Source organism: Neomonachus schauinslandi, chromosome 9 (assembly GCF_002201575.2).
Source record: "Neomonachus schauinslandi chromosome 9, ASM220157v2, whole genome shotgun sequence".
In the NCBI taxonomy this organism is placed as follows: Eukaryota; Metazoa; Chordata; class Mammalia; order Carnivora; family Phocidae; genus Neomonachus; species Neomonachus schauinslandi.
Genome location: NC_058411.1, coordinates 106921661 through 106993749, shown reverse-complemented (window position 1 = coordinate 106993749; position 72089 = coordinate 106921661). Strand labels below are relative to the sequence as shown.

Genomic DNA, 72089 nt, shown 5'->3' with positions numbered 1-72089 from the left:
CAAACAAAGCCTAACGCCAGCAGAAGTAGGGAAATAATAAAGATTAGAGCAGAAATAAATAATACAGAAACTAAAAAAAAAACCAAACAAACAAACCCAACAACAATAATAGAACAGATCAATCAAACCAGGAGCTGGTTCTTTGAAAAAATTAATAAAATTAGTAAACCCCTAGCCAGACTTATCAAAAAGAAAAGAGAAAGCACCCAAATAAACAAAATCACAAACAATACAAAAGAAATAATAACCCACACCACGGAAATACAAACAACTATAAAAGAATATTATGAAAAATTATATGCCAACAAGTTGGACAACCTACAAGAAATGGATAAATTCTCAGAAACATATAACCTACCAAAACCAAAACAGGAAGAAATAGAAAACTTGAACAGGCTGATAATCAGCAAAGAAATAGAATCAATAATCAAAAATCTCACAACAAACAAAAGTCCAGGACCAGATGTCTTCCTAGGGGAATTCACCAAACAATTAAAGAAGAGTTAATACTTATTCTCCTCAAACTATTCCAAAAAATAGAAAAGGAAGGACAACTTCCAAAGTCATTGTATGAGGCCAGCATTACCCTGATACCAAAACCAGATAAAGACACCACACAAAAAAGAGAACTACAGGCTAATATCTCTGATGAACATTGATGCAGAAATCCTCAACAAAATACTAGCAAACCAAATCCAACAACACATTTAAAAAAAATCATTCACAGGCAATCCCTCCTTGGGAGCTTTGTATTATCACTTTGCTATCGCTCAATAAACCCTTCTTTGCTGCCCACAAAAAAAAAAAAAAAAATTGTTCACTACGATCAACTGGGATTTATTCCTGTGTTCAATATTTACAAATCAAGCAATGTGATACACCACATTAATAAAAGAAAGGATAAGAACCATATGATCCTTTCAGCAGATGCTGAAAAAGCACTTAACAAAGTACAACATCCATTCATGATAAAAACCCTCAGCAAAAGAGGAATAGAAAGAGCATACCTCAATGTGATAAAGGCCATATACAAAAAACCTACAGCTAATACCATCCTCAATGGAGAAAAATTGAGAGCTTTTTCCCTACGGTCAGGAACAGGACAGGGATGTCCACTCTCACCACTGTTATTTAACATAGTACTGGAAGTCCTAGCCTCAGCAATCAGACAACAAAAAGAAATAAAAGACATTTAAATCAGCATGGAGAAGTAAAACTTTCACTATTTGCAGATGACATGATACTCTCTGTAGAAAACCTGAAAGACTGGCCAAAAAACTATTAGAACAGATACACAAATTCAGTAAAGTCACAGGATACAAAATCAATGTACAGAAATCTGTTGCATTTCTATACACCAATAATGAAACAGCAGAAAAAGAAATTAAGGAATCAATCCTACTTACAATTGCACCAAAAATAATAAGGTACGTAGGAATAAACTCCAACCAAAAAGGTAAAAGATCCGTACTCTGAAAATTATAAAACACTGACGAAAGAAATTGAAGAGGACACAAAGAAATGGAAAGACATTCCATGCTCATGGGTTGAGAGGACAAATATTGTTAAAATGTCTATACTACCCAAAGCAATCTACAGATTTAAAGCAATCCTTATCAAAATACCAACTGCATTCTTCCCAAAACTAGAACAAACAATCCTAAATTCATGTGGAACCACAAAAGACCCCAAATAACTGAAGCAGTCTTGAAAAAAAAAAAGAAAAGGGGCACCTGGGTGGCTCAGCTGGTTAAGCGTCTGCCTTCGGCTCATTTCATGATCCCAGGGTCCTGGGATCAAGCCCCACAAAGGGCTCCCTGCTCAGCGGGAGCGTGCTTCTCCCTCTCCCTGCTGCTCCCCCTGCTTGTGCTCGCTCTCTCTCAGTGTCAAATAAATAAATAAAATCTTAAAAAAAAAAAAAAAGTAAAGCTGGAGGCATCACAATTCCAGACTTCAAGTTGTATTTCAAAGCCGTAGTGATCAAGACAGTATAGTACTGGCATAAAAATAGATACATACAGGGCGCCTGGGTGGCTCAGTTGGTTAAGCGACTGCCTTCGGCTCAGGTCATGATCCTGGAGTCCCGGGATCGAGTTCCGCATCGGGCTCCCTGCTCGGCAGGGAGCCTGCTTCTCCCTCTGACCCTCCCCCCTCTCACGTGCTCGCTCTCTCTCATTCTCTCTGTCTCAAATAAATAAATAAAATCTTTAAAAAAAAATAGATACAGACATTAATGGAATAGAAGAGAAAGCCCAGAAATATACCCATAATTGTATGGTCAGTTAATCTTTGACAAAGCAGGAAAGAATATGCAATGGGAAAAAGACAGTTTCTTCAACAAATGATGCTAGGAAAATTGGACAGCTACATGCAAAATAATGAAACTGGACTACTTTCTTACACCATATCCAAAAATAAATTTAAAATGGATTAAAGACCTAAATATGAGACCCGAAATCAGAAAAATCCTTGAAGAAAGCACAGGATGTAATTTCTCTGACATTGGCCATAGCAACTTCTCTTTCGATATGTCTCCGAGGCATAGGAAACAAAAGCAAAAATAAACTATTGGACTTCATCAAAATAAGAAGCTTCTGCACAGCAAAGGAAACAGTCAACAGAACTAACAGGCAACCTATGGAATAGGAGAAGATATTTGCAAATGACACATTCAATAAAGGATTGCTATCCAAAATATATAAAGAACTTATAAAACTCAACACCCAAAAAATGAATAATCCAACTAAAAAATTGACAGAAGTCATGAATAGACATTTTTTCCAAAGAAGACATACAGATGGCTAATAGACACAAGAAAAGATGCTCAACATCACTTAGCATCAGGGAAATGTAAATCAAAACTACAATATCACATCACACCTGTCAGATCAACAACACAGGAAACAACAGGTGTTGGCAAGGATGTGGAGAAAGGGGAAACTTCATGCCCTGTTGGTGGGAATGCAAACTGGTGCAGCCACTGTGGGAGACAATACGGAGGTTCCTCAAACTACCCTATGATCCAGAAATCACACTACTAGGTATTTACCCAGAGAACACAAAAATACTAATTCAAAGTGATACATGCCCCCTGCTGTTTATAGCAGCATTATCTACAATAGCCAAAGTAGGAAACAGCCCAAGTGTCCATCAACTGATGAATGGATAAAGAAGAAGTGGTGTGTATATATACATATGTGTGTGTGTATAAAATGGAATACTATTCAGCCATTAAAAAGAATGAAATCTTGCCATTTGCAATGACATGGATGGATCTAGAGAGTATAATGTTAAGTGAAGTAAGTCAGTCAGGTAAAGATAAATACCATATGATTTCACTCATGTGGAATTTAAGAAACAATACAAATGAACAAAGGGGGGGAAAAGAGAGGCAAACCAAGAAAGAGATTCCTAACTCTAGAGAACAAACCAATGGTTGCAGAGGGAAGATGGGTGGGGGGGATGGGTGACATAGGTGACGAGGATTAAGGAGTAAACTTGTCATGATGAGCACTGGGTGTTGTATGGAAGTTTGAAGCACTATGTTGTACACCTGCAACTAATGTTACACTAACTGGAATTTAAATTAAAACTTTAAGAAAAGAAAAAGGAGCTGAGAGCAGGGAATGGCTGAAAAGGGAAGAGGGAATGGTAGCTCTAGCAAAAGCTAGCATCATTTAACCTGCTATTAAGAAACCACAGCCTAGCAAGAGGTCCAGGAAGAAGAGTCACAGCATGCCTCTCTGCCAATGCAGCCTGTACCAAACATGAAGCTGAGCCTGTCTATGTTTGTCCCCCACTCTCCCTTACACCTTCCACTTCCCTTGCTGTATCCCCCAGCTCTAGGCACAAACTCTCTCCAGACTGTATTATTTAAATAGTATTACTGAAGTATGATTACACGCAATAAACTACAAATATTTCAGATGTGCAATTTGATGTTTTGACATATGCATATATCCATAAAACCATCATCACAGTGGAGACAGCGAATATACTTATCACCCCCCAAAATGCTCACTGACCTGCAATCCTGAGTCAGTGTCAGAAAGACACAGCAACATGGGTGTGGAAACAGGGAGAATCCATGGACAAGGGTGCCAAGTGGTGTCCAGATCACACAGTTCCTGAAGGTGACTTTGCTGTGTTCCTATCTACCAGCTTTCCCTTGGGTGTGTGAAGACTCTGCCCCTAGCTTTTCAACTTCTCCGTCAATCTGTGGACACTCCGATAGTCTAATCAAGTGTTGCTGAAGTTACTCATAACATAAAACCTCAAATGACAGATGGGCGATGGGGAATGGTTGGAAATGGGTCACTGGACAGAGAATTCTAGGCAGGTGTTGTCCCAGGGCCCTTCAAATCCATCAATTTCTTTCCTTAAGCTTCATGAACCAAACTCTGCTAGCTTCAGATTTTTTTTCTGCAGCCTCCTCACCTCTCAGCCTTCATAGAACTGAAGAGAGTTAGAGCCTTATTCTGGATTAGGCTTTGGCTCAGGGAAAGTTGTGGCTGGTTTGATCTTCTATCCAGACCACTCACACTTTCTCCATATCAGCAATAAGGCTGTTTCATTTTGTTATCACTCATATGTTCACTGGAATAGCACTGTTAATTTCCTTTAAGAACTTTTCCTTTGCGTTCACAACTTGGCTAACTGGCCCAAGAGGTCTAGCTTTTGGCCTGTCTCTGCTTTCAACGAAATGTCTTCCTTACTGAGCTTAATCATTTCTAGCTTTTGATTTAAGATGACAGACGTGTAACTCTGACTTTCACTTGAACACTTAGAAGCCATCACAGGGTTTTAATTGACCTATTTTAATTTTGTTGTGTCTCAAGGAATAGGGAAGCCCGAGGACAGGGAGAGACATGGGGGAATGGCTGGTCTGAGAAGCAGTCAGAACACACACAATATTTATCAATTAAGTTTGCCATCTTATGTGGGTGTGGTTTGTGGAGTTCCAGAACAATTACAAGGGTAACATCAAAGATTGCTGATCACAGATCACCAAAACAGATACAATAATAATAATAATAATAAAGTAGTGCAAGAATTACCAAAATGTGACACAGAGACATGAAGTGAGCCAATGTTGTTGGAAAAATGGTGCCCAGAGACTTGGTCCATGCAAGGTTGCCACAAACCTTCAATTTGTTAAAAAAAAAACCAATATTTGCAAGGCATACTAAAGAAAAGTGCAATAAAATGAGGTATGCCTGTCCTTGTAGATCCCCAGAAACCGGACCCATGCCATGCCTCTCAGGGCTGCATGGATCAGTCAGGAGGTGGAGGGAAGAGAGGAAGCTGTGAGCAGGAGTCTTTATTGTCATTTCCATGGGAAGGATGGGTGAAGCAAGGTAAGCAGGCTGAGGATTGGCTAGTTCGAATAATTGTAGCAGGCTCTGGGGCAGAGGGGCTGTCCCTTGTCTGGTACCTGGCCCTGAGGGGAATAGTTTCCCAGAGTGCAAGAGCCCTGCGGTTGCAGGTTGGGGGTTGCGGTTGCCCAGAGGCGGTTGAGGAGGTGGTTGGGGGTGTGGGCTCGGGAGTGGTTGGTTTGCCTTGAAAGGTGCACTCACACTATGGTCATGCCACCCTGAATGTGCCCAATCTCATCTGAAATCTCATCTGAAAGGTACATTCACATGGGAGTTACTTGCTATGTCTAGGAATTAGCTCACCTTGGGAGGGGCAGTTTCTACAGGGTCAGCAGGACCAAAGATGTCAAAGATTAAATTCAGAAAACACAGAGACATGGATGATGCATGGATGTACACCCACCATGTTTGTATCACACTGACTAGACCATGCACCGTATGCCTGTAGACATGATCTTGTGCCTTTCCTTGACAGCCCTGTGAAGTGGCTTTGATCACCCCTTTTCACAGATGAAGAAACTGAGGTTCACAGAGATCAAGCCGTTTACCCAGGCCACAAACCATAAGGGACCCAGCTGGGACTGGAAACTGCCTGACCCCAGAGCTCCGTGCTGCGTTGCATGCAGGTCCTTGAGTGAGCCCCCTGTCCTGGGCGGGCACTCACACGGCCTCTTTGGTCAGCACAGAAGAGTGGCTTTGTCCTTGGCTTGCGGTCAGGCCTCCCTGTTTAAGGAAGCTTTGACTTTCATCCAAACTGGCCTCCAGCCTGCACCCACGTACCACACCTATGCCTCAGCCCGCCCCCTCAGGGGGAGATGCTGCATCCCTCCTTCACAGAAGGGTGACATCAGGACATCTGTGAGACCAGGGAGGCTGATAGGACTGAAAGCCATCACCCAAGAGTCTCAGCTCCCCTCCGTGCAGCTGAAAGCCCAGGAGGGGGCTGTAGTCTGAAACAGGAGCAGCCAGGGTCAAGGAGTTGTGAGGCTGTGCAGGGGGGAGGAAGCGAGGGGCCAGGGGTGCACGTGTGCATTGAGTGGTGGCAGGGGAACAGCCTTGCTGTGGGAACAGGTGCATTAAATTGTCTAGGATGCATTTCCAAATCCTTTCCCCACTGTGTCCCCCTGAAGAAAAGGTCTGTTTTGTACCTTCTTCTGGACCCCATACGTGGGCATCACTGGGCAACAGCAAACTCACCTGATAATGGGCTATATCATTATTTGCCAGGGGTTCTCTTATCTTGATGGAGGCTTGCCACCTTCGCTAAAACAAACATGGACGTTTCTCTGTTCTCCCTGTGTTTGAGTCTCCCTTTCCTACGTGCTCAGGTAGGGTGCTGAGAGCCAGCAGGGGCTTGCCTGGGCCTGTCTCCTGTCACCCCTTACCTGGACAGGGACAGAGAGCACTTGGGCTCAGGCAAAACCCCTGCTTACACCCTCACCCTTGGAGTAAAATCAGTGGAGGAGTCTTGGTGCCAAATAGGAACTGAAAGGACTCCCTTCTGGTCTCGAGCTGCCCCAGACGAGAATGACCAGGGCTTTCTCAGTTCAGCACTAAAAGTCCTGTGTCCTGCAAAACCCCTGACCCCAGGCAGACCGGGACAGTTTATCTCCCTACTGGGACACGGGTGATCTCTGCTCCTCAAGCTCCTTCCCAGGTCTCCTGAGGGTGACCATCAGGGAGCAGAGCCTTCCTGTGGGAACTGCTAGGGACCTTACCAACGTGTCCCAGGCACCAGCCCCACCGCAGCTCCCTGAGTGTCAGCTTTTGGCACCAGCAGTAAGTTCAATCCTTCAGCAGTTTGGATTAGATCCCCTCAACTGGGATCATGCTGATAGAATGACACGAAAGGAAATCAAATTGAATGAGGTTCTTTAGAAGGGTGAGATCTTGGCTTGAGACAAGAAATGTGGCTCCGGGAGGCGAGAGGCTGCCTGTATTTAATGAGGGAAGACAGAAAGAGACCCCCACCCTCAGATGGCAGATAAGAGTATCAGACAGCCTGAGTGCTCTGGCGTGATCCCTGCCCTACGACCACCAAATAAGACTTACCAGCAGATACAGGCACTGCTAGAGTAAGAGCAAAATGCCAGAAAGGCTCCAGGAGAAAAATTAAAAGCTCAGCTAAGGATTTGAAAGCAAGAGGGCAAGGAGAAGGGAGGTGGGTCTGGAAGGGATTCAGGAACAAGTGAGGAATGCCCCGCCTGGCTTGAGCTGAGGGAACAGAGGAGCAAGAAGAGAGAACACAGAGCAAGCAAAGCCCTGAGTCCTGGGAGAGGAAGTCCCCATGGGGCCAGTGGGGGGACTCACCACCCACTTACTGAGAACCAAACACCCACCTAACCCAGGCCTTGCCCAGGGCCAGAGCTTTACTTTCTTCCAAGACTCAGATTAGCCGCTCAAGCCATTGCCTGCATGGCCTATGTGGATACACGCAAGATGGCCAGGCTGTCATGGTGGATCACAGTGCATGTTATCACTCATGTTGTTTTGAATTGTTCGTGCCTTGGTGATAACAAAAGGCAGGCCACCTTTTACTTGATTGTATTACTATCTAAGGTTACAGCTCCTATGAGAAGCTCTCTCCACACAGCACGCTCTGTCCCCAGGCCCCAGGTTCTGGTAAGTCTTCTTCACCTCCCTCCTACGGGCTGAGGGAAATGATGGTGTTCCTACTGATTCTTGCCCTGGAACGCTGCACTCTTCTTTGTGGTATGCCTGCCCAGACCTTTGTAAAAAGTGTCTTTATTAAACCTCCTCAAATTACCTAATTGGAGAGTGCCATCTGATTCCCTGAGTGGTATGGAATATGGCGCCAAGAAATAGACCCTCAGAAAGGGATTCCAGGGTTGGATTGTTCACATATTCGGGGGGCACAAGGATATACTCCTTGCCTGAGAGAAGCGGGGAAGCAGGCAATCCATGGTGTACGGTGGTCTCATAAATGCTCAAATTATCACTGGGGTGTCATGGTGGAGATCAGAAGTGCTCTCCTGCCCCATTCTCTCAGCCCATCTTAGATTTCAGCCTCCATTCTCAGATACCTGCCTTGTTCGCACCACCCTTCTGCCTCAGGGCTTTCTCCTGAGCCAGGAGGACGGACTCAGCTTGCAAGGAACACACAGCTTGGAACTGTAAGAGAGCTACCCTCCACACCTGGGAAACAGGAATAATAGTTAAAAGACTGCCACCCATCTCCTGGGGGGACAATCCTGAGGTATATACCTCATGATTTATCAGGGGGTCCCCAGGTTATTAAACCCCAGTTGCTCGCAGAGATACCACATCAGAAATACTCTTGCATTTCCTGTCTTTCTCTCCAGATTTCTTTATCCCTGCTCTCTTGGATCACCTTGCAAATAAACTTTGTATCAGCATACAAAGTGTATCCGCATCTTTGTCATAAAGTTGCTGTATCTGCCTCTTTGTCATAAACTCTGGCTATCTGGGAGAAACCAAAGGAACATAACTGGTGCCAAGAATGGCCCTAGAAAGGAGTCCCCTTCGGATGGGACTCTGAGCATCTCATTGCTGATAGTAAGTGGGGTGGTTGCAATCCCTGGTACGCTGAAGCTTCATAATTACTAAGAGTCTCCTGTGTGATGGCTTGGTAGGAGATATAAGAGGGAGTGAAAGTACTGAGATATGCAAGAGCTCTATACTTGGTGTGAGGCCATCACAGAGGGCCAGGACTAAGGCGGAGCAAGTAAAATGCCTATAGGCACAGCATCCGTGGAGGTACACATTCTCAGGGTCATGCAAGTGCAAGGTTGGCATTTGAGAGTGTTTCTTTGAAACCTGCACCCAAGTGCCTCTCCTGCTCATCCTAGTACTGGCCTTGCATCGTGGCTCCTGGTTAGAGTAGGGATTTAGGATGCCAGGTAGTAAATTGATTGTTCAAATTTGTTTCACAGTGGTTCCAAAGGGTCCATTCATCACCCTCTGGTTATTTCACTATCCTTGAGTGCACTGAGACATATTTCCTTAGCAGCTCCTAGTCCTTGCCTTGTTTTCCTGACCTGCACCATTTGAGTCATTCTATAGGGAGGACAAGTGAAATCTCCTAAACTAGCACCCTCCCCCAACAACCAAGATGGCAAATCCGTAGAAATAACGAATTCTTATGCATTTGCTAAGGGAGTCACTCTCAAAATTTAAAGGATGCTTGGTGGTAATCCCCATCACATCCCCCATGCAATTCACTTGTGTGGCCCCTGCAGAAACCAGACAGATTGTAGCACTAAGTGGTGTACTACCAAAACCTCAACCAAGTGGCAGTTCTAATTACAGCTGCTGTGCCTGGTGTTACTGGTTTGCTCCGACAGATCTAATACTTAATAAGTGACGAATGTTCTGGCAAATGCAATATTTTCAATCTCCATCAATAAAGAAGAGCAAATGAGGATAATATTTACATGGAAAGGACAGACGTACACATTCATTGTCTTGCCCCAGAGCTATGTTAATGCTTCTGTTCTCTGTCACAAGACGGTCCTCAGGGACTTTGATGATTTTAACATTTCACAGAATATAGTGCTGATCCACTATATTGATAAAACATCATGTTAATCAGATTTAGTGAACAAGAAGTAGAAGTTTTAAGGAAATGTGCCAGAAGGTAGGAGTAAACCCTAACAAAATTTGGAAGCCTGTCATATCAGTGAATAGTCTGGCATGCCAGTTCATCCTTTCATAAGATCAATTTTTTGTACCTGTTATCCCTTATCTTTAAGAAAGAGACATAGCACCTGATGGGTCTCTGGATTTTGGAGACAACATATACTTCATTTGGGAATATTGCTTCAACTCACTTATTGGGTAACTCAGAAGTTATCAATTTTGAGTGAAGTCCAGAATAAGAAAGGGCTCTATTACAGGTCCAGGCTGTGAGCAGCCCTGACATTTTGACCCTAAGACCCAGCCTATCCAAGGCACTAGAGATATATATGGTAGATAACTACACTATGAGGAGTCTCTGGCAAGCCCTGCTAAGAAACCTATACTACAGGGGCGCCTGGGTGGCTCAGTTGGTTAGGCAACTGCCTTCGGCTCAAGTCATGATCCTGGAGTCCCGGGATCGAGTCCCGCATTGGGCTCCCTGCTCAGCAGGGGGTCTGCTTCTCTCTCTGCCCTCTTCCCTCTTGTGCTCTCTGTCTCTCATTCTCTCTCTCTCAAATAAATAAATAAAATCTTAAAAAAAAAAAAAGAAAGAAAAAAAAAACCTATACTACAGACCTATAGGGTTTGGAGCAAAGCCATGCCTTCTGCAGCAGAAAACAACTTTCTTTTTGGAAAGGAGGTCTTGAAGTGAATCTTAGTAGAGACTGAGCATGTAACCATGGCATAGCTAGTGACTGTCAAACTGGTACTAAGGTACCCATTTTATGGTACAGGAAGTATGACGATGGGCATGTGACCAGAGAACCCCACTGGTCCTAATATCCCAAGAAGTAACTGAGTTTATTCACTTGAGTACACTCAACCAAATTCAAGACTTAATGTGGTGGCTTAAGCCCTGGGTGGGGGTGTGAAAGGTGGCATTAATAGTCTGCTAGATTGTCTAAATGAAGCCTGACTCCAACAATGGCCAGTGCTCTCCTTAGACCTGCTCTTCTTCCAGGCTGTTACCCATGGAGCAGGGCCACCATGCTCCAGAGTGGAATTCCAAGGAGTCTTAGAAAATTCTAAACCTTAACCTTCTATATTGTTGTATTTTTTGAGGTAAGAGGACAAATATAACTTTTTAAAACTTGATTTATAAATATTTTTATATTTTAAATATTTAGACAATTGAACAACACTGTAAGCAAACTAGACTTAGTAGAGATATATAGGACATTCCACCCAACAACAGCAAAATACATATTCTTCTCAGACATTTACCAAAATAAACCATGTATTAGGCTACAAAAAAGTCTCAATAAATTTTTAGAAGTTGAAATGATTCAAAGTATTCTCTTCAAACACAATGGAAAAGACTAGAAGTCAATACCAGAAGAAAAACCAGAAAATTCACAAATATGTAGAAATTAAACAACACTCTCTCAAACAACAAATGGGTTAAAGAAGGAATCACAGAAAAATTAGAAAACACTTAAAGGTGAATGCAAATGAAACACAATATACCAAAACTATTGGGTGCAGTGAAAGCAGTGTTCAGGGGGAAATTTATAGCAGTAAATGCCTACATTAAAAAAAAATATCTTAAATAAATAATCCAACTTTACACCTTAAGGAGCTAGAAAAAGAAGAGCACATTAACCCCAAACCTAGAAAAAGGAAGGAAATAATAAACATCAGAGTGGAGATAAATAAAATAGAGAATAGGAAGACAATAGAGGGAATCAATGAAAACAAAATTCGGTTCTTTGAAAAGATCAACAAATTGACAATCGTCAGCTAGAATGACAAAGAAAGAGAATGAGAAGTTTCAAATAACGAAAATCCAGAAATGAAAATGAGACTATTACTACCTACTTTGCAGAAATAAAAATATTATGAAATATTTTATGCCAACAAATTAGACCTGGATGAAATGGACAAGTTCCTAAAACACAGATACCAAATCTGACTCAAGAAGAAATAGAAAATTTTGGGGCTCCTGGCTGGCTCAGTTGATGTAGCGTGTGACTCTTGATCTCAGGGTTGTGAGTTTGAGCCCCACGTTGGGTGTAGAGATTACTTAAAAAAAAAATCTTTAAAAAAGAAGAAGAAGGGCACCTGGGTGGCTCAGTCGTTGGGCATCTGCCTTCGGATCAGGTCATAGTCCCGGGGTCCTGGGATTGAGCCCCGCATCAGGCTCCCTGCTCAGTGGGAAGCCTGCTACTCCCTCTCCCACTCCCCCTGCTTGTGTTCCCTCTCTTGCTGTGTCTCTCTCTGTCAAATAAAGAAAATCTTCAAAAAAAAAAAAAAAAGAAGAAGAAATAAAAAATCTTGACAGAACTATAACAAATAGAGATATTGAATCCGCAGTCCCAAAAACCTCCCAAAAAAGAAAAATTCAGGACCAGATGGCTTCACTGGTGAATTTTACCAAACATTTAACAAACAATTAATGCCAATCCTTCACAAACCCTTCCAAAAAACAGCAGAGGAGGGAATACCTCCCAATTCATTCTATGAGGGCAGGAAAGTCAGATAAATACAAGAAAAAATTATAGCTTAATGTTACTTATGAATATAGATGAAAATTTCTCAACAAAATACTAGGAAACAGAATCCAGAAGCACATTAAATATATTATACACCATGACCGAGCAGGATTTATCCCAGGAATGCAAGGGTGGATCAACATAAGAAAATCAGTCAGTATATTGGGGCGCTTGGGTGGCTCAGATGGTTAAGCATCTGCCTTCGGCTCAGGTCATGATCCCAGGGTCCTGGGATTGAGCCCCACATCGGGCTCCTGGCTCAGTGGGGAGCCTGCTTCTTCCTCTCCCTCTGCCTCTCTCCCTGCTCATGCTCTCTCTCTCTCTGTCTCTGTATCTCTGTGTCTCAAATGAATAAATAAAATCTTTAAAAAAGAAAATCAATCCGTATAATACACCACATTAATAGAATAAAGGAAAAAACCCACATAATCATCTCAACTGACACAGCAAAAGCATCTGACAAGATTCAACACTGCTTTATGATAAAAACACTGAGAAAACTAGCACTAGCACTAGAAGGGAACTTTCTTAATATGATAAAGGGCATTTATGAAAAACTCACAATTAGCATCATACTCAATGGTGGAAGACTGAAAGCTTTCTCTCTAAGATCAGGAACTAGATAAAGATGTTCACTTTCACCATTGCTATTCAACACTATATTGGAAGTTCTAGCCAGAGCAATTAGGGAAGAAAAATTAAATGCATTCACAAGGAAAGGAAGAAATAAACTTCCCACCTCTACTTGAAAATACATGGTTCTATATATAAGAATCCCAAATAATTCACAAAAAAAGCTACTAGAACTAAGACTCAAATTCAGGAAAGTTGTAAAGTATAAGATCAACACCAAAAAATCAGTTATGTTTCTATACACCAGCAATGAACAAGCTGAAAACAATTCTATTTACAATAGCATCCAAAAGAATAAAATATTAGGAATAAATTTAACCAAGGAGGTGAAAGATATCTACACTGAAAAATACAAAATATTGCTGAGAGACATTAAAGAAAAGTTAAATTAAAAAAGAATTCCTATGTTCATGAGATACTGCTGTTTTAAGATAGCAACACAACCCAAAGAGACCTACAAATGAAATGCAATCCCTAGCAACATTCAAACAGCTGTTTGTGTTTTTGCAGGAATCGAAAAGCCAAATTGTAAATTCATATGGAATTACAGGGGCCCTGAGTAGCCAAAACAATCTTGAAAAAGAAAAAAAAAAAGCTGAGGGACTCATACTTCCCAATTTCAAAACTTACTACAAAGCTATAGTTACCAAAGCAGTGTGGTAATAGCTTAGGGATAAACACATAGGCCAATTGAATAGAATTGAAAGTCCAAAAATAAACTCATTTCTCTATTGCCAGTTGACTTTCAACACTGGTACAAGCCAACTCATTGGGAAGAAAATAGTCTCTTCAACAAATGGTGCTGGGACAACCAGCTATTCACATGTAAAAGAATAAAATTGGACTCCAGTTCCACGCCAAATACAAAAATTAACTCAAAATGGATTGATGACATAAATATAAGAGCTAACATAAAATATACATGATTATATGTATCTTGAAAACAAGGACTAAAGAAACAATTTCCAAATGAACAAATAAAAAGAGCTAACACTATAAACTCTTAAAAGAAAACATAGGGGTAAATCTTCATGGCCTTGGATTAGGTAATGGATTTTTCAATAGGACACCAAAAGCACAAGCAACAAAAGAAAAAAAGTAGATACACTGGAGTACATCAAAATTAAAAACTTTTGTGCCTTGAATGCCACTATCAAGAAAGCAAGAAGATAACTCACAGATCAGAAGAAAATATTTGCAAACCATACATCTGCTAAGGAAGGGTCTAGTATTCAGAATATATAAAGAACTCTTACAAATCAACAGCAAAAAGGACAGCTCAATCAAAAAATAGGCAAAGAATTGAACAGACATATCTCCAAAAAAGATATATAAATGGCCAGTAAGCCCATAAAAAGATGCTCAACATCATTAGTAATTAAGGAAATGTAAATCTAAATCACAGTGAGGTGTCACTTCAAATCCATTAAGATGGGCATAATTTTTTAAAATGGAAAATAACAAGTGTTAGCAAGGATGTGCAGAGGTTGGAACCCTCATACATTCCTGGTGGAAGTGGTCCAGCCGTCTCTAGCCACTGTGGAAAAAAGGTTGGCATTCCTCAAAAATGTAAACACAGAATTACCATATGACCTCATAATTCCACTTCTAGGTCTATACCCCAAAGAACTGAAAACAAGCACTCAAACAAGTACACACATGTTCATAGCAGTTATTCATAATAGCTAAAAAGTGGAGACTGTTCAAATGTCCATCAAGAGAGGAATGAATAAACAAACTGTTGTATATGAATGCAATGGTGTATTATTCAGTAATCAAAAGGAATGAAGTACTGATACATGCTACAACGTGCATGAAGCTTGAAAACATTATGCTAAATGAAAGAAGGTAAACTACACAAAAGTCATATATTGTATGATTTCTATTATATGAAATATCCAGAACAGATAAATCTATAGAGACCAAACACAGATTGGTGGTTGCCAGGGGTTGAGGGGAGGGGACAATGGGGAGAAACTGCTTAATAAGTAGAGTTTTACTTTGAAGTGATGGAAATATTTTGGAACTAGATGGAGATTGTGGTTTCACAACATTGTGAATGTACTAAATGCCACTGAATTATTCAAATGAACATAGTTAACTTTAGGGGTGCCTGCATGGCTCAGTCTGTTAAGCATTGACTCTTGATTTTGGCTCAGGTCATGATCTCAGGGTCATGAGATCCAGCCCCATGTTGGGCTCCAAATAGCACAAAGTCTTCTTGAGATTCTCTCTCTCTCTCTCTCTCTCTCTCTCTGCCCCTTACCCCTGCTTGTGCATGCATGCATGCACAGTCTCTAAATAAAATAAATAAAATCTTAAAAAAAAAATTCAGCCCGTGGCCCCAGCGTTGGACTTACCTAGAGTCATTGTCAATATATGAATTATGTATTACTAGGTCCTGGAAATTGTGTGACTGTCAGTATAATAACATTTTCTAGGCCAAAGTGTTCATAGATTAGCAAATGAGATGTGCCCAGTTCATCAGGATTCTCTGATAGAAGTCATTCAATAATATTACCAAAATAAGGGTGGGGTTGCAAGAGGTTTTATAAGTTATTTTTTCACAAATTTAAAATTTTGCATTTACTTAATCTATTTTATTTGCTCAATAAAATAGGAATATAAAAAAACATGTATTACTTATAAGAAATATAAGAAAAATATATCACCTTTAAGAAATATGTATTACTAGTACATGTTAATGATTCAAAAGAATCCTACTGATTTTTATTTCTTGGCTTATTTACAGTTTAAATTTCCAGTAATTAATATGTATTTTTATACAATAAAAAATATGAAATTAAAGTTATTTTAAAACTCATAATTTTTATTGAAAAGATGCTGATAAAGAAGTTTCTTTTAATACTTTGCTTAGAGAAAATTATTTGAATAACATTTCTGCCTTTATATTAAAATATCTGATTAATAAAATTTAAATTCTTTTGTCTTACTGATATGTATTTTGGAATGTTTACTTTTATAAGCAGTTCTAAGAAGGAAATTTGTAACAATAAATGTCTACATTAAGAAATAAGAATGATTCCATATAAATAACCTAACCTTATACCTCAAGGAACTAGAAAAAGAATAAATTAATCCCAAAGATAGCAGGAAAGAAATAACAAAGATTAAAGTGGAAATAAATAAAACAGACTAGAAAGACAATAGAAAAGATCAACAAAACTAAGAGTTGGCTTTTTGAAAGGGTGTACCTCAACATATTAAAGGTCATATATGACAAGCCCACAGGTAACATCATACTAAATGGTGAAAAGCTTTATCCCTAAGATCAAGAACAAGACAGCGTTGCCCACTCTCACCGCTTTCATTCAATATAGCGCTAGAAGTCCCAGCCAGAGCAATCAGGCAAGAAAAAATTAAATAAAAGGCATCCAAATCAGAAAGGAAGAAGTAAAATTTTCTCTGTTTGCAGATGACATGATCTATATAGAAAACACTAAAGACTCTACCCTAAAAAACTGTTAAAACTAATAAGTGAATTCAGTAAAGTTGCAAGATACAAAATTAATACACAAAAATCTGTTGCACTTCTATACACGAACAACCATCAGAAAGAGAAATTAAGGAAACAATCCCATTTACATCAAAAAGAATAAAATACTCGGGGCACCTGGGTGGCTCAGTCAGTTAAGCATCCAACTCTTGATTTGGCTTGGGTCATGATCTCAGGGTTGTAAGATTGAGCCCCGTGTTGGTCTCCGTGCTGGGCATGGAGACTGCTTAAGATTCTCTCTCTCTCCCTCTCCTTCTGCCCCTCCCCCACCCTCTCTTCCCCCCTCTGGAAAAAAAAATACTCAAGATAAATGTAAACCAAGGTGAAAGATCGGTAATCTGAAAACTATAAAACATTGATGAAAGAAACTGAAGAAGATACAAATAACTTAAAAAATATTTCATGCTGATGGATTGGAAAAACTAGTATTGTTAAAATGTCCATAGTCCCCAGAGCAATATACAGATTTAATGCAATCTCTATCAAAATTCCAACGACATTTTTCACAGAAATTTAAAAAGCAATTCTAAAATTCATACGGAATAACAAGAGACATAAATAACCAAAGCAATCTTGACCAAGAAAAGCAAAGCTGGAAGCATCACACTTCCTGATTTCAAACTACATTGCAAAGCTATAGTAATCAAAACAGTATGGTATTGGCATAAAAACAAACACATAAGTCAATGGAACAGAATAGAGAGCCCAGAAATAACCCATTCATATATGGTCAACTAATTTTCAACACAGATGCCAAAAAATACACAATGAGGAAAGGATAGTGTCTTCAATAAGTTGTGTTAGAAAAACTGAACATTCATATGCAAAAGAATGGAATTTGATCCTTATCTTACACCATACATAAAAATCAACTCAAAATGTTTGAAGATCTGAATGTAAGACCTGAAAATGTAAAACTCCTGGAAAAAAAAAAAAAAACCAGAGGATAAACTCCTTGACATCTTGGCAATGATTTTTGATTTGACACCAAAAGCAAAGGTAACAAAATAAAAATAAACAATTGTGACTACATCAAGCTAAAAACCTTCTGCACAGCAAAGGAAACCATTAACAAAATAAAAGGCAATCCATGGAATAAGAGAAAATATTTACAAACCACATATCTGAAAAGTAGCTGGTATCTGAAGTATACGAGAAAGTCATATAACTCAATAGCAAAAATAAAAGCAAAAACAAATAACCCAGTTTAAAAATGGGCATTGGATCTGAATAGACACTTTTCCAAAGAAGACATATAAATGGCCAATAGGTATATGAAAAGGTGCTCAACACCACTAATCATCAAGGAAATGCAAATAAAAATCCACCTCAAACCTGTTAGATGTCTATTAACAAGAAGAAAGAAGATAACAAATACTAGTAAGGATGTGGAGAAATGGGAACCCCTATACACTACTGGTAAATGTAAACTGATACAGCCATTATAAAAAAAAAAGTAGATTAAAAATAGAGCTACCATATGATTCAACAATCCTACTCCTTGGTGTATTTCCAAAAGAAATGAAATCATGATCTCAAAGAGTTATCTGTACCTCCACATTCTTTGCATTGTTCACTACAGCCAAAATAGGAAACAACCCAAGTGTCTGTCAATGGATGAATAGATAAAGAAAATGTGGTGTGTCTGTGTGTGTGTGAGAGATGGAATATTTTTCAGCCTTAAAAAAGAAGGAAACTCTGCCATTTATGACAACATGAATGAATCTTGAGGGCATTATGTTAATTAAATAAGTTAGAGAATGACAAATACCACCTGGTATCTCTTATATATGGTATCTAAAAGAAACCGAGAGTAGAATGGTGGTTGCCAGGGGATAGGGGATGGAGGAGATGGGAGAGGCTGTTAAAAAGGTGGCTCAGTTGGTTGAGCAACTGCCTTCGGCTCAGGTCATGATCCCGGGGTCCAGGGATGTATTCTCGCATTGGGCTCCCCCCTGCTCTGTGGGGAGTCTGCATCTCCCTCTGCCTCTGCCTGCCACTCCCCCTGCTTGTGCACCCTCTCTCTCTCTGTCAAATAAATAAATAAAATCTTTAAAAAAAAGGTACAAACTTTACATTATGAGTAAGGTGTGAGGATCTAATGTATAGCATGCTAACTCTAATTGAGAATATTGTATCAGATAATTGAAATTTGCTACGAAAGTAGATCTTAAGTTTTCTTACCAAAACAAAACAAAACAAAACAAGGTAACTATGTGAGGTTATGAATATGTTAATTAACTTGATTGTGGGAATCCTTTCACAATGTAGATATATATCAAATTATCATATTATACACTTCAAACATATTACAATTTTGTCAGTTATACCTTTTTTTTTAAATTTTATTTATTTATTTGACAGAGAGAGACACAGTGAGAGAGGGAACACAAGCAGGGGAAGTGAGAGAGGGAGAAGCAGGCTTCCCGCGGAGCAGAGAGCCCGATGCGGGGCTCGATCCCAGGACCCCGGGATCATGACCTGAGCCGAAGGCAGACGCTTAACGACTGAGCCACCCAGGCGCCCCAGTTATACCTTTTTTAATAAAGATTTTATTTATTTGACAGAAAGAGCAAGAGAGCACAAGCAGGGGGAACAGTAGAGAGAGAGGGAGAAGCAGGCTCCCCGCCAAGCAGGGAGCCCGATGCGGGGCTCGATCCCAAGACCCTGAGATCATGACCTGAGCCAAAGGCAGACGCTTAACCATCTGAGCCACCCAGGCGCCCCTTGTCAGTTATACCTTAATAAAGCTGGAAAAATTTTTAAATAAAGAAATATGACAACAAAAAAAGGATAAAATAATTTATGGAAAACAAATTTCTATTTGGTAAAAGAACTGCTAGAAAATTCTCATAGGAAATGTTAGCAAAGTCATTAGTATATTTTTTCTGCAAAACACATTTCATTTTTTTTTTAAGATTTTATTTATTTATTTGACAGAGAGAGACACAGTGAAAGAGGGAACACAAGCAGAGGGAGTGGGAGAGGGAGAAGCAGGCTTCCCGCGGAGCAGGGAGCCCGATGCGGGGCTCGATCCCAGGACCCTGGGACCATGACCTGAGCCGAAGGCAGACGCTTAATGACTGAGCCACTCAGGCACCCCCACATCTCATTGTTTTTATATCATGTTTGAATCGAAATTATCATCTTTATCCAGTGTCTATTACACAGCAAAATACAAAGTACTGCCCAATAGTTGTCTAACAAATGCTATTCCTTAAAAAACAATAAATATGTATTGTATTACTAATTTGATCAAACTTATATATGCTAATTTGTGACTCTATTCTTTGGGAATTAAGACATAATGTGGATTTTTGTATATCAAACCTCTGACTACATATTACAGCTTTCCTAATTCCACATGAAGACAAACAGGATTGAGCAGGCTGGCAGGAACAAATACTCGACTGAATTCACAAAGATGTGGTAGGCAATGAGGATCAGATATCCACACTGAAAATACAGTCTATCAGGCAGAGCCCATAGATGAGAATATAGAATATTGATGTGCTCTCAGTGATTATCACAGGATGATGGATGCTCTAGAAAGCAGCAGGTGTTTATAGTATAGTGGTTTTCAAATTTTAGCATGCATCAGAGTCATTTGGAGGGCTCATTGAAACACAGATTGCTGAGCTTCACTCCCAGAACCACTGAATTAGAAACTCTGGGTGTATGGCCCAATAATGTGCATTTCTAACGAGTTCCTAGGCAATGTTCATGCTGTTGGTTTGAAGAGCACAGTTTGACAAGTGGTAATGTAGAAGAAAATACTCATGAAGGCAGGAAGCATCAGGTAAGCCTATTAGTTAATGCCAAGCCAGTGGGTAGAATTCTAGTCCCTGAACAGGGATTAGTCTAGAGCAGTACAAAAGGAATGATAGATTACTAAACTTGGGATTCAGGTACAAGGTTCTGATTACTAAACCTGGGGTGTGAGGTAGGGGTGAAGTCTCAGGAATAAGGAAGGAATAGGGATCTCAGAACTAGTGTACAAGTTCAAGGCTAGTTTAATACTCAAGGTGAGTTGATGCTAAGTCCAAATGGGTTGATTTATATTATTCCTGCTTAAAGTCAAAGCTGGTCCTAGGGTCAAGTCTCAATCTGCAGGAAACATCAAAAGAGATTTTAGTAGAGGGGTGCCTGGCAGGCTCAGTTGGTAGAGCATGCAACTCTTCATCTCAGGGTTGTGAGTGTGAACCCCATGTTGGATGTAGAGATTACTCAAAAAAATAACTTAAAAGGGATTGTTGTAGGAACTAATAACAGTTTGAAATCAAATAGAAGTTGGCTTCAACTTAAAATAATATATCCCACCAAAATCTGAACATATAAAATAGATAAAGCAGTGTCTCGCAATGCTTTAATCCAATGTAAATATTTTCTCAAAGTAGAGTTTCAAGCACATTGTCAGACTATACAGAAGATATTTGAATGTTCTCAAATCACATTATACGGCACTGGTCCTATATAATCATACTATCTAAAGCTATAAGTAACACAAAACTACCATTCATTAACACCTGCTATGTACTAGGCCCTTCACATATGCTATCCCTTTTAAACCTTCCAACTCTCTCAATCTCAGCAGATATCCTCAATTTCTACAACACTAAAAAAGAAGAAAAGAAGAAGAGGAGGAGGAGAAGGAGAAGAAGCAGCAGCAGCAGCAGCAGTTACAATCTGGAATTATCTCAATTTTTGCTACCAAACCTATAAACCTATCTTTATCTGAATCCTACCCTTTATCTTAAAGAATGCTTTTATGAGCATTCTTTCTCCTTCCCCACCCCCCACCTCCTGCCCCATTGCAATAAAGGAAATGTTAATCTTTCCATCTAAAGTAAAATGCTGTTGGTATTTTGATAGGGATTGCATTAAATTTGTAGACTGCTTTGGGTTGTATACATTTTAACAATATTTGTTCTTCTGATCCATGAGCATGGGATGTCTTTCCATTTCATCATCTTCAATTTCTTTCCTCAATATTTTATAGTTCTCAGAGTACAGATCTTTCACATCTTGGTTAGATTTATTCCTAGATATCTTACTATTTTTGGTGCAATTGTAAATGGGATTGTTTTCTTAATTTCTCTTTTGCTGCTTCATTATTAGTGTATAGAACTGCAACAGATTTCTGCACATTGATTTTGTATCCTGTGACTTTACTGAATTCATTTATCAGTTCTAATAGTTTTCGGGTGGAGTCTTTAGGGTTATCCATATAGAATATCACGTCATCTGCAAATAGTGAAAGTTTGACTTCTTCCTTGCTGATTTGGATGTCTTTTATTTCTTTTTGTTGTCTGATTGCTGTAACTAGGACTTCTGAGATTATGTTAAATAACAGTGGTGAGAGTAGACATCCCTGTCTTGTTCCTGACCATAAAGGAAAAGGGATACATGCACCCCCATGTTTATTGCAGCGTTATCTCCAATAGCCAAATTATGGAAACAGTTCAAGTGTCCAACAACTGATGAATCGATAAAGAAGATGTGGTATGTATAAATACAATGGGATATTACTTAGCCGTAAAAAGGAATGAAATCTTCCCATTTACAATGACAGGGATGGAGCTAGGGAGCATTATGCTAAGAGAAATAAGTCAGTCCGAGAAAGACAAATACCATATGATTTCACTCCTATGTGGAATTTCAGAAACAAAACAAACAAGCAAAGGGAAAAACAAGAGAGAGGGGGGCAAACCAAGAAACAGACTCTTAACTCTAGAGAACAAAGGAATGGTGACCAGCGGGGAGGTGTGGGGGGGAGGGGTGAAATAAGTGATGGAGATTGAGGAGTGTGCACTTGTGATGAGCACTGGGTGTTGTATGGAAGTGTCGAATCACTATACTGCAAACCTGAAATTATTTTACACTGTACATTACCTATTTTTAATTTAAATAATTTAATTAAGTAAGTAATTAATTAAAAGCTTAAAGAATAAAGTAAAAATCCTTTACCAGTATTCTGGATCTCATCTGCTCCACTGACTCTTCCCCCCTCCCTTCCACCTTCAACCTCTTTTCTACTGGCTCCTTCTCAACAGTTGCTAAACACAGTCTGGTCTAGTCTATCTGAAAATAACAAAGAAACTAATATTTTCCTTGGGCTTTTTTTAAAAAAGATTTTATTTATTTATTTGTCAGAGAGAGAGAGAGCACAAACAGGGGAAGTGGCAGGCAGAGGGAGAAGCAGGCTCCCTGCTGAGCAGGGAGCCCGATGCGGGGCTCAATCCCAGGACCCTGGGATCATGACCTGAGCTGAAGGCAGATGCTTCACCGACTGAGCCACCCAGGCGCTCCTTCCTTGGGCTTTACTTTCCCCTCCAGCCCTCATCTTTTTCTGTTATTCTATTCAGTTAAATATTTCAATAATTGTCTATATTTTCTGTTTCCATGTTCTTAACTTATTCTTCCAATATGCTTTCTTCACCAATGCTTCTGCCAAAACCACTTTTTAACTAATTCAGTGGATGATTTTCAGTCTTTATCTTGTTTCTCAGTTACAACAGGGTTAACTCCTCCCTCTTTCTTTAAACACTTTTCCTTTGCCTTATATTTAATTACATTTTTCCTGTATACCCCCTACTTCTCTATTCTTACCCAGTTGCTTAAGGAGCTCTTTCCCTTATTTGTCCCTTTAAGGTAGAGTTCCTTAAGCCTTAGTTCTAGGCTTTCTTTGCTTCTCTATATACTCCGTGAAGAGTCTTTCTACATCAATGGCTTAGATTTCCATTTATGTGCAGATAGTTACCAAATCCTTATTTACTGCTATCTCTTAATCTCTAGACCAATGTGTAACTGGGACATGGTCTTAAATTTAGTATATTCAGAAATAACATTTCCAAAATAATCTTCCCCACAATCATGCTCACTCTTTTTATTTTTTTAAAGATTTATTTATTTATTTTGGAGAGAGAGAACCACATGAGAAGGGGGAGGGGCAGAGGGAGAGAGAGAGAGAATCCTCAAGCAGACTCCCTGCTGAGCATGGAGCCTGACATGGGGCTTGATCCCAGGACCCTGAGACCATGACGTGAGCCGAAATCAAGTGCCAGCAGCTTAACCAACTGAGCCACCCAGGCATCCCAATCATACTCACTCTTTTAAATATACTATAATGTATTAATATTTATTGAGCATATAATTACAGGCCAAACATTGTGCTAGGTGCTGGGATTACAGCAGTGAACAAAACTGCCCCTCCACGGGAGACAAACACTAAACAAATAAATATACAAATAACCATAAAATCATAATTGTGATAAATGCTATTAAAAAACAAAGTACAAAAAAAAAAGTACACTACCACCTACCTGGTGGAGCAAGTCAGAAGCATAGAAGTTATTTCTGCCTTCTTTATTTATCTCGAATATCAATCACCAAGTTCTATTGATTCTTAATTCCTAAATATTTCTGAAATTCAACTACTTATTTCCATTTCCTCTGTTACCATCCAAGTGCAGGACATCATTTTCTTTAAGATTCCTATCACATTCTTCTAACTGGCTTCTACTTCTAGTTTTGCTCTTTCTTACCTTTTATCTGCACTGCAGCCTACTAGAATGACTCGTTAAAAATGCTTAAAGTATTTCAAAATAGTTTCACTGTCTTTAGGATAAAGTGCAAATTCCTAAGCATAACTAAAAACTCTGGACATCACATGTAAAATAAACACCAGAAGATTCTAAGTGGTGGGAAAAAAGAAGGCATACTGGCTAGAGAACTCTGAATCCAAGAAATGACATGGGGGTGCATTCTCCAGACTTTTTTTCTCCTTCATATATCCCAGACTTAGAGCTAAAAAAGCTGACAAACCAGAAACGTGAGCAGGCACTGAGATAAAAACCCTAACAAAAGCCATTCTCTGTAGCCAAAGGATTGGAAAGGAGCAGGCTAGCAACACATAAAACTTTTAGACAGTAACCACTCAATTACAGCCAAACATTACAAAAAAACTGTAACTTCTGACCCAATCCCCATCCCCAATGGCAAAAGCCAAATAGGGACCCTCCCCTCACCAGGGTGGTATTAGAGAAGACTCAGTAGGAATGCAGGAATTTCTTCCCCAGTGGATGTACTTAATCCCCCACTTCATATTAATGAAGAGTATGTGAGTAGCCTGAACTTCCACCCCTATCCAGCAGTAATGAGTCACCCCTCCTCACCACTAGAGTGGTGTCAGAGGGGCCTAGTGGAGAGTCAGGAATTTTACCACTACCCAGCAGATACAATAATCAATAGATGTGAAGACCAAGATAACAGCAATTTCAGAACTACATGACAAAGATGTTAAAGCAGCCATCATAAAAATGCTTCAATGAACATTACAAACATGCTTGATATAAATGAAAAAAGTATAAAATCTCCCCCAAAGAAAGAGAGTCTTAGCAAAGAACTAGAAGATATAAAGAAGTACCAAGTGGAAATTTTGGAACTGAAAAATAAAATAGTTGAAACAAAAAGCTCACTGGATGGGCTCAACAGAAGAACAGAGGGAACAGAGGAAATAATAAGTAAACTTGAAGACAGAATAATAGAAATTACCTAATCTGAATAATAAAAAGAAAGTGAACTGAAAAAAAAAAATAAATGAATAGAGCCCCAGGATCCATGGGACTATAATAAAAGATCTAGTGTTCACATCATTGAAGTCCCAGAAAGAAAGAAAAAGGTGGGGTTGAAAAAGTACTCAAAGAGGGGCACCTGGGTGGCTCAGTGGGTTAAGTGTCTGCCTTTGGCTCAGGTGATGATCCTGGAGTCCCCGGATCGAGCCCCACATCAGGCTCCCTCCTCAGTGGGGAGTCTGCTTCTCCCTCCCCCGCTCCCCCTGCTTGTGTTCCCTCTCTCGCTGTGTCTCTCTCTGTCAAATAAATAAATAAAATCTTAAAAAAAAAAAAGAAAAAGTTGGGCGCCTGGGTGGCTCAGTCGTTGAGCGGCTGCCTTCGGCTCAGGTCGTGATCCCAGGGTCCTGGGATCGAGCCCCGCGTCGGGCTCCCTGCTCCGCGGGAAGCCTGCTTCTCCCTCTCCCACTCCCCCTGCTTGTGTTCCTGCTCTCTCTATCTCTCTCTGTCAAATAAATAAATAAAATCTTTAAAAAAAAAAAGTACTCAAAGAAATAATGGACAAAAATTTTCCGAACTTGGCAAAAAGCATAAGCCCATAGATTCAAGAAGCTGAACAAATTTCAAATAGGGTAAATCTAAAATAATCTACACCAAGACACATTATAGTTAAATATCTGAAAATTCATATCAAAGAAAAACCCTTGAAAACAGTGAGAGAGAAATGACATTTTACCAATAAGAAAAAACAATGCAAATGACAATGGGTTTCTCAACAAAAACCATGGAGGCAGGAAGGAATTAGTACAACATTTTGAAAGTGATGAAAAGAAAGAACTATCAACCCAAAAGCCAATATCCGGCAAAAATATCCTTCAGGAATGAGGGGAAAATGAAGATATTTCAGATAAGGGAAACCGGAGGGCACACTGGAGAATACCAAATGTTGAAAGAAGAATTAAGATGAATTTACACAATCTTTTCCAGAAAATGAAAGAAGGAGGAACATTCCCCAATTCATTTGATGAAGCTATTACTCTGATGCCAAAACCAGACCAAAAAAATGCAAAAAAAAAAAAAAAAAAGGAAAACTACAGACCAGTATTGCTCATTAGTAGGTGCAAAAATCCTTAATAATACTAGCATATGGAATTAAGCAATATATAAAAAAGAATTAAACACCATAACTATTTTAGTTTCCTAGGACTGTCCTAACAGAATACCATAAACTAGATGGCACTAAACAACAGAATTTTAGTCTTTCATGGTTTTGGAGGCTAGCATTCCAGAATCAAGGTGTCAGCAATGTCATTCTCCCTCTTGCCTTTCCTCTTCTTTGCTTTTGGGTGATGGCCATTGAACCTTGTCCTTCCAATCTATGTCTCTGTCATCACATAGTGTTCTCTCTGTGTGTCTCAGTCTTCAGGTGGCTTTTTAATCTTCTAATGAGGACACCAGTAATACTGAATAAGGTCCCTTATTCAGCATTTGGAAATTGTTTCTTAGACGTGACACAAAAGCACAAGCAGCAAAAGGAAATAAACATTGGACTGTATTGAAATTTAAAATTCTGTGCTGAGGGGCGCCTGGGTGGCTCAGTCATTAAGCGTCTGCCTTCGGCTCAGGTTATTATCCTAGGGTCCTGGGATCAAGCTCCGTGTCTGGCTCCCTGTTCGGTTGGGACCCTCCCTCTCTCTCCCTCTTCTACTCCCTCTACTTGTGTTCTCTCTCTGTCTTTCTCTCTGTCAAATAAATAAATAAAATCTTTTAAAAAATATAAATAAAATAAAATTTCTGTGCTGAAAACAATACCATTAAGAAAGTGAAAAGACAACTGACAGAATGGGAGAAAATATTTTCTAATTGTATATCTAATAAGGGGCCTGTGTCCAGAATATATAAAGAATTACAACTCAATAATAAAAAGACAAAGAACTCAATTAAAAAATGGCAAAGGATCTGAACAGACTTTTCTCCAAAGAAGATATACAAATAGCAAATAGGCACACAAAAACGTATGCAACAGCATTAGCCATCAGAGAAATACAGGTCAAAACCACAATGAGCTACCACTTCATTTCCACAAGGGTGGCTGTAATAAAAAAAAAAAAGACATTGATAAGTGTTGGGGAGGATGTGAAGAAATAGAAATCCTCATATATTGCTAGGGAGAATGTAAAAAATGATTCAACCCCTTTCAGAAACAGTTTGGCAGTCTCCCAAAGTTATACATAAAGTTACCATATGACTCAATAATTCTGCTCCTAGGTATACACCCAAGAGAATTTAAAACTTATGTGTACACAAAAATGTGTACATCTGCAGCAGCATTATTCTTAATAGCCAGAAAGTGGGAAAAACCCAGAGTCTATCAACTGAGAAATGCATAAACAAAATGCAATATATCCATATAATGGAATACTATTCAGCCATAAGTAATGAAGTATGGATACATGCTAGAATACAGATAAACTTTGAAAACACTGTTAATAAGAAGCCAGTCACAAATGAACACATATTGTATGATTACATCATATTGAAGTGTCCAAGTAAGCAAATCCATAGAGAGAGAACACAATTGCCAGGGGCTCAGGGAGAGAGGAATGGGGAAAGGACTGCTAGTGGATATGGGGTTCTCTTTTGGGGGTGTTGAAATATTCTGGAATTAGTTAGTTATGATGGTTGTAAAATTTTATAAATACACTAAAACTATTGTACACTTTAAAATAAAAGAAATAAATGTTAAATAATAGTGATGACCCCAAATGCTGGTGAGGTTTCAGAGAAACTCATACATTGCTGGTGGTTTTAGGATATGGTACAGCCACTCTGGAAAACGGTGGGCAGTTTCTTTTAATACTGAATATGTAACTACCATACATCACAGCAGTTTCACTCCTGGGCATTTATCCCAGAGAAATGAAAACTTATGTTCACAAAAAACCTGTAAATGAATGTTTATAGGAGTTTGTAATAGCCAAAACCTGGAAATAACCCAAAGGTTGTTAAGCAGGTGAATAGATAAACTGCGCAGCACCACTCAAGTAAAAAGGAAGGGATTGATGCATGCAACAAGCTTGCTCAAGCTCTGGAGAACTGAGCTGTGGGAAGATAAGCCAATCCCCAAAGATTACGTGCTGTATGATTCTACTTATAGGACATTCTTGAAATGACAAAATTATGGAAATGGAGAAGAGACTGGTGGTTAGCAGAGGTTAGAAAGGTGTGAAAACAGGAGGGAAGTAGGTGTAGCTATAAAAGGGCAACATGAGGAATCCTTGCAGTCTTGTTAATGTTCTGTATCTTATACTAACATATTTATCTTGCTTGTGATATTGCACTATAGTTTTGAAGATATTACCATTAGATGAAATGAGTGAAGAGCACATTAACTAGATCTCTTTGTATTATTTCTTAAAACAGCATGTTTATCTATAATTATCAAAAACTTAAAAATTTTAATTAAAAGGTAATAGTCACAACAATGAGACCACTACACACCTATTAGAATGGTAAAAATCCAGAACACTGACAACACCGTGTGCTGGTGAGGATGTGGAGGAACAGGAACTCTCATTCATTGCTGGTGGGATTGCAAAATGGTACCATCACTTTGGAAGACAGTTTAATGGCTTCTACAAAATTAAAAATACTCTTACCATACAACCCAGCAATTGGGCTCCTTGGTATTTACCCAAAAGAATTGAAAACTTATGTCCATACAAACACCTGCACCTGGATGTTTATAGCAGCTTTATTCATAATTGCCAAAACTTGGAAGCAACCAAAATGTCCTTTATTGGTGAATGGATAAATAGACATTATTCAGAGCTAAAATTAAATGAGCTATGAAACCATGAAAAGACACAGAGGAACCTTAAATGTGTATTAAGTGACAGAAGCCAATCTGAAAACGTTACATACTATATGATTCCAACTATATGACATTATAGGAAAGACAAAACTATGGAGACAGTAAAAAGATCAGTGGTTGCCAGAGATTGAGAGGAGGAAGGAATGAGTAGGCGGAGCACAGAAGATTTTTAGGGCAATAAAACTACTCTTTATGATACTATAATGGTGAAAACCTATCACTATACACTTGTCCAAACCTACAGAATGTATACCACCAAGAGTGAATCCTAATGTAAACTATGGACTTGGAGGTCATAATGATGCATCAATGTAAGTTTATCAATTATAACAAATGTACCACTTTGGTGGGGGAAACTGATAGTGGGGGAGGCTATATGTGTGTGGGTATACATGGAAACTCCACACCTTCTCCTTAATTTTGCCTAAAACTGCTCTAAAAAATAGTTTATTTTTAAAAAGGTAAAAACACTAAAACACTAGAATAAAAAAGAGGAATTTTGTAAAATCTCAGAGTGGGAAAGGTCAGACACAAAACACAAAGGCACCCAAAGAAAAAAATGTATAAATTTGATTTATGAAGGTTTTCAATTTCTATATGGGAAAATCAAAACACAAATAATAAACTAGACAAAACATTTGTAAAAATGTGACACAAAATTCCAATTTCCTTGTTACATTAAAAGGTTGTATGTATCACTAAGGAAAAGCAACCAGTAGAGAAATAAACAGGAACAAGCCGTTTCCAGAAATAAAAATATACATATAAAAAGATGTCCAACCTCACTCATAATTAAGGAAACATACATTAAAACAACTAGATAATACTTTTCATTTATCAGATTGGCCAAAATATAAAAGTTTGCTAATTTTTGCACGTTCAAAGGTGTGGAAAAAACTGGCACAATTGAAACTTAGGTCTACTCAAAAACTTGCACACAGATGTTTGAAGCAGTTTTATTCATAATTGCAAAACTTGGGAGTAATCAAGATGTCCTTCAACAGGTGAATGTATAAACTCTGGTACATCCATACAATGGAATATTACTTAGCACTACAAGAAATGAGCTGTCAAGGCACAAAAAGACATGCAGCGATCTTAAAAGGCTATAAGTGAAGCCGATCTTAAAAGGCTATATTCTATATGATTCTAACTACATGACATTCTAGAAAAGGCAAAAGTATAGAGAGAGTAAAAAACATCAGTTTTGCCAGAGATTGGAGGGATTGGGGAGGAAGGGGGAGGGATGAATAGGTGAAGCACAGGGGATTTTTAGGGCAGTGAAACTATTGTGTATGATATTGTAATGGTGGATATGTGTTATTATATATTTGTCAAAACCCATAAAATGTCAATACAAAGAGTGAACCTTAATGTAAACTATGGAGCTTCAGTTACTAATAATGTATCAATGTGGGTTCATCAATTGTAAGAATTGTACCACACTAATATAAGATATAAATAATAGTGGAACTATGGTAGACTAGAGAGAGGTATGTGGGAACTCTGTATTTTCTGATCAATTTCTCTATAAGCCTCCAACTGTTCCAAAGAATAAAGATCTAATTTAAAAAAACAGGTCACCATTGGAGGATTCTATGAACTAATTATTTTGAAAACTGTTAAAAAAGAGAAAGATTTGATGTCTTTCCAATACACACTGGACTCCTAGGGAATCAAATAATAGAGGAGAGGAAGTTTCTCATTATAGACATATTCTAGCTAATAAGGAAGGAATGATATGTCCATTTTGCAACACCTGATCAATAATCTATCTAGGTAATGAACATCAAAGGCTGCTTTATAAATACAAAAGTAAACACAACCAGGGTGCCTGGGGGGCTCAGTCGTTAAGTATCTGCCTTCAGCTCAGGTCATGATCCCAGGGTCCTGGGATTGAGCCCCGCTTCAGGCTCCCTGCTCGGCAGGAGTCCTGCTTCTTCTCCCTTTCCCACTTCCCCTGCTTGTGTTCCCTCTCTCGCTCTCTCTATGTCAGATAAATAAATAAAATCTTAAAAAAAAAAAAGTAAACACAACCAGATGATCTATGCTATCTTGACCAAAAAAAGAGACAAACCTGAGTCTGAAAAATCCTCTCTCGATCCAACTATCAATTTACAGAAAATACGGAGGACAGGAAAACATACTAAAAGGCATTATGGGGATACAATCAGCAAAATCGATAGGTGTAAAACTATAGGTCAAATGACCAATTTCTTTGATAAGTAAGCTTCAAGGGGAAAAAAGGTGAAAGAAACTCTAGATTAAAAGACATGGGGCTCCTGGATGGCCCTGTCGTTAAGCGTCTGCCTTCGGCTCAGGTCACGATCTCAGGGTCCTGGGATCGAGCCTGGATCGAGCCCGGCATCGGGCTCCCTTCTCACTGGGAGGCCTGCTTCTCCCTCTCCCACTCCCCCTGCTTGTGTTCCCTCTCTCGCTGTGTCTCTCTCTGTCAAATAAATAAATAAAATCTTAAAAAAAAGATTTACGAGTCAAATCAAATCTCAGTGTGTGAACTTTATTTGGATCTTTGATTTCATACAAACTCTAAATTTAAAAAAATTATTAACAGTTGGAAATCTGAACAATGACTGGATATTTGATGATAAAGAATTATTAAATTTGTATGTGTGGTGATATTGTGGTTGTTTTTTTTAAAAACTTAAAGAGCTTCACACTGTAATCTTTACAAATGAAATGAAAAAGTATCTGGGATTTAATTCAACATAAAATAGGAAAGGGGGAAAAGGTGAGGGTTTAGGTGAAACAAGACGAGTCATTAGTAGATCACTGTTGAAACTGGACATTAGGTACATAGATCTATTACATTAATCTGTTTACTTTTTCACATGTTTGAAATCTTCCAGAGTAAAATTAATTTTAAAAATAAGCAACACACACACAAAATTAAAAAATAAAGAAAAACAAGCAACAGGAAACAGTAAAGAGTGTTATTGTGAAACAAAACCTACGTGGTCCTTTTATGATCTAGCTAATTGTGTAGAAATTATTTTTGATCCCTGCTACTCTCTCAGTCTCTATGTCCATGCAATCACCAAATACTGTTGATTCTACTTCTAAACTAACACTTATTTCGAACTAGTCCAAGCTAAATTTGGCCTTTGCTTAGTGCACTTCTACTTTTGTCTGCCTCCAAAACTGCAGCCAGAGTGGTTTTTTTAAAAACACAAATTTGATCATACCCATCTTTTGCTTAAAATCCACGAATGCTTCTCAGCAATCATAGGAATGGCTATATTACAAATCCAAGTTACAACCACTCACTGATACTCCAAAAGTACTTAACAACAAAGAAACAGGGACGTATCTTCATATACCATCCACCTTTCAAAGGAGGCAGACAGATATTCAAATAAAAGTGCTGATTCAAGTTCCAACTTTGTTATTCAGAGAGAAAACTCAGATTCTCTCAAAGAGTAATAAAGACCATATATCCTAAAATTTTACATTTATATTCATTTATTTAAAACAGGCTACATACAGATTGCACATGGTCTCTTAACTCTTATAAAATGGGTGAATTTAACTAATCTATTCAAGTAAAATCAAAGATCTTCATAACTTTTAAAGTTAATTAATGAGAAAAAACTACAAACTCCTGAACCAAAATTTTATTTTAAATTATTAGGCTTTCATGCATATGAAAATTTTTTATAATATATGACATGGAAAGATGTTAGCACATTGAACAATAGAAAATATTTTCATACAACTTGTGAATCACTAATATGTTTATTTCTCCAGTGAAATGAATGCACAGTTCGCTTAAATCAACTTTGTCGTGGAACATCAAGTAGGTTTAAAATTTTTATATTATTGTTTAATAACTTCCTAATAAGGTTTTGAGTTTCTAGTTGACTTACACATAATATTTTTTTCAATGTATTGAATACTGTAGTAGCTTTTTCTCTCATTTCTGGCGGAACATGTCTAATATCTAAATATTCAGACAATTTAGATCTGGAATTGTACAGCATGTTAATAACAGTTTCAACGTCATCAATTCCAGTGTCACTGCTTTGTCCTAGTGGTAACAGCTGGGATTTATACATCTTTTGTAGTTTATGTTCCGCTGCTTCTGCTAAAGCAAGGCTCCGTTTTAGGTGCTCTCTAGAGGCTCGAATGTCCTCTCTGTATTCTGGCTTGAGGCTCTCAGCAAGAGGTACCCGTTGTACCTGTGAATGAATATCTGAAATTTTTTTCAAAATGTCTTCAATACTCAGAATCTGTGGGCGTTTTTCAAATGTTAGTGCGTCCGATTTTTCCATTTCATATTCACCTGAGAGCTGAGGAACATCTTCTAGTTCTGTGACCGTATCCACGTCAGTGCTCCTACTTGAAGAGGTAATAAACGGTTGGCCTGAGGTGACATCTGGACTTGGGGATGTCTCAGTAACGTTTGGCCGTGGCTTTGGTGCCTCAGTTCGTGCCAGTTCCGGCTCTGGCTCTGGCTCTTTTACAATAAACGGTTCATCTGTGTGTAACACAATAGAAATATTTTTTGGTTTAATCGACCAGAATGCTGTACTTTTGGTAGTTTTCTTCTTCTCTACTTCCAGTGTGAAGCCTCCAGTAGGGGAAGCTGTGGTGTCTTCACTGATACGATTGATTAAAACATTATTTTCAGTAGAAACGTCTCCATGTGTGATTATCTCCTTTAATCTTGATACCTTCGGTCCTATAGAATGAACATTATTTGGAGACTTCGATTTTTTCTCAGGACCTGGCTCCCTAGTAGGAACACTTAGTATTAGGTTCTGTAAAACTTCTACATAATGATTTAAGTTTTGTTCTTCGTCAGGCGTCACAGTTATGCCTTAAAGGAAAAAAAAATCAAACAATAAGTAACACTTAATATTATATATGATATATTGACAGAATCTACTGACCTAAATTTACTTCCTATGTTATCACTTAAAAGTTGAGATAAAGAACCAAGAAATAAAGCACCTTTGGCTCAGTCGATTTTCACTTAAATAAAAAAAAATAAATTTATTCAGATCCTTAATACATGAACAAGATTAGTGCAAAAGTTGCATATTAACACAATTCTCTATATTTTTTCGCTTTTATTCTCCCATATGATTCAGTAGGTAGCTTATTAAAACAAAATTCTTGATCATATCCTCCACCACAGTGGTGTGCTGGAATTGGCTCATACTGGCTCACCAGAACCAATTACTCAATTTTTAGGAATTTTGTGAACCAAATGTTAAACATAGACATTATTAAAAATTATTTTAATTTGCAATTAAATGAATTATATTCAAAATAAAGGTAATAAATATTCAAAATTCATCACTTATTACTTTATGTCATTTTACTATTGTCTATGGTCTTGAGGTTATTTACATCTAGTGTAGCTGTACGGTAGAAAAGCTATGTGATGGTGTACTAGTCTATATCCCTTTCTCTGTCCCTGTTCAGTAACACCAAATAAATAGCCTGAAATCAACTGTGATGGGAATATTTACGTCATGTTAATGGACAAGTGCTATAAATCTCGGCTTACCAGTCTCTCCAAAAAGCCAGTTGTTGAACGTTTACCAGTACACCACTGCCTTCAACCCAGCAAAGATCTAACTACAGCTTGTGGATCATATCTGATGGGGAAATGTTAAGGTTCAGAGCAAACAGTCAAGAAAGAATTCTTGAGACAACTTTGGTGCAAAAAGGTGGTATTATTAAAGCAAGGGGACAGGACCCATGGGCAGAAAGAGCTGCACTGGGATTGTGAGGGGTGGCCCATTATATATTTTCAAGTTGGGAGGGGGTTAAGGATAGCCTAGGTCTCTAAGGAATTGGGAAGCAAGGTTTCCAGGACCTTGAGGGGCTAACTATTGTTAGGAAAAGTCATTTATCACTGTCTAGTAAAACCTTAGTCATGAAACCCTTCAGATGTATATCACTGGGCCATCTGCTTGAAGGATGATTGCTAACATATATCGTGGGGGTTATAGAAAAAGGAAGTTTCCAAAGGAGACTTACAGGATCCTGGTGGTTGGGATAATGTTACACTAAGATTGCCTTTTGCCCTTAGCAAAGTATCAACATCAAGGTAATTGAGTTCCTAGAGGAAGGTCACTCTGCCTGTATCAAGACTTGTCAACTGGCTGCCAGTTGTAAAGAAATTTAATTTTTTCTTTTGCTTTTGGTTCCCACATTAATATCCACCTAATTGTTTTGTAAATAAAGTTTTATTGGAACCCAGCCAGTCTTGCCCATCTGTTTATGTATTATCTAAGGCTGCTTTTGGTTGCAACAATAGAACTGAGTAGTTACAACAGAGACCACATGGGCTACAAAGCTGAAAATACTTACTATCTGGCCCTTTACAGGAAAAGTTTGCCAACTCCTGGTCTAAACCATCAACATTTCACTCTTAAAACAAAACAGCAGTTCTATTTATGCAGGTATTTTGCAGCATCTGAGTGGTTGGTGAAGCCTCTCATTTCCAACACGGAAAACAAAAAAGATTATTGAATAAGATATTCCGAAATTCTCCTCAGGTCCCCTACTCCTAAGATGGTTTTTAATATTAAGTGCTGGAATTTTGTACTACATGTCATTTTGAAATGATTTTGCCACTATCAAGGATATAAATTGACTTAATTCAAGAAAGTAAGTCACTTTTTACCAAACTCTAATGCATAACTCCTACCTAAATTCTCCCTCTGCAGGCAAAATGAAATTACAAACTTTATATTCAGCAGGTACTTCTATTCAGCACTTTCACAAGCACAAAACAGTTAAAAATGCTTTATATTTAAATGTTTTTCCTCTCTTCCTTAACTCTTGTTACAACTTAGAAAGGCCAGATGGATATTTAATCAAAATTGAAAGTATATTTCTAAATTTAAAAAAAATTTTTTTTAAGATTTTTTATTTATTTATTTGACAGAGGGAGACACAGAGAGAGAAGGAACACAAGCAGGGGGAGTGGGAGAGGGAGAAGCAGGCTTCCCGCTGAGCAGGGAGCCCGATACGGGGCTCAATGGGGGGCTCGATGAGGGGGCTCAATGCAGGGCTCGATTCCAGGACCCTGGGATCATGACCTGTGCCGAAGGCAGAAGCTTAACAACTGAGCCACCCAGGTGCCCCTAAATTTTAAAAATTTCTTAATGAGAACAGTTTAGTAGGCAAAGTGATAGTGGAAAGATACCAGACTTCTCTGGAGATCTAGATTCTAAAAGTACATTCTGCATTTTATGTTATGCTTAGAAAAGCCTTGCATACTTCAAGATCCATATGACGATGATAGGTGAAAAAAGGGAGACAGATTTTGATATTATCTCTGTAATAATTTTCTTAAAATCGCTGACCCCATATCATGCATTTTGTCTGTGAATTGTGGATTTTAAAAAATGGACTAGAAGGTTAACATACCTAACTCTTGTGGGTCGTTGCCTATTTTGTGCCAGTCTCAGCCTATCCATAATAAAGCTGCAGACTAGAAATGCCTGGTGGTGCTCACCTGGGCCCTGGAGTGAGCTACCCACAGACATTTCCCCTTTCCAAATCAGTGTTATGACTGGACTGACCCTTGTGGTTCTTATGATTCCAAGACATCCTTCAGCAACAACCATCAGGAAACTTTGACAAAACAAGGGTTTATTACTTATAAGACCTGGAAATTACATAGTACACTTGGGGCCACACAGCGGGAGGTGGAGACGGATGGAGAGAAAAAAACAGAGAGAGGGAGAGGAGAGTGTGTGGGAGCCCAGGAAAGCAAGGGAGCCAGAGACAGTGCCAGAGATTGGGGGTGGGGGGTGGGGGTGGGGCTGGTAAAGTGCAAATGGGCCAGGGGTTCTCCTTTTATTGGGGTCAAATGTGGGGGCTCTAGGGCTCACTCTTTATTGATGAATTAAAACATAAGAGCATGAATTTGAAGCTCAGGAAGAGGAAAAAACAACTGGCCCAAAAGGACAGTTATGAAAATCAATTAAGATCTGCAAAACAAAGGAGCCTCATTAGGGGCAGGTGGCCTGGCTCTTTATCTAGGCTTGTGGCTGGCACTGTGTATATTTAAGATAGCAATCTTTGAGATGAATGGCTCTTTGATATGGATGCCTCTACAATCAAAGCTTAAGTCTGGCACTTGCATTACAAAAAAAGAAAAAAAACCACAACTGTCCGAGTCTATACTACATTGCCTCCGAGGAGAGGAAATGGGACTGAAGTCAGGTCATTAAAGGGAACTTTACACTTACCCACATATAATATTTTACTCTCTAAAAACACATAAGCACACATACCCAATCATTCAATATAGTGAACCATTAAAACTCACATTTTAAAAAGGAAAATAACTTATTTATGTATTCTCATAGGCATGTAAGGCGTTGTCCTGAATCTATAGTTTCCTGGAGGAAAATATTAAGTAAAATGAATATGCAGCCTAGTGCAGTGAAAAAAAACTTTTTTTATTCTGGTCCTCCTTGTACCACTTTCTAAGCATCATGACCTTAGGCAATTACTTAATTTCTCTCAACATTTACTTAACTATAAAATTAAGTTACTCTATTTGCCCTTTTATCTCATAGAACCAAATAAATTAGATACTTGAAAAACACTTTAAAAGCCCTATAAAGAAAAATAAATAAATAAAAGCTCTATAAAGATAACTGCTGACATTTCTCATCTTAAAATATAAAGTTAAATCCCTTAAAAAAATATGCTTTGGATCCTATCTGTAAAAAACACTAGAAGCTTTTCTGCTAAAGACTGAAATAAGATCAGGATATTAATATCTCCACTATTATTTAACATCATGTTGGAGGTATTAGTCAATGTAATTAGACAATGGAAAATAACTGGAAGCATGAGAGTTGGGAAGAAAAAGGTTAAACTATGTTTATGTGTAGATGATATAATTAGACATCTAGCAACACAAAAGAATTCCTTTGAAAAGCTACTGCAAGGAGTTAAGAGAATTTAGAAAAGTAGCAAGTTATAAAGTCAACATACAAAAATCAGTATACCAATATAAACCAGTTAAAAGATGAGAAAGAAGATGCTATTTTGATAACAAATAATGAAAGAAAATATCTAATCATAAATTTAAAAAGACATGTCCAAAATCTATAGGAGTAATTACATTAGGCTGAATATAGGCATCCAGAGGTCTTTGCAGATGTGATTAAATTAAGGATCTTGACAGGGGATTATCCTAGATTATCTGGGTAGACTCTAAATCCAATCACAAATGTTTTTATAAGAGAGAGACAAACAGAGATTTGATACACAGAAGAGGAAGGGTTAATATGGAGGAGGAGGCAGAGATTAGAATGAAGTGGCCATAAGACTTGGAATGCTGGCAGCTACCAGAAGCTAGAAGAGCCAATTAAAATATTGTCTCTTTGAGCTTGCAGAGGGAACACAGCTCTGCCTTACACCTTGATTTTGGCTCAGTGAAGCTGATTTTAGACTTATGGCCTCAAACTGTGAGAGAATAAATTTGTTATTTTTTGATACCAAGTTTATAGTAATTTGTTATAGCAGCCACAGAAAACTGATACAGGAATGTAACAAAATCTTCCAAAAAACATAATGTAAGCTTCAGCAAATGGAAAGATATACCATGTTCTTAGACAAGAAGATTCGATATCATAAAGATGCTTAGATGTCATATTCTCTCTGTTAATGTATACATTTAATATGCTCCTAACAAAATATCATTACTTGTTTTCTGGAGTTAGGAAAATGGATTATAAAGCTCATCTGGAAGGAAAAATGAGTAAGAATAGCCAGAAAAATAGAGGCTAGCCCCAATAAATATTGAAATATATTATAAAGCCTCTATTATAAAAATAGTATAGCATTGCACATGAATGTACAGATGAATGGAACAGAACAGAAAATACAGAAACAGACCCAACTGCATATGGAAAAATAGCTCTCTAAGTGAGGGAAGTTTCAATTTATAAACTTACTTAGCTAATAAATGAAGAAGCCACCTATAATTATGACATTTTGCAATGATTATCAATATCAAAGATTATTTGTATTACAAAAAGATACACAATCAGACATTATGTATTTCTAGCACCTATGAAGCAGTCTTGTAAAAATGGTCAAAACCTGAATCTAACAGGTGTCTCTAGATCTGACAATATACTGAAAGTACATGGGACAACAAAGGAAGATATAAACGAGACCATAGGGATATAATCAGCAAAATCTAGACTATGGGAAACTATAGAACATATGATCCAGTTTCAACAACTACATTGCAAGGACAAAAATAGAGATGAAGGAGGACTACATTAAAATGGAATTAAAAGATATATGAATTAAATGTACGAATCTTATTTGAATCTCAATTCAACCAAACAAACTAGAAGAGAGAGAATCAGGGAAGTTTGAACATTGGCCAGATACTTGATAATACTAAGGAATTATTATTTTTTAGGTGTGAAATTCACATTATTATTGTGTTTATTTATATTTTAGTGCTTTATATTAAAATATTTACTGATGAAATTATATGATGTATCAAATTTGCTTCTAAAAAATTCAAGTCTGAGAAGTTGGGGAGAGGGACCAGGAAGGTGAGGGGGAAAGGAATGTGGGTGGACATAACAATGAAACAAAATTAATTGTGGGTTAGTAGTTGAAGCTGGTTATAGATATATGGAGATTTATTATACCATTCTTTCTACTTGTGTATATATTTAAGTTTTTCCACAATAAATTTTTTTTATATCGGTTTTGGAAAAATTTCAATTCTGGGCCACTATTCACATGCAAATCTAAAATCTGCAACCAACAAAGGCTTAAATGCTTTTAAAAAGACATTGCCAATAGATTGTAGGCTGCTAAACATTCCATTTTTTTAAATTATTTTTTTTTAAGATTTTATTTCTTTGAGAGAGAGAGAGCAAGGGCAAGGGGGAGGGGTAGAGGGAGAGGGAGAAGCAGACTCCCCGCTGAGCAGGAAGCCCTATGTGGGACTTAATCCCAGGACCCTGGGATTATGACCTGAGCCAAAGGCAGATGCTTAACTGACTGAGCCACCCAGGCACCCTAAACATTCCATTTTTAATCATTTAACTTCTCCCTTCTCAAAGTAGTGAATAGGACATCCAGGTTACTATTAGGTGAATTAGATTGTCAAAGGACAGGAAAAGGAGATCCTTACTGCTAGCTGATTCCTAAAAAAAATTGATGTACTCATTATCCCTTTATACTATTACTTAGGCAACATTAAAAAACCTGTTCATGGCTGCCGAACAATACAGCACCCTATCTTCTACCTTGTTTTTCTTCTCTTCTTCATGAACCCTTTGTCTCCATATTGTTCTATTGTTAAATCTATCCTCTCGCTACACACTTCCCACCTCCTACTTTTGTACCCCTAAAACATCTACTTACTTCATATTGACTTCTCAGTTTCCCTAATCAGGACTGCTCTTGCAAATCAATTTGATCTTTATACAAATGTTTGCAGGCAAGGTAGTAAAAGATAGTCAAGGCTCAAACATCCTGACAAATGGCCCCGACCACTATGAAAACCTGCTTTCCCCATTCTTCAGAAGTTCCTAGAAAGGTATATATATATACAATGGAATATTATGCAGCCATCAAAAGGAATGAGATCTTGCCACTTGCAACGACGTGGATGGAACTGGAAGGTATTACGTTGAGCGAAATAAGTCAAACAGAGAAAGACATGTATCATATGACCTCACTGATATGAGGAATTCTTAATCTCAGGAAACAAACTGAGGGTTGCTGGAGTGGGGGGTGGGGTGGGAGGGATGGGGTGACTGGGTGATAGACACTGGGGAGGGTATGTGCTCTGGTAAGCGCTGTGAATTGTGCAAGACCGTTGAATCTCAGATCTGTACCTCTGAAACAAATAATGCAATATATGTTAAGAAAAAAAAAGAAGAAGAAGAAGGTAGCAGGAGGGGAAGAATGAAGCGGGGGAAATCGGAGGGGTAGACGAACCATGAGAGAGGATGGACTCTGAAAAACAAACTGAGGGTTCTAGAGGGGAGGGGGGTGGGAGGATGGGTTAACCTGGTGATGGGTATTGAGGAGGGCACATTCTGCATGGAGCACTGGGTGTTATGCACAAACAATGAATCATGGAACACTACATCTAAAACTAATGACGTAATGTATGGGGATTAACATAAGAATAAAAAAAAACCTAAAAAAAAAAAAAAAGAAGTTCCTAGAAAGATGAACAAAATTCAAATTCTTACAAAGACCAGACTACTCTGCTAGAAGTTGAGTTTTTACACATTGGATATGTATAGTTTACACTGGTGTGCTTTATCCTCCTCTGTCTTCTTTACCAGTTAGTGATCCAACCAAACATAGCAATGTCTCAGAATGTGGATAAGGTAAGAATCTCTTCCACCTTTAGAAACCATAATGCTGTTTTCCAGTGCCTCTAGTTAGAAGGATGGCTCCCTGCTATGCAGGCTTAAGGTTTAACAGGAATCACAGACACAGATGTCATAGCTGTGCTTGAGACTGTCTGCACTTTTCTTCTTGAAATAGTACAGGGAGAATTAGTCACATGACAGAAATAATAGGAAAGTAAACAAAATGGGAAAACAACTGTAGGAACAAAAGTGGCATGAAATCTGAAGGGGAAAATTGGAAGACAGTGATTGAAAAGACCATAATAGCTCTGACTGACTGAGCAATTGCTTTGTGCCAGGCACTATACTAAGGGCTTTGAACGTGAGGAGTGTTTTTACAAAGAAGAAAATAAGGACACTTAGAAAGGATAAGTAATTTGCCTAAGATTATATTTGATTTGTAGGTGGTAATAATGGCATTCAAACAGAGGCTGCCTTATTTCAAAGCTGGTACACATAACAACTACACAATGTTGTCATAAAAAGATGACACAAGGATGCTGGCAAAATAGAAGTATGATAATAAAATTGTCCTGGAAGAATACAACTCTCTTTTAAAATACATGTAAATACTAAAATACAATCAATCAATACATAAGTAAAATATATAAAATTTTGCTCTACTGTCAACTGGATGAAAATATATCCCTTTCATATATTAAGATGTATTTAGAATTTTTAAACCTGATCCAAAAACCTTTTTTATTTTTTATTTTTTAATTTTTATTTAAATTCCAGTTAGTTAACATAGTGTCACATTAGTTTCAGGTATACAATACAGTGATTCAACACTTCCATACAACACCAGGTGCTCATCATGACAAGTGCACTCCTTAATCCCCATCACCTATTTCACCAACCCCCCCACCCACCTCCCCTCTGGTAACCATGAGTTTGTTCTCTATAGTTTAGAATCTGTTTCTTGGTTTGCCTCTCTCTTTTTTCCCTTTGCTTGTTTGTTACTTAAATTCCACATATAAGTGAAATCATATGGTATTTGTCTTTCTTGGACTGATTTATTTCATTTAGCTCCATCCACATCATTGCAAATGGTAAGATTTCATTCTTTTGTATAGCTGAGTAATATTCCATTGTATACATATACCACATCTTCTTTATCCATTCATCAGTTGATGGACACTTGGGCTGTTTCCATAATTTGGCTATTGTAAATAATGCTGCCATAAACATTAAGGTGCATGTACCCCTTTGAATTAGTATTTTTGTATTCTTTGGGTAAATACCTAGTAGTGCAATTGCTAGATTGTAGGGTAGTTCTATTTTTAACTTTTTGAGGAACCTCCTCCATACTGTTTTCCACAGTGGCTGCACCATTTTGCAATCCCACCAACAGTGCAAGAGGATTCCCCTTTCTCCACATCCTTGCCAACACCTGTTATATCTTGTGTTGATTTTAGCCATTCTGACAGATGTGAAGTGATATCTCATTTTAGTTTTGATTTGCATTTCCTTGATGATTAGTGATGATGAGCATCTTTTCATGTGTCTGTTGGCCATCTGTATGTCTTCTTTGGAAAAGTGTCTAAAACTGATCCAAATTTGATATATTTTTGTTACTACAAAGTATGGATAGCAACTGACAGTCAATGACTTATAAAAGAATACATTCACTTCACACAGAAGCAAAAAGTAAGTTAGTTTTGAGTTTATTTTGAGGAAAATAATAAAATCTGATTTAAAATGAGCAATGTAATAAAAAACTTAAATCAACAAACAATAGTTTCAAAACATACATTTCCTTCTCAAGAATGGCCAATTAAAGATGGAAGAAGAGAGTACAAGAAATAAAATAAAAGCCAGTTAACATGAAAAGTTGCTAAAGTTCACTGTTCATAAAAGAAATGCAAGTTAAAAACAATCTTTGTCAGTCAAGTAGGTAAAAAATTTTTCTAAAAACCTAGGATTGGCATGTGTATAATTACTTCCTTAGTAAAAGAAGTAACTTCTTGGAACACCTGGGTGGCTCAGTCAATTAAGCATCTGACTCTTGATCTCAGCTCAGGTCTCAATCTTAGGGTCATGAGTTCAAGCCCCACGCTGGGCTCTGTGTTGGGTGTGGAGCCTCCTTAAAAAAAAAAGAAAAAGTAACTTTTCTTCCTTTTTGATCCTCACATCCTTCATTAATTTCTCACTAGCACACTGATCTTTTCTTTACAGAATTTAAGATAATCTTAACTATATATATTTGTTTAATGTTTTTTAACTACTACATATTGTAAGCTCTTTGAAAGCTGTGACCATGTCTGCTTCTCTATATCCCCTGTTCTACCCAGTGCCTAGAGCCATGGCAGTCAAAAAAGCATTTGTTAAGTGAATGACTGAATGAATAAACCAAATGCTGGCAGGTATGTAAATTAATTGTACCTCCACTAATTTATCTTAACGAAATAATCACAGGTAAAAAAAATTTCTATAGAATTCTGTTAGAACGCTGTAGAGGAAAACTAAATGTCATGTTATGTCTAAAATAAATCTGCTGGTCTAAAGACTGTCTTTGTTTTGATTTGTTTTGATTTTGGGTTTGTTTAGTTTTCGGGTTTTTTGTTTGGTTTTGTTTCTTAGCTAATAGTCCAATAATAATTAGTGAGAAAATCTGGGCATTAAAAAAAAAGTTCTCTTATTTTAGGCTAAGAAGGCAGTTTTTATGTTTTTCTAAATTTCTAAGTCTGAAGTTTATCAACAACAACATCATAATTATTATAGTTAAATAGCTCCAATTTTCAGAAAGCCCTGCACTTCTTCTAACTGGCCCTTACTAAGTAGCCTAATATAAATTTAGATCACATAAATTTAACTAAATTTGTTTAAGTTCTGTTAATTTTCTTTTATTAGATTTTATCAATCTCTAAGGTAACATTGCATTAACATAATTTTAAGTAAATTACAATCTTAGGGATTAAAAATCCCTAAGGGTTACTAGGATTAAAATACCTTCATAACTTATCTTTTACATATTTTAAAGTATACAATTCAATGGTATTTAGTATATTCACAGTTGTGCAACTATCACCAACCACGATCTAAGTTTAAAACAGTTTCATCATCCCCAAAATAAACCCATTCCCCAATTTCCTCAGCCCTAGGCAAATACTAAACTACCTTCTGTCTCTATGGATTTGCCTATTCTTGATGTTTTATATAAATTAAATCATACAATATGTGTTCTTTTGTGACTGGCTTCTTTCACTTAGCATAATGTTTTTAAAACTCATCCATATTGTAGCATACGTCAGTATTTCATTCCTTTTTATGGCCAAATAATATTCCATTGTATGGATATACCACCTTTCGTTTATGAATTCATCAGTTGCTACACATTTGGCTTGTTTCTACTTTTTAGTGATAATGGTGATGCTGCTATGCTCATGTACAAGTTTTTGTGTGGATGTATGCTTTCATTTCTCTTGAACATATGTCTAGGAGTAGAATTACTAGGTCATATGATAATACTATGTTTAACCTTTAAGGAACTGCCAAAGCAGCTGCATTCCCATCAATATATGAGGGTTCCAATTTCTCCATATCATCCCAATACTTACCTGTCCTTTTGATTACAGCCATCCTTGTGGGTGTTAAGTCGTAACTCATTGTAGTTTCAACTTGTATTTCTCTAATAGCTAATAACACTGAACATCTTTTCACATGCCTGTTGGCCATCTGTATATCTTCTTTGGAGAAATCTGTATTCTGATACTTTTCCCATTTTTTAATTGGGTTTTCCTTATTACTGAGTTGTAAGTATTCTTTATATATTCTGGAGACCAGTCCTTTGTCATATATATGACATATGTCAGATATGTCATATCTTTGTCATATATATGATTGAAAATATTTTCTCCTACTCGTTAGTTGTATTTTCATTTTCTTAAGGTTATCATTTGCAGCATAAAAGTTTTTAATTTTAATGTGGTTCAATTTATCTATTTTATTGAGGCTGCTTGTGCTTTTGATGTCATATCTAAGAAACTGTTGCCAAATCCAAGCGCACAAATACTTACATCTACATTGTCATCTAAGAGTTCTAAGTTTTAGCTTTTACATTTAGATCTATGACCTAGCTTGAATTAACTTTTATATATGGTTTGAGGTAAGGGTCCAATTTCATTCCTTTGCCTAGTGTCCCAGCACCATTTGCTGAAAAGACTGTTCTTTTCCCCACTGAATTGTCTTGGTATCCTTGTTGAAAATCAATTGACCAATAATGTAAGAGGTCCTTTCTGGACTCTCGACTCAATTTCATTCATCTATATGTCTATTCTTAGGCCAGTACTACACTGTCTTGATTACTGCAGCTGTATAGTAAGTTTTGAAATCAGGAAGTGTGAGTCCTTGAACTTTGTTCTTTTTCAGGATTGTTATGGCTAGTCTGGGTCCCTTGTATTTCCATATGAATTTTAGTATCAGCTTGTTAATTTCTGCAAAAAAAGCAAGCTAGGATTGTGACAAAGTGTTGAATCTGTAGATCAATTTGGGAGTATTGCCATCTGATACATTTTTAAACAGAACTCAAGATTATACATAATATATTTACATAAATAGGATCATAATATATATACTACTACATTTGATCAACATTTAAATTTTTTATTGAAATATGCCTCTTACGCATTTTAAAGTCATTAAGTGTTCTTGGCCTTGAAGCCACAAAGCCAAGAACCTAAAGAATTAGGTCTTTTTCATCTGCAGAGTAAGCAACACAAATTATTTCTCATTTCATCTCTTATGACTAAATGGTACAAATGAAATTTTCAGGGCAAGATTATTTTGGACTAGGAAAGCAGAAGGCCTAATGTATAAGTTCTTGGCTTCTAACAATGTCTGTGGGGATGTTTTCATCCACTCCATTCTTTTTAAGAACCACAAAGGGCAAGGAGAGAAGTTAAAATAGCCACCAGCAACAACTACCAAACCCATCAACAAGCAAATAAATGTAAATAAAAAGCATAATTCTATATGTTTTAAGCACATTTAAAAGGTTACTTGGCTTTGGCATCACGTTCTCTTTATCCTGTTGTGGTATAGCTATCAGGATCACTTGGGAGAGCACCTTAGTGTGAATGGACCATCTTGACACATTTCATTAACTTCTGAAATAATATGGTAGCATATCTTCTAATATGTGAATCCTGTTGGTGGGTAGCCTCTGGCGGGGGTTGGAGGGAGGTAGGTTGGCAAAAGAATCATGGGTCTGTCCACAAATATTTTATAGGGAGAAAAGTAAGATCTTCTTGTAAGCTCTGATTTGTATTAGTTTTAGAATAAGGAAACACTTTTGCTGATCTGGGTTACATAAATAAAATGAAATGTAAACAGTATTTTTAAGCATTTGAAGAAAATTCACCCAAGTAAAGTATTAAGTATTTGAAAAGTAGTTCTTACACTTTTGAGTTTCATTATGACTCATACCCTTTTTTTTTTTTTAAGGATTTTTTTAAAGATTTTATTTATTTATTTGACAGACAGAGCACAAGCAGGGGGAGTGGTAGGCAGAGGGAGAGGGGGAAGCAGGCTCCCTGCGAGCAGGGAGCCCGACGACTCACATATTTTTTAACAGTCTTATATTATCATTTTCTTTTTTTATGTTCATATGGTCACAACTTAGCCAGCTGGAGCCACTGTAAGCTGTCTCCTGTCCTTCTGAGGGAACCTCTGAATTTTTAAAGGATCCTTGCTTGTTCTCTGGTAGGTACTGCTGCCTGCCTCCCTGCCATCTCCTATCCCACTCTCATCCTTAACCCTCCAATTTGTACTTATTTCCCTAAAGATGAAAATCAGCTATCTGTTCAAGGAATCCTAGTTTCTTTTTATGGAAAACAATATTAGAGATAAAAATCTGAGGGCTAGAAGTACATATCAAAACTAGCATTACAGGGTGACATTGTTATTAGGCCATCTTAGTCAACAGAACTAAAAAATATATATGTACAGACATTAATTTTTACTGACCTTTTCCAATTGACTTTTAACATTAATTTAAAGCACACCTACCTGAATTTTAAACCCTCATCTAAATTATAATGCATTCCCTTTTATAACATAATAAGTCATACAACTATTACTTTAGCTGTAAATCTTGATTAAAACTGACATAATTATTGTTTCTGTCAATAACAATTTATTAATATTAAAGCTCACCATAAAAATACTGACTGAATAACAAGGTTGAACATTACAATTGCTTTTGGATAATTTGACTACATTCCACTCCAACTAATGAATGGTCAAATTATCTTGTTTGGGGTTATGTGTAATTTTTAAAACTGTTTTGTTGTTAAATACACCATATTCTGATATATTCTTTATTCTAATTGCTTAATTTTCATTTGAGATTGTTAATGTTTTAACTGACGATTGTTTCTTGATAGCAGCATCACAGTACTAGAGTTTAAAAGAAGCCTTTTTTTTTTTTTTTAAAGTACACTTTGAGATGGATGAAAAATATAAGCAGTTTGGTCTGTCATGAATTCAAGAATCTTATCTGGTTAACCTAATGATTCATGTAGCTACATGAATAATCTTTCACTCTATATAAGTTCTTCCTGGAGAAACTCAGTTTTGGAAGTGTAAGAAACTTGGGAAATTCCAGTCACCTAAATCTCTATGCAATATTTTATTTATTTACTTATTTTTTATTTTTTTAAACATTTTATTTATTTATTTGAGAAAGACAAAGCAAGTGAGCATAAGTGAGTGGTGGGAGGGGCAAAAGGAGAGGAGAGAATCTCAAGCCAACTCTGGGCTCAGCCTGACACGGGGCTCAATCTCACAACCCTGAGATCATGACTTGAGCCAAAATCAAGAGTCTGTCACTTAATCAACTGAGCCACCCAGGTGCCCCTCTATGCAAGATTTTTAAAAGTTGCATGCATTAAAACATAATACTTGTAAACTAGTCTAGGCTGGTAATATTTTGTCACTTGGTTCAGGCATTGGTTACACAGGGGCATTAACCATAAAAATTCATTAAGCCTCTGATTTATGTACTTTATTGTATGTATATATTTAAAATGTCATGTTTATCACTCTGTTTTGCATTATAGTTACTGGACATTAACATAAAGATAAAACAAAAAATCATTTTTAAAGAACGAGTTTATAAAAATTTGATTTTATCAATAGATGTTATTGTCATTTCAGTTAGTAGAACTAATTGAAGACATTCTATAAACTGAGCTATATTTCCCAGTTTCGTTATGCTATAGATTTTATTACTTTGAACTAAGACAAAACTAATATAAAATTTCTTACATTTAAGATTATGGATATGATGGTATAGCTCATAAGATTTTTTTCTTCTACCAAAGAGTTAGGAGTGCTTTGGTTCCCCTGTCTAAGCTGAGAAACCATGGTTTCTGTGGCCAGAGATATTACAAATTTTTAAAAATTAAAAAATGTGATTTTTAGCTCTAGTCATTTTAAATAACAAAAGTGGTTTTAACACATGTAAATTACATGGTTTATTTTCTTTTTTAATGAAACTGTGTAACGAAACACCCCAAGAAAACCTAGTGCTCTATTATCTGTGCAAATATATTGCATAAAAATCGAGTTTTATTTTATTAATTTATTTTTTAAAAAGATTTTATTTATTTATTTGACACAGAGAGAGAGACAGCGGGAGAGGGAAACAAGTAGGGGGAGCGGGAGAGGGAGAAGCAGGCTTCCCACGGAGCAGGGAGCCCCATGCGGGGCTCGATCCCAGCACCCTGGGATCATGACCTGAGCCGAAGGCAGATGCTTAACGACTGAGCCACCCAGGCACCCTATTTTAATTTATTTTTAAAGATTTATTTATTTACTTATTTGAGAGAGAGAGAGCATACAGAGGGAGAGGGAAGGAGAGAAGCAGACTCCCTGCTGAGCAGGGAGCCCCAATGTGGGGCTCGATCCCAGAACCCCGGGATCATGACCTGAGCCGAAAGGCAGACACTTAACCGCCTAAGCCACCCAGGTGCCGCATTAATCGAGTTTTAAAAATGATGTTTGGAAGTCTCAAGTTCTTAAAAATGTACTCTCAAGCATCAATTAAAATATCTAATTGCATACATAAAACTTCAACTGGTAACAGGTGTAAAAAACCAAATAATTTCTTCTACAATGTCTATTTAAAAGAGTCGATATATATAGATGTGTTTTTTGTAAAAATCCGAAAAGCTTCAACTTGCTTTGTTTCTGGAGAGATTTCCTAATTGGTAAAGCTAAAATGGTATTATGCATTAACTGCTTTAATAACAATTTCTTTTTTCCAGAAAACCTTACACTCAAAAATGAAAAAAAAACAAAGAAAAAAGATTCTATGTTCCTAAGAAGTAACAGCATGCCAAAAATTACAATAAAATGTAATGATAGTAATAAATGCTAATATTAAAAATCTTATACAGTAACATACCTAGTTTCTTTGAGGATAAAGTTTTAAGAAAGGAAAAACATGTCACCTTAAATCTTAGGCAAAGAATCAATAGTTTCTGAATAGTTTCTGAATTAAAAAAGAAAACTAAACCACTCCCACCCCTTCTTTGGTTAAAAAAAAAAAAAAGGAGGGGGAATATAATTTTTTAAAAATATACATGTAATTCAAATTTGGGAACTTTTATATGAATTATCTTTACTTTAAAGAATAATAAAATACAGGTCTACAATAAAACTAGGTAATTTTAATATTTCTTTGGGGAATTTCTTACTTAGTGTTACAATTTAAAATTCCAGAAGAATATTGGTAAAATTTAGGTCTTATAAAAAACTGTACCTTTTGGGTGCCTGGGTGGCTCAGTTGGTTGAGCGACTGCCTTCGGCTCAGGTCATGATCCTGGAGTCCCGGGATCGAGTCCCACATCAGGCTCCCTGCTCAGCAGGGAGTCTGCTTCTCCCTCTGACCCTCCTCCCTCTCATGCTCTCTGTCTCTCATTGTCTCTCTCGCAAATAAATAAAATCTTAAAAAAAAACAAAACAAAACAGAAAAACTGTACCTTTTAAAAAAAGCATTTTTTTAATGTGTTTCATTTGTGTGGTGATCATGTTGTTATCACAGGACACAAAACTAGAAAGTAAACAGGGCATATCCAAATCTATGCAGAATTTGGATTTTTGCACTTAGGCTAATATATCTAAATTTTTTGAGAAATGATTTGAAAACATATAATAATTATAATGTGAATATGAAATTTCACTTGAAATGTGCTATAAACCAAATATCTGGTGTCTTAAAAATTAGTTATTATGAAACCTACACAATATTATAAGATCATAATGACCAATAGAATTTTTCCATTAAAATGTCTTCTGTAGAGTTTTTAAGTGTTATAATTTTCTGATAATATTTAATATGAATTGTATTTTATTTTTCCATTAACTTGGTTATATTTCCTGCCATTTTTAATTATGGACCTATAAGCTAACATTTAAACTAGTAACATACGTATTTAGCTAAAGACTTAAAAGAAAAACATTAAGGTTTGGCATCAAACTGCTTGTGAATTAAAAGGAATGTTGCTAGGAAAGTAATGTATACTGGTTAATTGCCTATAAAATTGAAAACTTGAAGAACTTTAAACAAACTCTCAAAATATTGAATTTATTTACATTCTCTGTAAGTTATTTAGGTGGAGTATTATGAATCACTAGTCAGATAAAATTCTATCTAAATAATTTAGATGTCTGATGGTCAACTAAGACTTCTTTCTCCTAATATCTACTACTTTATATACAAACTGGAAAATAATACAAACAAAATCATTGCAAGCCTAATTCCAACATATTTTGACCAAAATTAAAAATAAAAAGAGGTCGGGGCGCTTGGGTGGCTCAGTCGTTAAGCATCTGCTTTCAGCTCAGGTCATGAGGTCCTGGGATCGAGCCCCGCATCAGGCTCCCTGCTCCACGGGAAGCCTGCTTCTCCCTCTGCCACTCCCCCTGCTTGTGTTCCCTCTCTCGCTGTGTGTCTCTCTCTGTCAAATAAATAAATAAAATCTTTTAAATAAATAAATAATAAAATAAAAACAGGTCACCACATCATTCCAATGTATCCTCTACTTAAATATTCTTGCTTACTTGTAAAGCACGTTGTCTCTTCCATTAAGTCCCAAATAAAATGTTTTAAAACAATGTATCTGGATTTTCACTTCCAAAAAGATAGAGAACATGTACTTTTCCCCTATTCTTCCTACTAAGCACAGTTAAAAACCCTGGACACCATATATAAAATATGCATTCTGAAAGGCAGAGAGAAGACAGACCAACTAGGAACTTCAAGATCCAAGGAATGATACAGCAGCGAGTTCCCTGGGTTTTCTTTTTGCCACACATACCCCAGACTGTGGACTGGAGAAGCCAGCAACCCAGAAACACCAGTGGACATAGACAAAAAGTCTCCAAGAAAATACTGCTCTCTATAGCCAAAGGACAAGCAAAAGGGAAGCCTAGCAAGACAGGAAACTTTTAGGCAATAACCACTCTAATGCAGCCAAACACCGCAGAAAACTTTGTGGCCCTACAGCCACTAGCAAACGCTGAGTGGAAAGCCCAGACTTTTACCCTCATTAGGCTTCAGTGATGTGCTCCAACCCCTCTGCCCTTATCCCATAGAAATGTTGCTACCAAGTACAAATTAATACCTTCTCTTCCAGTAGAGAAGGCTGTCTGAGGACTTGGGACCTGTGGTAACAAGGCAACAGTGGTCTTCCACCACTCAAGTGACATCAAAGGCTCAGAGGCCTATTTAAATATGTACAGAAGATTTCAATAAGATCCAGAGTCTTACAACATAATACCCAAAATGTCCAGGTTTTAATCAAAAGCCACTAGTCACAACATGAACCAAGAAAATCCCCATTTGAATGAGAAAAAGCAGTCAACAGATACCAACACAAAGATGACACAGATGTTAGTATCATCTGGCAGGGGTTTAAAAGCAGCATCACAAAAATGCTTCAACAAGCAATTATGGACATGCCTGACACAACTAAAAAATAGAAAGTCTTGGGGCGCCTGGGTGCCTCAGTAGGCTGAGCATCCAACTCTTGATTTCAGCTCAGGTCATGATCTCAGGGTCATGGGATCAAGCCCTGCATCGGGCTCTCTGCTTAGTGGGGAGTCTGCCTCTCTCCCTCTTTCTCTCCCTTTCCCTCTGCCCCTCACCCTGCTTGCACTCTCTCTCTAAAATAAATAAATCTTAAAAAAAAAAGAAAAATAGAAACTCTCAGCAAAGAACTAGAAAATATCAGCAAAGACACAGAATAGATAAAAAAGAACCAAACTGAAATTTTAGAACTGAAAAACACAAAGACTGAAATGAAAAAAACTTCATGGATAGGCTCAACAGCAGAATGGAGGGGACAGAGGAAAGAATCCGTGAATTGGAAGACAGAACAATGACAAATGCTCAATGTGAAAAACAGAAAACAGACTGAAAAAGACATGAACAGAGCCCCGAAGATGTGTGAGACTATAACAAAAAGACCTAACATTCATGTCATCCACATCTTGGAAGGAAAGGAACAAGAAGGTGAGTCTGGAAAAGTACTCAAAGACATAATAATGGCTGAAAAAAATCTCAAGTTTGGCAAAAGACATGAACTTACAGATTCAAAAAGCTAAGTGAACCTCAAACAGAATAAACCAAAAGAAATCCATGCCAAGACATTTGTCAAACTTCTGAAAACTAAAGACAAAGAAAAAAATCTTGAATGAAGAGAGAAATAACACCTTATCTATGTTGGAAAAAATTCTGAATGACAATTTGAATTCTCAGAAGAAACCATGGAGGTCAGAAGAAAATGGCATAATTTGTCAAGAGCTTAAAAAAAAAAGACTGTCAACCTAGAATTCTCTATCAAGGGAAAGTATCCCTCAGGAATGAAAGAACGATCAACACCTCTCAGATGAAGGGAAATGAAGAGAAGTTGTTGCCAAAAGACCTACTCTATAAGAATGGCTAAATGGAGGTCATTAAACAGAAAGAAACTGATACAAGAAGGAATCCTGGAACACTGGGAAGGAAGAAAGAATAAAAGGAAGTGCAAAAGTATGGGTAAATGCAATAGACTTTCCTTCTCTTGACTTTTTCAAATTACGTTTGACCGTTAAAGCAAAATTTATAATACTCTGATGTGGTTCTCAAGGTATGTAAAGGAAATATTTAAGGCAATTATACCGTGAATGGGAGAGGGTAAAGGACATAAAGAGAAGTAGGTTTCTACATTTCATTCAAACTGGTAAAATACTGATACCAAAAGATTGTGATAAGTTATGTATACATAATGTAATACGTAGGCTATTCAAAGACACACTCAAAAACAGCATAAATCAGAGGAAATTCTAACAAAATCTGCATCTCTCAATATAAGATGGGTGCTATCTGATCATGTGTTTAATATACAACTTATGTTTTAAAAAACAAAGACTTTAAAGCCCAATAATACTGTTAATTTTCAAATATGTGGTAAGTTAAAGGTAGTAGTAAAATGTTCCATATATGGAGGAAACTTGGTAGCTCAGTAAAGAGGAAAAGATAAACTTTTTAACTTTCACATGAAGAGAAAGAAGTTAAAGTTCAATAGGATACCTCTGGTCCTTGTGCTTTAAGAAATGCATTTTTACTTTGCCTTGGCCTATAACCTTGCTATGGCATCTGGTGATTACGCTCAAAATTTAACCAAGAACCATGAATGCTCCTTTTTTTAAAGATTCGAATATAACTAGGATTTTTATTACCACAGGAATGAAAAACAGAATGGCTTTATTGATAAAGAACTCATGTATATAAAGCTTAACATATACCCAAGCATGGAATCATGTATAGGTGGACCAGACTCTGGCTGAATGTCCCTAATTTGGAGAACAAATTCCTTGTATTTTCCATCCATGTCATTAAGGGGGAACACAAATAGACTTCCCTTATTCTACAGAAGTGATACAAATAAGAATACCTGAAATCTGTCATCATGTAAGAACTGCGAGCTAACACACCAACATTTTCAAATTAAAAAGAACATAAATAAGATGAGATACTTGTAACTCAATCAAAGTTCTAATAACTGTGCTTCATTAGTGGGGTACACTCAAAGAATGGACGCAAAGGGAAACATTATATCTTGTCATTCATCCAGCAGTTTTCCTATAATTTGTTAATTTAAATTTTTGTGGACAGACAAAACAAGTAATTTTGTTCAGATTAATTAAGTGTTCCAGGTAAAGGAATGTAACTTTAGGGCTGGGGGTGGAAGAAATAGAGTCCGGTAAAAGGGTACAAACTTTCAGTTATAAGATGAATAAGGCCTAAGGATCTAATGTATAACATGGTGACTATGGTTGATGACACACACAAAATACACACAAAAGGTAATTATGTGAGGTGATGTACTAATTAACTCAGTGGGAATCCTTTCACAATGTAGACATATATCAAATTATCATATTGTATATTTTATTTTTTTTAAGATTTTATTTATTTGACAGAGAGACAGAGAACAGCACAGGGAGCAGCAGGGGGGAGAGGGAGCAGGCTCTCCACTGAGCAGGGAGCCGAATGCGGTGCTTGATCCCAGGACTCTGGGATCATGATCTCAGCTGAAGGCGGACACTTAACCGACTGAGCCACCCGGGCGCCCCTAAATTATCACATTGTATACTTTAAATATATTACAGTTTTGTCAATTATATCTCAATAAAGCTGGGGGAAAAAAAGAAACGTAAGTTTATGACTTTGCATCTCTTGGTATTTATGTTCTTGGTTAGCGTATTCCCATAGTGAATACAGGCTTGCCCAATGTGATTGTCTTGGCCTATGGAGACATTAGAAAGTCTGACACAGCATAGGCTTGATAAGAGCTTGCATACTGGGGGCTTGTAAAGCTCCCTCTTAGAAGCAAGGTGCCATGGTAAAAAGACATTTGGGCGAGACTACTAAAAGATGAGAAGTCATGTAGAGAAAAGACATTGGAAGATAAGAGGCCATGTTGGAATGTTCTCATCCCACTTGAGCTTCCAGCTGAATACAGCTGAATGAGTGACCTCAAATCCACCATATGAGGCAAAACTGCCCTGCTGAGCCCAGTCAACCCATAGACCATGAGAAATAATAAATCTGGGGGGTGGTCTGTATGCTGCAACACATAACCGAAACAGCTTCATTAAATTATATTTTTATTTATTTATTTTAAGATTTTATTTTTAAGTAATCTCTACACCCAACATGGGACTCAAACTCACAACCCCAAGACCACATGCTCCACCAACTGAGCCAGCCATGCATCCCAAATAATACTTTTAAAAAGGTTCCCAAATTCAGTTCCAGTGGAGTTAAAAACCAGGTTATCCCAGGAGTGATGTTAAAATTTAATTGGAACCAAAGCAAACTCATGACTTTGAAATAGATCTCTTCTGTTCAATAAAATGACCTAAATAACAATATCACCCGAGCACGGAAGTCTGATATGTATCCCAGGTACTTTGATCTCTAATACCATGTTCTACTGTATCCTCAGAAGGATGGCTGAACCCATTCAGAGTAGGGAAGATACAAAGTGGTCTTAGGACAACCAGCTAATAACAGAAAACAAGAAGTCTTTAAAAACACACGAGATCTTATAAAAAGAACACAAAAAGCAGCTCAAAAGAACAGAAAGACGGCTTTTTTTCTGATAAAAAATTAAAGGACAGGCTAATGCAACTACTGCTACACCCCTAAAGACAACTCTCTGGACATTCACATATATGGTAACATGCTCCTCATTATCTAAAACATTAATGAAGTGTGTCATGGCCTTCCATCTACAGGTCTGAGAGACTCTCCCAGTGCTATAGCCTTGGGCCTTGAAACAATGTAAAGTGAACTTGCAGCATCAGAAGTGAATTTTATCTTTTGAATATACTTGAGATAAAAGGAATCTGCTTTTCTTTTTTAATGTATTTCCCAATACATTTCAACAGTTATTGCTGTTTGCTGCTTTACTACTTCCCTTGCCTTCTGTGGTCTATTAGGACAAAGGTCTTCTAAGGACAAAGATATATGCCAAAAATGCAAATATTGAGCCTTCTTTAAACACCAACCTAGAGAAGCAAGTTAAGAGGTTTTCTTATCCAAGCTTAAAACAATCCTGTATTATTTACTCTACCTCTGCTGACTGATCCAAAGAGATAATCAGGAAAAAACAATTTATCCATGAGATACAAAAAGGAGGCTAAAAGGAGGCTAAAAGGAGGCTAATATTTCACATTCTTGTGTTTGTAGCTTCGGGTTCACCAATATTTGGTGACTTAAAATTATAAAAGGCAAATTACATAATTTAATAGTATTTAAATATATAACTATTATGTAAATGACACTTTAGAAGTTATAATTTTTTAAAGCAATAAGAATTCTCATTAAGAAGTTATATACTGCAAATACATTAAAGAGGTATGATTTTTAAATTTGGAAAATATTGAAAATTAAACTATGGAAAAATCAGATATAAGAAAATTGAATGTATATAAATTTAAGTATATAGTAAAAAGGTGTTTATCCAGCACTATCAGGATGTGTATGCATGTACGGGAATGCAGACTGCTGTACATCCAAGCCTTATTCATGTCAAACTGAACTTAGGTTAAACAAGTACTAGCTAAACTTGAGTTGGGCATATTAGAAAGGTATGGACAGTTAAAAGAAGTACTGAGGTTTTTAATAAATGTAATTACTTAATACAATACCCATGATGTCTGTATAAGATGACCTCAAAATTGTCTTAGTATTCTAGAAAAAAAAGTCAAAGCTGCACTTTTCATTATAAAAACCTATGTGCCTGCAGAAGAATGAAACTGGACCATTTCCTTACACCACACACAAAAATAGACTCAAAATGGTTGAAAGACCTCAATGTGAGACAGAAGTCCATCAAAATCCTAAAGGAGAACACAGGCAGCAACCTCTTCAACCTCAGCTGCAGCAACTTCTTCCTAGAAACATCACCAAAGGCAAGGGAAGCAAGGGCAAAAATGAACTACTGGGACTTCATCAAGATAAAAAGCTTTTGCAAAGCAAAGGAAACAGTCAACAAAACCAAAAGACAACTCACAGAATGGGAGAAGATATTTGCAAATGACATATCAGATAAAGGGCTAGTATCCAAAATCTAAAGAACTTATCAAACTCAACACCCAAAGAACAAATGATCCAATCAAGAAATGGGCAGAAGACATGAACATTTTTCCAAAGAGGACATCCAAATGGCCAACAGACACATGAAAAAGTGCTCAACATCGCTCGGCATCAGGGAAATCCAAATCAAAACCTCAATGAGATACCACCTCACACCAGTCAGAATGGCTAAAATTAACAAGTCAGGAAACGACACATGTTGGCGGGGATGCGAAGAAAGGGGAACCCTCCTACACTGTTGGTGGGAATGCAAGCTGGTGCAGCCACTCTGGAAAACAGTATGGAGGTTCCTCAAAAAGTTGAAAATAGAGCTACCATACGATCCAGCAATTGCACTACTGGGTATTTACCCCAAAGATAGAAATGTAGGGATTCGAAGGGGTACGTGCACCCTGATGTTTATAGCAGCAATGTCCACAATAGCCAAGATGTGGAAAGAGTCAAGATGTCCATCGACAGATGAATGGATAAAGAAGATGTGGTATATACATACAGTGGAATATTATGCAGCCATCAAAAGGAATGAGATCTTGGGCGCCTGGGTGGCTCAGTTGGTTAAGTGACTGCCTTCGGCTCAGGTCATGATCCTGGAGTCCCTGGATCGAGTCCCGCATCGGGCTCCCTGCACGGCGGGGAGTCTGCTTCTCCCTCTGACCCTCCCCCCTCTCATGTGCTCTCTCTCATTCTGTCTCAAATAAATAAATAAAATCTTTAAAAAAAAAAAAAAAAAGGAATGAGATCTTGCCATTTGCAATGACGTGGATGGAACTGGAGGGTATTATGCTGAGCGAAATAAGTCAAACAGAGAAAGACATGTATCATATGACCTCACTGATATGAGGAATTCTTAATCTCAGGAAACAAACTGAGGGTTGCTGGAGTGGTGGGGGGTGGGAGGGATGGGGCGGCTGGGTGATAGACATTGGGGAGGGTATGTGCTATGGTGAGTGCTGTGAATTGTGCAAGACTGTTGAATCACAGATCTGTACCTCTGAAACAAATAATACAATATATGTTAAAAAAAAAAAAAAAGAAGAAGATAGCAGCAGGAGAAGAATGAAGGGGGGGAAATCGGAGGGGTAGACGAACCATGAGAGACGACGGACTCTGAAAAACAAACTGAGGGTTCTAGAGGGGAAGGGGGTGGGAGGATGGGTTAGCCTGGTGATGGGTATTAAAAAGGGCATGTTCTGCATGGAGCACTGGGTGTTATACACAAACAATGAATCATGGAACACTACATTAAAAACCAATGATGTAATGTATGGTGATTAACATAACAATAAAAATTTTAAAAAATCTATGTGCCTTTTCTTTGGCATGACAACATTTTTTATATGATTCTCTCACCAACAAATGTTGGAATAGTGGCCTTGTAAAATAAAGAATACAAATCTGATTTAAATCAAACACAAGGATAAGCCTGGTTTCTTTTGGTGTACTTATTCCAAAAAATACATAAACAAAATTAAAATTACTTAGAGAAAAAGAGTAAGAGAGAGAAAGTAGCCATGTTAATATTGCCCTACATATCCCTTAACCCCCTTCTGTAGAAAAGTAAATTACATTTTCAAGATATCTTCTATGATCTATATATATTTTCCTTATGTCTTGTGTCATCTATACATTCAACACAAAATGGCTCTTTTTCCTGAAAAGTATCTTTTCATTTCCTACAAGCCTGAAGAAAACTTAGGGAAGAGGCCACAAAGAAAAAGAATAGGCCACAAAATGATGCAGTCAGGCAGGAGCTTACACTGAGTTAAGTAAGGATCCAGCAATCCCAGAGTGTACTTTATGACTGTATTAATGTCACTTCAACTAAAGTCTCCATACATGTCAGTCAGTTGTGACTTACTGATCTAAAGCTACCAAAATGCAATAACTGATGTTAGAAATAACGACCATCAGACATCAAGAAAACGTATCATCTTCAAGGTGTCTGTTTCTTTATGGCAAAGAAGAAACATTTTACAAAGAGCTCTGTTTAAAACAGCTAACAATCGTTAAGTGCTAGTATTTAAAGCGCTAACTTTGGTAATCTAGGACACTTTATCCAGAATTTTTCTCACTACCAGTCATGATCTAGGTTGTGTTGTATTTTCATTTTTTAAATCTAATTTTTAACTAAGACCTTTTGACAATTCTGAAATATAGCTCTTCATAACTGGCATGCTCCTTGGTACTTTTTTCACACCTACCTGTTAAACTTTATTTGGTTAAACCAACCCCAACATTACTAAATGTTACAATGAACTAGTTAGACTAGATGGACAAGCCTCACAGTCTTATGTGGAATATCAGATATCAGACACTCCACTTAAATACCTCAACGTCTCCACATGTTAATATAGTAGTCTTGGCAGGTGTGATTTTCAGCTATTGGGGAGGGACAGGAACAAGTCGTTAAGTTTCAATTCTGCTTAAATACGGTTGTGAATTCTGCGCACCGGGATGCACTGTGGGAGTGCATAGGGGGTCAGTAAGTGGCCTAGACAGGCACCACAATCCACTTGCTCTCCATGTTTCACCATGGGGGTCAAACTTTTTCTGTAAAGGGCCAGAAGTAAATATTTTAGGCTTTGCAGGCCATACTGTCTCTGCGGCAACTACTTAACCCTGCTGTTACAATGCGGTAAAGCAGCCATGGGCAATTCAAAAAGGAACGAGCATGGCTGTGTTCCAATGAAACTTTATCAACAATGCAATTGGAATTTCATACTTTTCCACATGTCAGGAGAGACTACATTTCATATTCACCTTTAAAAACGTAAAAACCGTTCTTGGCCAGCCAGCCACGCAAAAACAGGCCGCCTTGGCCCGCGGGCCGCAGTTTGCAGACCCCTGCCTTATGCCACAGGCACAGACTCTGGCAAAAGGGGACCAGGTTAACGTCAAGAATGTGTCCGCCAGAGGTGAGGAGGTCACACCCGCGAGCCCAGTGCGCCCAGCCCCGCGCTTCCCGGGTCACGCCTGGGACCCGCCACCTGCATCGCCCCCTGCAGCGTGCAGGTCGCGGCGGAGGAAGAGGCAAGAAGAGGGCCACACCTCCGCAACGGAGGCCTAGGACCCGGGGCAGTGAGGTGTGGGAGGAGTGCAGGACCGGGTCTCCGACGGGCCCGGGAACCTGGGACTTCGCCCAGGTGTATCCCCTGGGTCGCTGCCGCCGCACGTCGGTCACTCACTCGGATAGGCCGGCACGGACGAAGGCCACAGCAACAGCGCAACTAGAAGGACTAAGAACTTCATGGGCATCGTCCGCAGCACTCCGCCATGCGACCGGAACGTCCTGGGCCACTAGGCCGGGTACCTCAGGGCCGAAAAGAGAGGGTGTCTACGGCGACCGTCCCCCCTCAGGGCCGTGGGCGCCCTGCAACGGTTGTCCCCAGCGCGCAGGCGCAGCGAGGGGTGGGGGAGGGGAGCGCGAGCGGCCGAGGCCCGCCCCTCCTGGAGCGGCGCGCAGGAGGCGGGGCGACAGCGCTCCGCCGCGCCCCGGTGCGCATGCTCGCTCGGGATTCGAAGCTCTGCGCGGCGCGCCGGGCTCCGAACGTTCGGAAGCCCGGGCGACTTCTGGAGCTGTGAGGGCTGGCATGTGGCGGGACTCGGCGGCTTCGCGAAGGCTGGGCGTGTAGCCGTGCCTGAAACACTGCCCCTGCATGCAAGGAACTGTCTGATGGAAGACACAGACGAGTAGCCTGGCAGTTACAACCGCGTGGAAGTGCTGCAGTGGGGGAAGCACTCGGCACTGTGAAGCCCAGAGGAGGTCCCCCAACTCAGAAGGGCGGGGAGGAGGCTCCCGAGATGGAAGAAAGCTGGACGCACCCCGAGAACCGAAAATAGTCGGGTCTAATTGCAGCGATGGGGGCAGGTGTTGGAGGTGAGGGAGGAGAGCTAAGTAGTCATTAAAGCCACTTTAAGGGGCTTGGGTTTGTTTTGTTTTTTTAAAAGATTCTCCCCTCCCCCCCCCCTTTTAAAGCCAAACTATGGAGACAAGCTATGGCGAATAGATCTGTGGTTGTCTGGGGTTAGGGATGGGGGAGAGCCTGGCTGTAAAAGGATAGCATGAGGGAGTGATTTGGAGCGGCAGGTAGTTGTGGCCTCAGAATCTATACATGTGTTAAAATTCACAGAACTGTACACCACCAAGAATAAGTTTTACTATAGGGTAATATTTAAAAATCTATATGCACCCATACCTTTGCTTCAGGAAACAAAGGGCATGGGTTTTATTCTGAGGTAATGGGGAGATACTGCAAGGTTTAGAGCTGGGAAAGGTGTCATTAGATTTGCATTTCAGAAAGCTCTCCTTGCTGTGTCGAGAACTGGTTGGAGGGAAGGAAGCAAGACTAAGAGGACGGGAGCCAAGTTAGAAGACTGTTCCAGTATTCCAAGCACGGATTGACAGAGACCTGGACTCATACTGGCAGAGCACATGGGGCCCGTGGACAGATTTGAAAGACATTTAGAGTTAGAATCAACAAGACTGGGAAATTGAATGTGAGGACTGAGGGAGAAGGAGATCATGCTCATGTTTCTGGCTTGAGCACCTTGCGTGTGGTGTGAGATGGGGAATACGGGAGTTGGGGATGGAGGAAAAGAAGTTTAGTTTCAACATTGTTCTGTTGAGATGGGCTTAGGACATCCTACTGGCGGGGCCTGTCCAGTGAGTGAATGGATGTGGGGCCCAGAAAAAGCTGAGATGAAGAGGGAGGTGTAGAAGGCATCAGCATCTAGAAGTGGGGATGTGTGGGATTGCCTGAGGAGAGCTTTTAGAGGTGAAGCCCTTTGGGCCTACATTATATCCCTGGAAACCTTGGCAGGCTAGAAAGAGGAGGATGGACCTGCAAAGGAGATGGAAAATGGGGAGAGGAAAAGCAGGAAAGAATGGAAGCTTCATGGGAGAGGAGGAGTTTAAGGCTGTCACATGCCTCTGAGAAGTCAAACAGGAGAAGAACTTCCATTCAGCAACAGGATCCTTGGCAGAAGCGGTTTCAGTGGAGTAGTTTAGGCAGAAGCCAGACTACATGAGTTGAGGCATGACTAAGAGCCCAGGAAATGGTGACAGCTAGTACAGACAACCTTTTCAAGTTTGGTGCAGGAGTCTTAGGTGTGCTCTACCAGCACTCTAGCAGCCTTCTAGAATCAAATGCTTACAACTATTTGGAAAGCCATTTGGAATATGTGACAAAAGCCTTAACATAATATAAATACTATGATCTAAATTATATAAGTTCAGTGGCGGTTATGTCCTAAGATAGCTGTAACGGATCATGATCTATAATATAATTTTTTAAAAAAAGAATGGTAAAGTTTGTTTCTAAATAAACATTCTAAAATATTGTTAGAATACTGGGCAAGTATTAAAATGGTGTTCATAAAGTATATCTAATTTGGGGAAATCTTTCTATTGTACTGGATTATATTTGAAGTATTAACTGAGGTCTCACCCTCTCTGGGCTTCTTGTCCCTCTACCTTTCATTCCACCATTGAGATATCTGTGGTCACCTTAATGTATGTGCTTCAAGGAAGGACAGCTAGAGTCTTGAACAGAGAAGTCAAAAGAAGGGCTGGATTTTTTTTTTCAATTCATGATGGGGTTGAAAGCTAAATCACTTTTTTTTTTAAGATTTTATTTATTTATTTGAGAGAGAGAGAATGAGAGACAGAGAGCATGAGAGGGAGGAGGGTCAGAGGGAGAAGCAGACTCCCTGCTGAGCAGGGAGCCTGATGTGGGACTCGATCCCAGGACTCCAGGATCATGACCTGAGCCGAAGGCAGTCGCTTAACCAACTGAGCCACCCAGGCGCCCCAAAGCTAAATCGCTTTTATAGGAGCTGCTGCTTAGGTGAAAAGTTTTGTTTTTGTTAATTTGTTTTGTTTGTGTTTTTTAGTGGACATGCTTGCTTGACTTTGAATATCAAAAGCCAAGGAAACTGGAGGACAGGAGAGCATAAACCATAGATGGTTTCAGGTGGATTCCAACCATAGGTGGATTCAGGATGATGTATAGTTTGTTTCCCCAATACTGATTGCAGTTTACATACAGAATCCCCTCACAGGTTTTGGTGGTTGCAGAGATTACTTACATCTCCCGAATTGAGTGAGGGGCTGTAAGTGAGAGGTTCAAAGATGTCTGTCGGTTAAGCCCAGAGTTGGGGTTGTTTTTTGCTTTTTTGTATGTTTATATAAATCGGGTAAGATCTTAGTGGCTTTCATCTTATGGATCATCCAAATGGACATGTTGAAGGGCACCTAGCTGGCTCAGTCATAAGAAAATGTGACTCTTGGTCTCAAGGTCATAGGTTCAAGCGCCACATTGGGTGTAGAGATTACTTAAATAAACTTAAACAAAACAAAACAAAAACAAATGGACATGGTGAAATAGCCAAGGTGTATCCTTAATGTGGAAATTTAGTTACCAAGAATGACTTTTAACTCTGTGTACTTTATGATCTATGTACTAACATAGAAAAATCTCCAAAATAGGGTACTGAGTATTTTTTAAAGTGTGGAAAAGCACATATCCATTTATGTAAAGTCATAGCATAGTTATATATTTATAATACTCCAGAAATCATTCTGGAAGGAAACACAGCAAGCTGATAGCAGTGCTTGCTTCTAGGAAAAGAAATGAGATTGGGTGGAAAAGAGGAGATTTTGAAGGGAGAATTTTTCTTTTTACTCTAATTTTTTCTCATCTCTTGAATTTTTCAAACAAGATTATATTATATATTATGCATTTCTCATGTAATTAAAAACTTTACAAAATCTAAAAGCTTAAAGGAGTAGTAGTAAAAGTAATATGCATTTTATGCTTCATGCTTTCTCCTACTGACTTCACTGAAATATTTTTATTTTTTTAGAGGGGGAGGGAGGAATGGAAGGAGAGGAAAAGAGAGAATCTTAAGTAGGCTCCATGTCCAGTGTGGAGGCCAATGAGAGGCTCAATCTCACGACCTTGAGATTATGACCTGAGCCAAAATCCGAGAGTCAGATGCTTAAGTGACTGAGCCACCCAGGAGCCCTTCACTGAAACATTTTAAAGTGACTAATTCACTACCAAAAAAAAATGTATTTGGCCTGTATCTCTGCTTCACCTCTGGACTCTGTAAACTGTTCTGATATTTAATCACACAGTATCATTTCATATTATATGATTTTTTTCCTCAGGGATGTATTGTATCTTCCCTTTATAGTGGTTCTTATGCTTCCCCATTTCACATAGCACCTTGTTGGTGCTCAATAAAGACTAACATAACAGTTCATGCTCTTCCAACCTAAAGGAAGAGATACCAACCTGTCCTTCCTCTGAACGTCCCAGACCTATCAAAATCCACTTGTGTTTCAAGGCCCAAATGCCACATCTGCTAGGAAGCCACCCCCTCCTCACCTCTCCAATTAGAATAGATCGTATTTTCCCTATCCCATATTTCCACAAGCTATATTACAGCTGTTTTTTCATTTAATTACTGTGTTTTATTTTTACAAGTCAGTCTTCTCTAGACCAAAGTCTTTGAGGTCAGAGAAGCAGATCTAAGTTATCCCTGCATTGCACGCTCCCTAGCCTAGCCAAAGTCTTGCATTCATTGGTTGCTCAATAAATGCATGTTTGAGTTCAAAGGAAATTGAAAAGTTGGGATTTTTTCTGTAGGCTTCTACAGAATCCTGAAAGGAACTAAGTTACTCAGCTGCAGAGACAACTTCCAGCACAAATTTCAATCTCAAGAAACTCCTCAGCTCTTACGTGTCTATGATGCCATTATTTAAGCCCAGGTGAAAGGAATGGCACTGGTCTCATCTGCTCTTTTCTCTATATACCTCTGCAAGTAATTCCAGACAATAAGTTCCTAATTGTGAAATTGCTGTCAAATGGAATGCACCAATTTCCATACCCATCAATAGTATAATGACTTAAGGGGCTCCTGGGTGGTTTAGTCAGTTAAGTGTCCAGTTCTTGATTTCAGCTCAGGTCATGATCTCGGTCGTGAGATTGAGCCCCACATCGGGCTCTGTACTGGATGTGGAGCCTGCTTAAGATTCTCTCTCCCTCAGCCCCTCCACCCTGCCTGCTTGTGCGTGCTTTCTCTCTCTCAATAAACAAACAAACAAACAAATTGCATAATGACTTACTAATACTGAGTGTCATCGTCTTTGAGGACCAACTATGTTAAATATGGTACATTGTTCTTTTATCTGTTTTCCTTTGTTTTTCAGTGAGACAGAGTTCTGCTTACTCTCCCTCACTGCCCCCACCTAGAACTTCCCCTATACTCCTAGTGTGTATCTAAAGCCCGCATTTACCTGCTCTGTATTCTTTCTCCTGTTAATTAACCCAATGGATTTGAATTAATAGGCTAAGTTAGCTAGAGTTATGTTTGTCTCCCTGAAGAATGAAGCATATTGGGGAAGTCCTTCCCCCATCCCCACTCTTCTCCTGGAACCAATGCACAGGGTAGCTCTGACCATAGCCCTTGCTTTACTTAATGCCAAAGCAATTTTCAGATCTCAGATCTCAAATTTCACTTCCTAACATCACTTGGCACAGTGCCTGGCAAAATAGTTGAAATTCAATATTTACTAAATGAATGAATCCACCCACTTCCCTACCCATCCATCCACTCCACCGTTCTAAAACTCAGATAGCACTTACTAGCCCAAGAGCACCAGCGGCTTTGTCCAAGAAGGACTTCAGCCACCTGGGGGCAGCAGAGCCTCGCCAATGGCTGGGCTAGAACTTGGCAATTACTTCTTAGCTTCTCTGCAGCTGGGAGTCTGGGAACTGGGTTCTGATTTTGTTGTGCTGGAGCATGTTTTGCTATCGTGTGTTTTGTTTTATTCTCATGCCTTGAACTCTAAACACACCAAATAGCATTTAATAATACTAAAAATGATTCTGTAATTCTAGCCTTTATTCTCCAAGGGAGATTTTCTCAGTGCAGGCTGTTTAGAGGAATGTTGCATATCCAGTCTTCCTCTAGCTGTTTTTGTTTTGTTTTAATAAATGGATGGCAAAGAAATTTTGGAATGGGGATGAGAAGAGTTTGGAAGGAGTCACAAGCACGTGAGCCTAAGATTGTTTTTAGTTCTTTCCAGGGAAACCCTCCCTCTTTCCTTTTGTCTCTACAAAATCAGCATGCAAAATCCTGTGAAAGTCTAAGAATATAGCTTGTGACTTACAGAGATGTCAGAACAATGATTTATTGCCCTATGGATCCATCTACCTGGAAGGTCCCTGGAATTCTAAAGGAGTTCTCAATACAAATTTAATTTTAATTCACTTAACTTTTGAAAAATAGTATATGTCCCTGTTAAACAGGAAGATTCTTAAGGACAGGGACTGTGTCTTTTGTGTTTGTATCCCAGGGACATTTCACAGTGTCTGGCAGAATGTGCTCTGTAAGTATTTGTTGAATAACTTGAAATTTCCTAGCTAATGCCACCAAATAAAATAGAAGGTGACCTTGGGTAAGAAAGACCTTAATCTCTCTGGATCTCATTTTCCTTTTTTTTTTTTTTCAAATAATAACGCTTTGTATTTGTTTACTGGCTTCAGTCTAAAGCTTACAGACTCTATATTTCCTTTTATATTCACAGGCATACCAGAAGGGTAGACTAAATATGTATTAGCATCCCAGTTCCATTGATGAGAAAATTGAGACTCAGGCTAAAAGATTTGGCCAGATCACCTAGCCACATTCATTCACTAAGACTACAAAACACAGGTCTTTTGCTTCTAAGTACAGCATGCTTTTCACTGTATTTCTCCAAACTGTAAGAGATAATCACACTAGTTAGTCTCTTCAAACCATTTTTCTGGCTCCAGCAGTAGTTCCCAGTCCTCACAGCACATTAGAATTAGTATAGAGCTTTTAAAAAAAACCAGTAATCAAGACTTTGCATATTGGCAGCAGAGGGATAGCCATGTAGATCAATGGAACAGAATATAAAATCCAGAAAAAGACCCAGACATACATACCCAACCGATTTTTTACAAAATGCAAAAGCAATTCAGTGGAAAAAGGGTAACCTTTTCAAGAGATGGAGCTGGGGCAATTGGACATCCATAGGTTAAAAAATATAACTCAATCTAAACCTCACACGTTTCACAAATATTAACTCAAAATGGATCACTGTAAAACTTTAGGGAAAAAAATAGAAAAAAAACCACTTTAGGACCTAGGACTGGGCAAAAAATTCTTACACTTGACACCAAAAGCATGACTATATAAGAAAAAAATTGATAAATTGGACTTCCTCAAAATTAGTAACATTTTTTCCAAAAAACACCCTGTTAAAAGGGTGAAAAGACAAGCTACAGGCTTAGAGAAAATATCTGTGAACTACAAATCTGACAAAGGACTACTATCCAGAATACATGAAGAGTTCTCAAAACTCAGCAGAAAAGAGTAATAAAATGGCACTAGATACATATCTATCAACAATTACTCTGAAGGTAAATGGACTAAACACTCCAATTAAAAGACATAGTGTGTCAGAATGGATAAAAAATAAAGGGAACTGTCCAACAAGAAAATCTAACAATTGTAAATATTTATTCCCCTAACTTGGGAGCACCCACTTGTATAAAACAATAAGAAATATAAAGGAACTCTTTGATAATAATACAATGATAGTAGGGGAATTTAACACTCCACTTACATCAATGGACAGATCATCTAAGCAAAAAATCAACAAGGAAACAATGGCTTTGAATGATACACTGGACCAGATGGACTTAACAGATATAGTCAGAACATTTCATCCTAAAGCAGCAGAATACACATTGTTTTCAAGTGCACATGGGACATTCTCCAGAATAGATAACATACTTGGTCACAAATCAGCCCTCAATGAGTACAAAAAGATTGAGATTATACCATGTATATTTTCTGACCACAACACTATGAAGCTTGAAGTCAACCACAAGAAAAAATATGGAAAGACCACAAATACATGGAGGTTAAAGGACATGCTACTAAAGAGTGAATGGGTCAGCCAGGAAATTAAAGAAGAAATAAAAAATTACATGGAAACAAATGAAAATGAAAACACTATGGTCCAAAACTTTTGGGATGCAGCAAAACAGTCATAAGAAGGAAGTATATAGCAATACAGGCCTACCTCAAGAAGCAAGAAAAATCTCAAACAACCTAACCTTACACCTAAAGGAGCTATTAAAAGAAAAACAAATGAAGCTTAAAGCCAGCAGAAGAAAGGAAATAATAAAGATTAGAGCAGAAATAAATGATATAGAAACAAACAAACAAAAACAGAAGAGATCAATGAAACCAAGAGCTGGGAGATGGTTCTTTGAAAAAATCAATAAAATTGATAAACTCCTAGCCAGATTTGTCAAAAAGAAGATAAAGGACCCAAGTAAATAAAATCATAAATGAGAGAGGAGAAATCACAACCAACACTACAGAAATACAAACAATTATAAGAGAATATTATGAAAAATTATATGCTAACAAATGGGACAACCTGGAAGAAATGGACAAATTCCTAGAAACATATAAACTACCAAAACTGAAACAGGAAGAAATAGAAAACTTGAACAGACTGATAACCAGCAAAGAAATTGAATAAGTAATAAAAAATCTCCCAACAAAGAGAAGTGCAGGGCCAGATGGCTTTACAAGGGAATTCTAGCAAACATTTAAAGAAGAGTTAACACCTGTGCTTGCTTCAGCAGAACATACACTAAAGAAGAGTTAATACCTATTCTTCTCAAACTATTCTAAAAAAATAGAAATGGAAGGGAAACTTCCAAACTCATTCTATGAGGCCAGCATTACCCTGAATCCAAAACCAGACAAAGACTCCACTAAAAAAGAGAACTACAGGCCCATATCCCTGATGAACATGGATGCAAAAATTCTCAACAAAATACTAGCAAATAGAATCCAACAGTACATTAAAATGATCATTCACCATGATCAAGTGGGATTTATTCCTGGGCTGCAACGGTGGTTCAATATTTGTAAATCAACAACGTGATACACTACATTAATAAAAAAAAAGGATAAGAACCATATGATTCTCTTAATAAATGCAGAAAAAACATTTGACAAAGTGCAACATCCATTCTTGATAAAAATCCTCAACAAAGTAGGATTAGAGGGAACATACCTCAACATAATAAAGGCCATATATGAAAAATCCACAGCTAATATCATCCTCAATGGGGAAAAACCAAGAGCTTTTCCTCTATGGTAAGGAATAAGACAGGGATGTCCACTCCCACTACTGTTATTTAACATAGTACTGGAAGTCCTAGCCTCGGCAATCAGATGACAAGATGAAATAAAAGACATCCAAATCAGCAAGGAAGAAGTCAAACTTTCACTATTTACAGACGACATGATAGTATATATAGAAAACCCAAAAGACTCCACCAAAAATTCCTAGAACTGATACACGAATTCAGTAAATTTGCAGGATACAAAATCAACGCACAGAAATCTGTTGCATTTCTATATCCCCAATAATGAAACAGCAGAAAGAGAAATCAAGGAATTGATCTCATTTACAATTGCACCAAAACCCATAAGATCCCTAGGAATAAACCTAACCCAAAAGGTTAAAGATCTGTACTCTGATAACTATAAAACACTTATGAAAGAAACTGATAACATAAAGAAATGGAAAGACATTCCATGTTCATGGATTGGAAGAACAAATATTGTTAAAATGTCTATACCACCCAAAGCAATCTACAGATTTAATGCAATCCCTATCAAAATACCAATAGCATTTTTCACAGAGGAGAACAAACAATCCTAAAATTTATATGGAACCATGAAAGACTCCGAATAGCTAAAGCAATCTTGGAACAGAAAAGCAAAGCTGGAGGCATCATGATTCTGGACTTCAAGTTATGTTACAAAACTGTAGTGATCAAGATAGTATGGCACTGGCACAAAAACAGACACATAGATCAATGGAACAGAATAGAAAACCCAGAAATGGGCCCACAACTATATGGTTTACTAACCTTCAGCAAAGCAGGAAAGAATATCCAATGGAAAAAAGACAGTCTCTTCAACAAATGGTGTTGGGAAAACTGGACAGCCACATGCAGAAGAATGAAACCGGACCACTTTCTTACATTATACACATAAATAAATTCAAAATGGGTTAAAGCCTAAATGTGAAACAGGAAACCATCAAGATCCTACAGGAGAACACAGGCAGCAACCTCCTTGACCTCGGCCAAAGGAACTTCTTACTGGACATGTCACCAGAGGCAAGGAAAACAAAAGCAAAAATGAACTATTGGGACTTCATCAAGATAAAAAGCTTCTGCACAGTGAAGGAAATAATAAAAAAAACTAAAAGGCAGCCTATAGAACGGGAGAGGATATTTGCAAATGACATAGCTGATAAAGGGTTAGTATCCAAAATTTATGAAGAACTTATCCAACTCAACACCCAAAAAACAAATATTCCAGTCAAGAAACGGGCAAAAGACAGGAATATACATTTTTCCAAAGAACACATCCAGATGGCCAACAGACACATGAAAAGATACTCAACATCACTCATCATCAGGGAAATGCAAATCAAAACCATAATGAGACACCACCTCACACCCGTCAGAATGGCTAAAATTGACAACGCAGGAAACAACAGGCATTGGTGAGGATGCAGAGAAAGGGGAACCCTCATGTACTGGTGGGAATGCAAACTGGTGCAGCCACTCTGGAAAACAGTATGGTGGTTCCTCAAAAAGTTACAAATAGAACTACAATCCAGCAATTGCACTACTAGGTATTTACCCAAAGGATACAAAAGTACAGATTTGAAGGGGTACATGCACCCTGATGTTTATAGCAGCATTATCAACAATAGCCAAATATGGAAAGAGCTCAAGTGTACATCGACTGATGAATAAAGAAGATAAGATATATATGTATATCTTATATCTATATATCTATATTCCATTATAGATATATAGAGACATAGATATCTATATCTATAATGGAATAGTACTCAGCCATAAAAAGGACTGAAATCTTGCCATTTACAATGATGTGGACAGAGTAGAGAGTATATGCTAAGTGAAATAAGTCAGAGAAAGACAAATACCATATGATTTCACTCACATGTGGTATTTAAGAAACAAAACAGATGAACATAGGGGAAAAAAGAAAAAAGAGGGGCAAACCAGAAAACACACTCTTAACTATAGAGAACAAACTGAGGGTTATTGGAGGGGTGATGAGTGGCGGGATGAGTTAAATGGGTGATGGGTATTAAGGAGGGCATGTGTTGTGATGAGCACTGGGTGTTGGGATGAATCACTAAATTCTACACCTGAAACTTAAAAAATAAATAAATAAATAAAAATTAGAAAAAAATAAAGTGAATCTCTTTTAATCGACACATATTTGGGTCATAGTTTTTTT

General features: G+C 38.0%; 1 protein-coding gene across 1 annotated transcript; it reads right to left on the bottom strand.

Moving 5' to 3' along the window:
• Nucleotides 1-31919: 31919 nt before the first annotated feature.
• On the bottom strand, nt 31920-61078 carry SPESP1 (sperm equatorial segment protein 1). Its single transcript, XM_021693982.2, has 2 exons — nt 60863-61078; nt 31920-33957 (listed from the first exon to the last, which is right to left on the bottom strand). Exons 1-2 carry the CDS (start codon nt 60930-60932, stop codon nt 32912-32914), a joined length of 1116 nt encoding a protein of 371 aa, XP_021549657.1. The 5' UTR covers nt 60933-61078; the 3' UTR covers nt 31920-32911.
• Between the last annotated feature and the right edge of the window lie 11011 nt (nt 61079-72089).

What these genes read in the sequence shown, in the direction of transcription:
- SPESP1 (XM_021693982.2), bottom strand. Translation starts at nt 60,932, where the DNA reads ATGCCCATGAAGTTCTTAGTCCTTCTAGTTGCGCTGTTGCTGTGGCCT. An exon ending in GTCCGTGCCGGCCTATCCGA is followed by an intron (nt 33,958 to 60,862) that starts GTGAGTGACCGA and finishes TTTTCCTTTAAG; the next exon opens with GCATAACTGTGACGCCTGAC.